This window comes from Myotis nattereri (assembly GCF_964212035.1).
Source record: "Myotis nattereri genome assembly, chromosome: 5".
NCBI lineage: Eukaryota > Metazoa > Chordata > Mammalia > Chiroptera > Vespertilionidae > Myotis > Myotis nattereri.
In genome coordinates, this window is record NC_138080.1 from 50647272 (window position 1) to 50710524 (window position 63253).

The 63253-nt window shown below is 43.8% G+C and overlaps 4 protein-coding genes and 1 pseudogene across 5 annotated transcripts; all 5 read right to left on the bottom strand.

Annotated features, from left to right (window-relative positions):
* Positions 1 to 9683: 9683 nt before the first annotated feature.
* On the bottom strand, positions 9684 to 11045 carry LOC308520607 (tripartite motif-containing protein 60-like; the record flags this gene model as incomplete). Its single annotated transcript, XM_081093212.1, has 1 exon — positions 9684 to 11045. The coding sequence occupies one exon, from the start codon at positions 11043 to 11045 to the stop codon at positions 9684 to 9686; it is 1362 nt and encodes a 453-aa protein (XP_080949338.1).
* Positions 11046 to 25654: 14609 nt separating this feature from the next.
* LOC308519833 (tripartite motif-containing protein 60-like) lies at positions 25655 to 27025 on the bottom strand (the record flags this gene model as incomplete). Its single annotated transcript, XM_081092123.1, has 1 exon — positions 25655 to 27025. One exon carries the CDS (start codon positions 27023 to 27025, stop codon positions 25655 to 25657), a length of 1371 nt encoding a protein of 456 aa, XP_080948249.1.
* A 7736-nt stretch (positions 27026 to 34761) lies between these two features.
* On the bottom strand, positions 34762 to 36196 carry LOC308520243 (tripartite motif-containing protein 60-like; annotated as a pseudogene). Its single transcript has 2 exons — positions 35605 to 36196; positions 34762 to 35487 (listed from the first exon to the last, which is right to left on the bottom strand). The product of its transcript is annotated as a tripartite motif-containing protein 60-like (transcript).
* Positions 36197 to 43793: 7597 nt separating this feature from the next.
* Positions 43794 to 45167, bottom strand: LOC308519832 (tripartite motif-containing protein 60-like; the record flags this gene model as incomplete). Its single annotated transcript, XM_081092122.1, has 1 exon — positions 43794 to 45167. The coding sequence occupies one exon, from the start codon at positions 45165 to 45167 to the stop codon at positions 43794 to 43796; it is 1374 nt and encodes a 457-aa protein (XP_080948248.1).
* A 12858-nt stretch (positions 45168 to 58025) lies between these two features.
* On the bottom strand, positions 58026 to 59381 carry LOC308520244 (tripartite motif-containing protein 60-like; the record flags this gene model as incomplete). The annotated part of the gene is made up of 1 exon (XM_081092758.1): positions 58026 to 59381. One exon carries the CDS (start codon positions 59379 to 59381, stop codon positions 58026 to 58028), a length of 1356 nt encoding a protein of 451 aa, XP_080948884.1.
* Between the last annotated feature and the right edge of the window lie 3872 nt (positions 59382 to 63253).

A 63253-nucleotide genomic window follows, 5' to 3' on the forward strand; every position in this document is an offset into this window, starting at 1 on the left:
CTGTCTAACCTATGAGGGAAGGCTGGGGGTGAGAGGGTAAGAGATCAACCAAAGGACTTTGTTAAGGTAAAAAAAAAACCAAACACACACATTGAAACCTGTAAAGAATTTTTGTGAGTTTATTGGAGCCAAACTGTCGACATATGCCTGGAAGCAGAACCTCAACGAATTGAGATAATGCTCCAGAGAACGGCGGGTTACATCTGTATTTATACATTGCAATCAAAGGAAAGGGATGTAGGTGGGTTACATGAAATCCATTAGTGATAGACTAGAGAGGCGGGAGAAAGCAAAGCAGGGAAACCCCTGGGATTGGATAAAAAGTAAAATGATACACACATGCTTAGGTGGGTGCAGGAGCAATTAACATAACAATGAAGGAATTTGTGGTATTTGTCCTGGAGCCCAGGTACATTAGGTTGTGCCCCAAGGGGTCCAGAAAAGGGGAAGTTACAAGTTACCCATACATTTCAAGAGTATGTTATCATAGATGCAAAAAGACAAATAGGCTCAGTTAAGGTGAAAGTTGACATTGTCAGTGAAGATACTGGCCTAGGAGGTAACTACCCACCGTAACTGCTTCTAGTTAAAGTTTAATTTCAGACCATCCTTTGTGGTTACTTTAGGTCTGAGTTTGCTGGACCACCATGCAGGGCTTCCCTGAGCTTGTCAGGTCAGCATGTGGCCCCTTCCGTCCACAACTTGTATGCATGCATCTGAGCATAACCAATGGACACAGAGAGTAGTGTCCATTGAGGCTATGTGATGGGGGGTGGGGGTGGCCGGGGAGAGGTCAATGGGGAAAAAAGGAGACTTATGTAATACATTAAACCATAAAGAATTTTTAAAAAGAAAAAAAAATTCTCACCCAAGTATATGTTTCTACAAATTTTATTTTATTATTTATTTTTTTTAAATACAGTTTTTTAAAAATATGTATTTTATTGATTTTTTTTACAGAGAGGAAGGGAGAGGGATAGAGAGCTAGAAACATCGATCAGCTGCCTCCTGCACACCCCCCACTGGGGATGTGCCTGCAACTAAGGTACATGCCCCTGACCAGAATCGAACCTGGGACCTTTCAGTCCACAGGCTAATGCTCTATCCACTGAGCCAAACCCGTTAGGGCTGTTTCCACTAATCTTAGAGAGAGAGGAAGAAACATCTACGTGAGAAACAAATGATTGCCTCCCAAACTCTCTGGCACCACTGAGGATCAAACCTGCAAGCTCAGTATGAGCCCTGGCCTGGAATCTAACCCACAACCTTTTGGTGTATGGACGGCATTCCAACCAACTGCCCCCCCCCCACCCCACCCCCGCCACCCACCCCCCGCCAGGGCACTGCTCTGCAATTTTTAACATTCAATGCCTAGACAGTTTCCTGTTTAGTTTGCCAAAACTCATGGTGCAATTCTGATTACTTCTGTTCTCTTCAAGACTCCTTTGCCTCTGGCTCTTTCTCGGTCAGCAGATGTTCTGGTTTCCACAGCTCTTTCCTTATCCGTGGTCAGCAAACTGTGGCTCGCGAGCCACATGTGGCTCTTTGGCCCCTTGAGTGTGACTCTTCCTAAGCCTTAGGAGTACCCTAATTAAGTTAATAGCAATGTACCTAACTATATAGTTTAAGTTTAAAAAATTTGGCTCTCAAAAGAAATTTCAATCGTTGTACTGTTGCTATTTGGCTCTGTTGACTAATGAGTTTGCTGACCACGGCCTTAGCTAATGTCCATGCAGCCTTCCAGGCTCAGGTGGGGCAATTCCCATGGGTAGCCTTCCCGGGCAGCCAAGCATCTGGATCATGCCACCCGCCCAGTCTTCCCAAGCATTTGGTGCTGACCTCCTCCCGCATACTATCCTGTGATGGCCTCTTACTTATGTCTTCCCCAATAGACTTTCTGAGACCCACTGTGTCCCCACTTCCTATGTCTCTGTAATGCCAGTACCCATGGCCGGCACTCAGCGAACATGTGATGAATGAATGAACGTTCCAAACCTGTCCTTGCAGTGTTCCCTCACCCAGTGATGTTATCATCATAATCAGGAGAGATTATCGAGAGCTGTAGGGACAACCAGCAGTAAGTGCTGTGGTGAAGGGCAGGCTCCTAAGACAAACTGCCTGGGTTCAAATGTAAGTTCTACTGCTTCCCAGCTATGGACAAGCTACTTCATCCCTCTGTGCCTCAGTTCCCTCACCTTTACAAGGAGAATAGTTATAGCACCTGCTTCATAGCTTTGTTGGGAAGATTAAATAAGTAATTACACATAAAAGTCCTTAGAACACTGCTAGGTACAGAATAAGCAATCAATAAATATTAGCCAATATTGTCGCTGATTCTTTCTTTTCCCTTGTTTCCTATAGTAATATTCATTACCATATAATATTCATTATATAATATGCATTACTATATATTACAATATTCATTACCATTTTAACTCCTGAAACTGTTCTTTTCTCTCTATTTTCACTATCTCAGTCAAGGCTCTCATCATTTTTCATGGCCTTTGCTAATACCTTCTCTTCTGTAGACCTTCACAACCCCCTCTCACTGCAGTCAAAGTTCTTCCAAAAGGAACATTCATATTTCCCTCCCTCAAACTCTCCCCATTATCCTCATGACAAAGTCCAACTTTGGACTGTGTGCTTTACAATCCATTCCCAAGTTATTTTCCAGGATGTGCCTCTCACCATCTCCCTCCCTCTCTCCCGATGCTGGCTGCTCATTGTTCCCATTTCTCATGGGTACTCCTTCAATCCCTGTGTCTCCAAGTAGTTTTCCCACCTTTCAGATAATTGCCTCTCCCACGTCACCCCTCCCCCCCCCAAAAAAAATACTTGTCTCAGCTAAAATGCTGTCTTCTCTGGGGCTTCAATGCTGTCTGTTCCTATTGCCCTCTTCACCTGACATTGTAGTTTTCATCTCTACAAGTTTGATTGGGTCTATTTTATACCTTCCATGTGTCTTTTAACCTTTGGAACACAGAGAAGACAGTTATAATAATTTTTAATGTCCCTGTTTATTTCTAGCATGACATTTCTGAATCAGCTTCAATGGACTCATACATATCTCTTTCATAGCTTACTATAGGCCCAGTGCACAAAATTCATAGCGGGGGAAGGGGTGAGGGCTCCCCTCAGTCTAGCCTGCACCCTCTCCAATCCGGGACCCCTTGGGGGATGTCCGACTGCCGGTTTAGGCCTGATCCCTGTGCCTAAACTGGCAGTCAGACATCCCTCTCGCAATCTGGGACTGCTGGCTCCTAACAGCTCACCTGCCTGCGTGCCTGCCTGACTGCATCTAACTATTCTGCCTGCGTGCCTGATCGTCCCTAACCTCTCTGCCTGACTGCCTGATCACCCGTAACTGCTCTCCCCTGCTGGCCTGATCGCCCCTAACCACCTCTGCCTTGGCCCCCAAGACTATGGGTTTGTCTAGAAGGACGTCCAGTCTAATTAGTATATTATCCTTTTATTACTATAGATGATACTAAGCACAAGTCATCAAAGTTTTTGGAATAGGTATGCTTCATAAGACAGAAGTCTGTACTGTATTATGTTTTTTGCAACTTTAGCACCAGATATACATCAGGGGCTTAATGTGTGTGTGGAATGAAAAAAATATAGCCCAACTTCTTGAACAGCTGGAACCTGGGAGCTTAACTAAGCCAGCATTGAGACCTTAACTGTAAAACAAGAATCTAAAGTAAGTCCTCACTTAACATTGTTCATTGGTTTTGTAACTTGAAGTAAAGTGCCGTATAAGTAAACCAATTTTATCATAGGCTAATTGATATCCAGCAGAGTTAAATTTCTAAGGCATCTCATCAGTGTTATTTGAGCAACTGCTGTACTTTATTGTCCAGTGGATCCGATAGGATATATAGTAAAACCATACAAATAGCACCCCATCATTCTCTAATTCACATCTGCAAGTGAAAGGCGATGGGAAGATGCCTGCTGAATACAAATAATTTCTTCATTTTCCCTATTAGTAACTACATTCCTACCTGTAGAAGCTATCTCTTGTTTCTGCCCATGCCGTATCTCTTCTCTCTTCTTTTGTGACAACAACTCTATTATCTTTGGGGACTCACCATCTGCCTTTACATCAAGTCTCAATGGGAACATCTTTCAACACTCTTCACCCTCCTCTGGCCTAGGGGTGGTCATGGAACTAAAGAGATCTGGGCAACTCAACTCTGTGAGCAGCAAAGCCATAGGAGACCCTGGCTAAGGCAGATTCATTCCAGGGCAGACCCTGATAGGACTTGAGCTGCCCTTGTTGGGTCCTTTCAGAGGCCTGTGTTCATCTGCCCTATTTTAGAGAAATGCCTGCCTTCCTTAAGTTAGCCAAAGTCTGTTTCACTGCTTGCAAACAACCTCAACTAAAAAGCCTTTGCCTTTTTTTTTAAAATATATTTTATTGATTTTTTACAGAGAGGAAGGGAGAGAGATAGAGAGTTAGAAACATTGATGAGAGAGAAACATCGATCAGCTGCCTCCTGCACACCCCCCACTGGGGATGTGCCCGCAACCCAGGTACATGCCCTTGACTGGAATCGAACCCGGGACCCCTCAGTCCACAGGCCGACGCTCTATCCACTGAGCCAAACCGGTTTTGGCAGCCTTTGCCTTTTTGAAGTCATTGAAGTGTCTGGGCCTATACATGGCAGATCATTTTTAGCTTTTTACTGAATGGTAGAATTCATACCCACAAAATACCAAAGCAGGCAACTTGCTCAGATTGAAAGTGACCTAGCTATGTGATTGTTGGTGATACAGGTTTCTGGGATTGTACTCATTCTAAAGCTAAAAGCTACACAGATCCAAGAACCCTGGGGTAGCTTAGCATCAGCCAAGAAGCATTTACTGCATGCATTTTTCTAAGTCTCTCATTTTACTTAGATATTCATTTCATTTCCATACATTGTCAGTTCATGCGTCCCACCCTTAGAAATATACAAACAATCAAATTGTCTTTAAATATATGAGACTTAAATCTACTTCCAGGTAGAAAAGGAGGAATTTTCAGTATTATTAGAAATTGTTCAGTCTTTATTTAGTCAGGATAATTTAACTATGGTCGCTATTTACTGAAGAATCTCAGCTCTCACACGATGGACCTGAGGGACTCATTCAGTGATAAGATCACAGTAACATTGATATTAATTTATTAATCCAAATTAGTGCTTTAATGTAAATCTCAACCTTGCGTTTTCCAAGGTCACTAATTTTATTTGTGCCCATAGGGTAACTCAGTTCATTCTAAGCACAAATATCTTTCCCCTGAAAATATTGTCATATACTTAAGAAAAGACTTTTTTGCAATTACGATATCACTCCGTACACTGAAAATAGGGCACTGGGGTGCTTTTGTTTGTTTTTTTGTTTTGTTTTGTTTTGTTTAGTAATCTGGTTTGGATCCGTCTAAGAAAGGAGACTCAAAAATCCTTTCATTCCTACCATGCCTGCCTAAATTCAAAACAGCCCATTGCTTTTCTCCAAGGTTTCCTGGTGATGATGGCCACAGGTCTGATTGTTGCAGCCGCTCCAAGTCTGTCCACAGCCTTTCAGAGCCAAGACAAGGAACCCCCAAGGAGGGGAAATTCGCCACATGCGCCCCAGCGGGATGAGCGGAGCCCAGCGGCCGGGCGCCCAGGCGCGCAAGGAGCCAGGGCGGGCGGGCCAGGCGCGCGCAGGGGAAGCTCCCAGTTCTCGGAGCAGATGCGCCAGCACGTGGGCTGGGCACCCGCCTGGGAACAGGCCCGCGCGCACCACCGCCCAGCAGTACACCGGGCGGGGACCCTGGAAAATAAGCCGGCGTGTCGTGGACCCCATCCCGCCCTGGTGCCTTCTCTTACAACCCCGCGCACCCGGCAGGAAGCACCGCCTCACGCCGTGAGGGCCAGGGGTTGGGGTGGGGGGTGGGTGTGTGTGTGTGTGTGTGGGGGCGGGGGGGTGAGGGTGGCTTCCCCGCCCAGTCTCCGCCCAGCGCATTCGGGACCAGCCCCCCCCCCCCACTTTTGTGCGCTCACATTCTCTAGCCTGGCCCCCACCGCGATTTCTGCACCAAAGCCCTCGCCAGCTTGACCTCTCCACCGGTTCCCAGGAGCCTCACTCATCTGGTTGTATTTAGACATTAGTCTCAATGTCTCGTTTTCTAATTAATCACCAAAATTTCAAAATAATCGAGTTTTACATTGCAACCAAATAACGAATGTTTTGCCCTGGCTGGTTTGGCTCAATGGATAGAGCGTCGGCCTGTGGACTGAGGGGTCCCGGGTTCCATTCCGGGTAAGGGCACATGCCTGGGTTGCAGGGTCGAATCCCAGTGGGGTTGTGCAGGCAGCAGCTGATCGATGATTCTCTCTCATCATTGATGTTTCTATCGCTCTCTTTCTCCCTTCCTCTCTCTCAAAACAATAAAAATATTTTTTTTTTTTAAAAAAATAACGAATGTTTTAAGGCTTATTTTACTTAAATGAAATGTCTTATTTATTGGGGGAAATTACCCAATAACTGCTATAGAATTAACTCAAACTATTATAAATATCTACGTTAAGCTATTTACAAGTTTTTGTCGTTTTTTTTTTTCTTTTTAATATACTCTTACTGATTTCAGAGAGGAAGAGAGAGACAGAAACATCAATGATGGGAGAATCATAGATCTGCTGCTTCCTGCAGGTCCCCTACTGGGGATGGAGCCCGCACCAGGACTTGAACGTGACCTTCTGGTTCATAGATCCACCCTCAGCCACTGAGCCATGCTGGCAGGGCCTATTTATAAGTTTTAATGACTTTCCATTCTCACACTCATCAGTAATGTACATTTCACTGATGTCTAATTGGATTCGGGAATCATGGCAAGCAGTCGCTTTCCACCTCACAGTACATGCATTTTCTTCACCCCTTGCAGAGAAGTAGGGCCTTGCAATGACTTTGAGAAAATGGAAAAAGGGAAAAGTGTGTGTCTCTTCCTGGTGTTGGCCTTCAGTGCTCAGGGTGGCCCTTCAATGCTCCCTCTTTGTCTAGCTGTACTGACCAGTGCTGTGACAACACATGACTGAGGGAGATAGATCCCTGGGTGGATAATGGAGCTGCCCTGCTGGCCTACATTGCACTTTACAAGAGTAAGCACCTGAGATCAGCACAGCATAGCAGGGCCACTCTGATCAGGGCAGGGTTCCCTTATACCTCAAGGAAAGATTTGCTGAGCATCTTTTTTTCTTTCTTCTTTTTTTCTTTATTAATTAAGGTATTACATATGTGTCCTTATCCCCCCATTGTCCCCCGACACCCCCCCCCACTCATGCCCTCACCCCCCTGTTGTCTGTGTCCATTGGTTAGGCTTATATGCATGCATACACATCCTTTGGTTGATCTCCCCCTTACCCCTCCCCTCCCCTACCTTCCCTCTGAGGTTTGATGGTCTGATCAATGCTTCTCTCTGCTGAGCATCTTTTCAAGTTATGGAGACAAATAGTCAGAGATATGCAAACTAAAACTTTATTTCCAAACATTGTTAACAATCCACATACAGGCATATAAACAGAAGTGTGTTCTAAAAGGTTGCAAATTTCACATAATGTGAAAAAAAAAAAAAGAGTATGTTACCTTTGGAGGCCATACTGGGATTGTCAAAGGTATGTTAACAGCCTTGTCCAGGTGGCTCAGTTTGTTGGAATGTGGTCTCCTCCACCAAAACGGCTGCAGATTCCATTCCCACTCAGGGCACACAAGTTTTAGGTTTAGCCCCCCTTCAGGGCACATAAAGGAAACAAGTGGCCGAAACCGGTTTGGCTCAGTGGATAGAGCGTCGGCCTGCGGACTGAAAGGTCCCAGGTTCGATTCCAGTCAAGGGCATGTACCTGGGTTGTGGGCACATCCCCAGTAGGAGATGTGCAGGAGGCAGCTGATCAGTGTTTCTCTCTCATTGATGTTTCTGACTCTCTGTCTCTCTCCTTTCCTCTCTGTAAAAAATCAATAAAATATATTTAAAAAAAAAAAGGGGAAATAACTGATTGATGCTTCTCTCTCACATAGATGTTTCTCTCTCTCTTCCTTTCTGTGTCTCTATATCAATAAACATATCAGTTGAGGATTTAATTTATTTTATAAATATTTTTAAATATAATTTTTATTGGTTTTAGAGAGGAAGGGAGAGTGAGATAGAAACATCAATAATGAAAATCATTGATCTGCTGCCTCCTGCACACTTCCTACTGGGGATTGAGCCTGCAACTCCAGGCATGTACCCTTGACTGGAATTGAACCCAGGACCTTTCAGTCTACAGGCCAATGCTCTATCCACTGAACCAAACAGGCTAGGTCTCAAGTGAGGATTTTTTTTTTTTTAATATATTTTTACTGATGTCAGAGAGGAAGGGAGAGGGAAAGAGAGAAACATCAATGACGAGAGAGAATCATTGATTGGCTGCCTCCTGCATGCCCCACTGGGGATCAAGCCCACAACCTGGGCATATGCCCTGACCGGGAATCGAACCGGCGACCTCTTGGTTCCTGGGTCGACGCTCAACCGCTGAGCTACACCCGGCTGGGCATCAAATGAGGATTTTAAACAAAGTGTGTTTACAGTTGATAATACACAAAAGTTTGTTCTTGTATTATTTGTTATTTATTACTGTACATATTTGTATCACTACTGTCAACCTGCTTTGCTCAGCCCTCTACATGAACATTTTATAAAACATGAGACAACAGCAAGACAATTAGGATTCCAAAAAATTATATGAAAAATAATAATAAGCAAATAAAATGAGTTTCTCTTTAAAAATATATATATTTTATTGACTTCAGAAAGGAAGAGGTAAAGAGATGAAAACAGAAATGAGAGGCAATCCTCCATTGCCTGCCTCCCACACATGGCCACCAGGGAATAGAGCCAGCAACCAGGGCATATGCTCTGATAGGGAATCTAACTGGGACTCCTGGGTTATACTGACCAGGCTAGAATGTGTTTCTTTTTTTAAATGTGTTTCTTATGAAATTTCTGACTTAGGTCAGTCAAATCTACACAACACAGCCTCATAGAACTCAGCAAATGCAGCACAAACTGCAAGGACAGCCTTGCCTAGGGAACCAGAGGTGTTACCACACAAAGCCAGAGGAGGAAGCCCTGGTGGTGGTGGTATTGCGGGGAGGGGGGGGACATATCTGGAAAATCCTGCTCACAATGCCCATGGTGGTGACCAGCTTACATAGTCAGGGTGGAGCCATCCAAAATTGGTTTCAAATGTTCACACTGATGACTCACCACATACCTGAAGAGTATGAAAGTTTATTACTCACATGATAAGGTTTTGTGGGAAGCGTCAGTGGATCTTAGAATAGGAACCAAAATGACTAAGCACAGGGAAAAGGGACTAGCTAGCTTGTGGTGTTCATGTTGGTTACTGGGTGCTATCGGTGGGAGCCAGCTGACACTTATGGAAACTTGCCTGATTGAAACTCCCCCCCCTGCACCCATGGATGGGGCACCTGGACTTTCTCATTAGCTTTCCCAGGTGTAAGGTCAGGGAGGAGAGAAGGGTGAGTCCTTGAAGTTTTCAACATTCAAACATCAAAACCAGAATCAGGGTCTTTATTATAAGTATTTTTTTTTTCGATAACAAGGGAAGGAAAAAAGCACACACAAAAATCCATCCAAATTGTCATCATTTGCCTCAGATGACATTGATTATAAGGGATGCTGAAGAAGATGCAATGGAAAAATAAGGCATAAGTTTTTCTGTAAATGTATCAGTGATTCCATGCAAGCATGACCCGTTATTCAAATTATAAAATGAAACCTCTCCCAACTCATAGTCCAGGAAAATGCCAATCTTCGGTTGTCCTATGGGGGAAGGGCCGCTTGTAGGAATCCAGAGCGAAAATTGCCAGCATCCATTTCTTGCTGAAGGCGGTATGTCAGTATTTCTGGGGAAGGATTCCTTACACACACCTAAGGAACATTCACCTGTGCCTGTTATTTTTACTGCCCAAAAATGCCTGCCAGCATCAAATCCCTCAGAACTCAGGACAGCTGGGTAAGAAGTAAGATCCTGGATATTAGGAAAACCATTTGGTGTCCTATATGTCACACTTTTTTTATCTCTTGACATAATGAGGTTTGGATGGGCAGTTTCAGGATCCAGGGTCAAATCTGCCTGAAACATTCGGATCATTCTATGCAGGCCCAAGTAATGTGGGGGGAGAGTGTAAGTCCCCTTCTTTAAATCACATGAAAACACCGCAGGGGTCTCTCGGTTTCCATAGCTGTTGTGAATGCTTTCAATACCTGTGAGTAAATCCTCATCTGTCTGCAAACACTTCTCTTTTATTTTACTTAACAGACTGCTTACCCTGAACCTATGGTTTGAAATTTGCCTTCTATTTTCAATTAGTTTTTCTTCAACATCCTTCTCTTCTATAAGTAGATTGTTATCAATTTCATTTTGCTCGATTGCTAAGAAACACTTAATTTCTTTACATTCATTGTCCAACTCCTCCCTCCATTTTTCCATCTTTCTCTTCACTTCCCAAGTATTTTCAACTTGGTTTTTATATAACATTTCTACAACTTCAAGATGATTAATCTTGGCCTCAATGTGCCTTTTGAGCATCCCCCTGTGACTAGCTGCTGCTTCCTCAATGGGGACCAGGGGCTGATCCTGGTGGTCGGATGACACCCTGCACTGGGCACACAGCAGCTCCAGGTCCTTCTCACAGAACAGGGTCAGAACCTCATGGTGCTTCTTACACAGGGGTTCCTCTTGCCGTTTCCTCTTTCCCCTCATGCCGGGAATCTGCTGAACAGTCTCACTCATGTGACATAGTTGCATGTTCTTCATCAAGCTCCTGTCAGGGCAGTGGTGGAGGCAGACAGGACAGGGAAAGGTGCCCCGTAGACCTTCCCAGCGCTGGTGGATGCAGGAGGGACAGAAGTTGTGCCCACACTCAGTGGTCACTGGGTCTCTCAGGTAATCCAGGCAGATGGGGCAGCTGGCCTCTGCTTGGAGCTTGGCCAGGGAAGCTGCAAAGGCCATGGTGCCGTGAAGGTGACTATCAGAAGAGACTCCCTTCAGTCCGTGTGATTGTCCAAGAGGGAGGAAATGTGAGACGCTGAGGTTGGCTCAGGTCTACCTGTCTGTGGAAGCCACTAAGAGCTTCCAAGCAGAGTTCCAGCGGGCAACTGACGTCCAGTCTTCTGTCACCTACTCCTTCTGTGTTTAATGTCACATTGCCAAGTGAAAATCAGCTGTGGACTCTGGTCAAAAACCCAGCACCATCCAAGTCATAAGTGATTTCTGTAGATAAAAAGATATCACCATTTAAAAGTTCAATCAGCATTAATCCTTTCCTCCCTGTATGAACAGTAGGTCAGGTAGTCCAAATCATTTATCATGACAATACTTAAGGAGGAGTTAGAAGTAAAGTCTATTTTGCAACTTAAAAGGAATTAATCAATCTAGGCAAATTGATCATAGGCCTCAATCTGAGAAGGCAGGAGAGGGGGGAAAGAGATCAACCAGTGAACTCATATGTATATATACATAACCCACAGACACTGACAGTGAGTGTCGAAGGCTTGAAGGGGAGGGGGGTGGAAAGGGCAATGGGGAAAAAAAGGTGACATATGTAATACTTTCAACAATAATGATTTATTTTTTAAAAAAGGAATCATGTGCTATGGGGAAGACAGAAGGATTTGTAAATCCAGGAGCAAGGTCCTGCCTACCTAAGGCTGCTTCTGTGTGGAGACCTCAGGTAAAGCACCATCACCATGTCTGACCAGGAGGTAAAACCATCAACTGAAGATTTGGGGAATAAGAAGGAAGGAGAATACAAAGTCATTGAACAGGGCAGCAGTGAGTTTCACTTCAAAGTGAAAATGACAACACATCTCAAGAAACCCGAAGAATCATGCTGTCTAAGACGGGGAGTTCCAATGAACTGGCTCAGGTTTCTCTTGGAGGGTCAGAGAAATGTGGATAATCACACTCCAAGAGAACTGGGAATGGAGGAGGAAGATGTGAGTGAAGTTTATCAGGAACAACAGCGGGTCATTCAATGGTTTAGATATTCTTTTTCTTCTCTCCCCTCTATCCTTTCTTATTATTAAAAATAGTTCTTTTGTAATGTGGCCTTCACAATGGAATTGAAAAGTGATCACCAACCCCCCCCCCCCATCTCTTTAAAACCTGTGGTAATTTGAATTCTAGTGCCCATTATTCATTATTGTTGGTTTTCATTGTGCTGAGTGTTGGTGATCAAGCCTCAGCCTCCTTCATATCGCCCTCTCCTTTTGAAATATTAAATTTCAAAATGCACAGGGAGGCCACCCTTTTCAGGACTGTGCATTTTGAGGCTCGTGATAAATGAGGTGGACCAATGCAAGTGTTCATAGTACTTCTAATTGTCACAATAGTTCTAGAATGTGATTGCTTCACTCCTGGACTATGACTTTCAGTGGGAGGTGGGAGTTTTTCAGTGAACTCAACTGTGGAATTATGACTTTTCATCAGCTTGAAGCTACTTTTAAAATCTGAAGGTCTGCCAAAAACCGGTTTGGCTCAGTGGATAGAGCGTCGGCCTGCGGACTGAAAGGTCCCAGGTTTGATTCCGGTCAAGGGCATGTACCTGGGTTGCGGGCACATCCCCAGTGGGGGATGTGCAGGAGGCGGCTGATCGATGTTTCTCTCTCATCGATGTTTCTGACTCTCTATCTCTCTCCCTTCCTCTCTGTAAAAAATCAATAAAATATATTTAAAAAATAAAATAAAATAAAATAAAATCTGAAGGTCTGGATCAAAAGAAGAGGAATATCAGGTTGGAGTCAAGATGACAGATAAGGTGAGAGTAAAGACTAACACCAAAGACGGCTTCACTGAAGAGAAAGCACTTTTTTTTTTAAAGAATAGATTTTTAAAAATATTTTTATATTTTTATTGATTTCAGAGAGGAAGGAAGAGGGAGAGAGAGATAGAAAGATCCATGATGAGAGAGAATCATGGATTGGCTGCCTCCTGCAAGTTCCCCACCGGGGATCGAACCCACAACCTGGGCATGCACCCTTGACTGGAATCGAACTGGGACCTTTCGGTTTGCAGGCTGACGCTCTATGCACTGAGCCAAACCGGCCAGGGCAGAGAAAGCATTTTTTTAAAAAAATATATCTTATTGATTTTTTACAGAGAGGAAGGGAGAGGAATAGAGAGTTAAAAACATTGGATGAGAGAGAAACATCGATCAGCTGCCTCCTGCACACCCCCTACTGGGGATGTGCCCGCAACCAAGGTACATGCCCTTGACTGGAATCGAACCTGGGACCTTTCAGTCCGCAGGCCAATGCTCTATCCACTGAGCCAAACCAGTTAGGGCAGAGCAAGCATTTTAAGAGTAAAGAAAAATCTTGTCAGAAGATCCCAGAAGAGTTTTAATTTTCATTAGCATTTCATAAATTTATTCATGCAAAAGTTTGTGCAACAGAACACTGCTCTTTTTTATTTTATTTGTATTTTGTGTCCTGGGATATGGGTTTTAAATGGATATTGATTGTACCAGCTTTATTAAAGTAAGCAAAATAGTTTTTGGGAAAGCAGTGATCTTGGCCACGTAGCTCAGTTGGTTGGAGCATGGTACAGATGTGTCAGGGTTTCAAGTTCAGCTCATGGCCAGGGACCATGTAATAATCAAGCAATGAATGCAAAAACAAGTGGCACAAATAGATCTCTCTCTCTCTCTCTCAGCCCCCCCCCCCATTCCTCTCAATCTAAAAACCCATTACTAAATTGAAAAAAGAATATTTTTTATAAAAGAGTGGCCAGTTTTGCTCAGTTGGTTGCAGTGTTGTCCCACGTACCACAAGGTCACGGGTTCCATCTGCAGTTGGGTCATATAGAGAGGCAACTAATCAAGGTATCTCTCTCACACTGATCTTCTCTAGCATTTTCTTTTCCCTCTTTCTCTAAAAAAAAATAATAATAACAAAAAGATATCATAGAACTGTTAGAGGGAGTATACCATTATTTGTGAAGAAGTTTTGCCAGATAAATGAACCTAAATCTCATCATCGTTCCAAACTATCTAGTTACAGGAAATATAAGTGATAGAAAAAGGTCTGAAGAATAATCTGGTCAATTTAACCTGTCACCTTGGTTGGACCACTGCATAGCCGGTAGCAGGTGAAACACTAGTTCTGGGTGTGACTATGAGGAGATCTGTATTTGAATTGGATGTGCAAAGCAGATGGTCCTCCCATTATCAGTGGATATTATGCAATCCACTGAGGGCCTGAAGAGAACAAAAACTAGCACACCCACCCCCTGTCCTGGATGCTCTGGGTTCTCAGTCTTCAGACCCATCTGTTCTCAGACTCTCAGGCCTTCAACAACACCACTGTCTCTCCTGGGTCTCCTGCTTGCAGACTGCAGACCATGGGACATCTCAGGCTCCATAACCTTGTGAGTCACCTCTTTTTAAAAAATGTCTTACATACTATTGGTTCTGTTTCTCTGGTAAACCTTTAATAATACACGGAGTAAGTAATCAGTAAAATCCTGACTGTAATATGCTCTACTGAAAATTCGATCTTGTTGCTTCAACACAAATATAAACAGAAAGTAAAAACACATGGAAGTAGGTTATAGGAATTAAAATAGACTTACAAGATATACACATCAGTTATTACTAGCATGTATAAATCTAATTTCATTTCATTTTGAAAAATATTTGATCAAAATTTAGTTGGATATTTGAGGATTAAAAAACTGATTGATAATGATGTTACATTGATGTAATCAATGACATTAGAGGTATGCACATTGCCTTGGCCTGCTTTTTCTGTTAGTCCCAATATGCTGAGGTTTCAAGTTAAATCCAAGATCAGAGGACATAGAAGGAGCAACAAATGAATGCATGACTGAATGGAACCACAAATCAATGTCTCTTTCTCATTTCCAATCTCTCTCTCTCTCTCTCATCTTGCCCCATCCTTTCACTCTGTAAAACAAATAAATTAAAACAAAAACATGCCCTAATGGGTTTGGCTCAGTGGATAGAGCACTGGCCTGCAGATTGAACGGTCCCAGGTTCGATTCCGGTCAAGGGCATGTACCTTGGCTGTGGGCACATCCCCAGTAGGGCGTTTGCAGGAGGGAGCTGATTGATGTTTCTCTCTCATCGATGTTTCTAACTCTCTCTCCCTCTCCCTTCCTCTCTGTAAAAAAATCAATAAAATATATTAAAAAAACAAGAACAACATTTTAATGCAGAAGTATGTAAATTAAGAGTTTCTTTTAGAAATGTACAATGAGAAGCTTAGAATTAAAATCTTAGAGATTTCCTACACAGAAATGGCAAAGTTTTGATACGAGTAGAAGTTGTAAAAGGTTAGATATAGAATATGGGTTCTTTTTAAAAAATATATATTTTATTGATTTTTTACAGAGAGGAAGGAAGAGGGATTGAGAGTTAGACACATTGATCAGCTGCCTCCTGCACACCCCCTACTGGGGATGTGCCTGCAAACAAGGTACATGCCCTTGACCAGAATTGAACCTGGGACCCTTCAGTCCACAGGCTGACGCTCTATCTACTGAGCCAAACCAATTAGGGCTAGAATATAGGTTCTTCATACATGAGTTCATAAAATTTTCTCACCTATTCTGAATACCTAGAATATTCTATAATTTTCTTTTTTTGAATATACCACTTTAATTCTATTTCAGTGTTACTCTGCTCTCTTTAGCCAAGAAGGTTTCTCCTACTCCTTTCCTTAAGCTTCATCCATTTTCCTTCATCTCAGATCCATTTCATCTCCTTTCTTTCTCACAGTTGTTTCAAACTGATCCCCTTTCTCCACTCCAAATCCATCATCTTCTTCCCTGTTTCCACATCCCATCCCCCTGTACAAATCTCAATATTGAGATAAATTGAGATTAGAGAAAGACCAAGGCTGGCATTAAAGTTCCATCTGCTTGTAGGCTATATGGGCTGGATTTCAGGTCTGATCTGAGTCCGCCTGTCATTGGGGGTAGGTTTTTTGATCATCTGTTCCTCCAGAGACAGATGCAGCCAGGAAAATAGCAACAGCTTCCCTTTCAGTTTGGTGTCAGCATACACATCAATTTAGGTAAACCTCTTGGAACCTGTTTTTTATTTTTCAGATATTTAAATATTTTTTTATTGATTTCAGTGAGGAAGAGAGAGGGAGAGAGAGTTAGACACACGATGAGAAAGAGAATCATTGATTGGTTGCCTCCTTCATGCCCCACACTGGTATTGAGCCCACAACCCTAGCATATGCCTTTGACTGGAATCCATCCTGGGACCCTTCCGTCCTCTGAGCCAAACCAGCTGGGCAGAAGCTCTGTTGTTGTTTTTTAAAAATATATTTTATTGATTTTTTTTACAGAGAGGAAGGGAGAGGGATTGAGAGTTAGAAACATTGATGAGAGAGAAACATTGATCAGCTGCCTCCTGCACACCCCCTACTGGGGATATGCCCACAACCAAGGCACATGCCCTTGACTGGAATCCAACCCGGGACTCCTCAGTCCACAGACCGACGCTCTATCCACTGAGCCAAACCCGTTAGGGCAGAAGCTCTGGTTTTAAACAAAAAGAATTTGGCACCAGACACTGAGACATTCTAGAAGAGGATTCCCACAGGCAGCTTCAGACCAGCACTTTGGGGCACTTTGCATGAGCAGATATTTGTCACCCCTTAGGTCAGATTGGGATTCTGATATCTGTATTTTTAGCAAGCATTTAGATGAAGTAGGGCAAGGCTAACTGAGGGACACCAGCAATAATGAAAGCATGTGTCATAAAATAACCTGAATCTAAGTGATGATTGGCTTGTGAGGTAAAGTCAAGGCCCTGCTAGAGTAGCCACCCAGAAAGCCAACTCCCAGCTTACCTGGAGCCTGCTCCTTTGAGTGAGTCCCTGAAGTGTGTCTCCAAGAAGAGTCTCCAAAGCCAGTCTCCTACCAGATAAATGCTTAGTAATGTGAGCCTGGCCTCTTTAGACCTCACCCACCAAAGCCTCCTCCCTAGAGGTGGGACACGGGTGGGTAGGGTATGGGTAGGAGGAAGTTCAAAAGTCTGGTTGGTGGGATCTCCTCTTATTCCTGCAGGCTAGGGAGGACTAACCTTGTTAATAAACAGATTAGTAATCTAATTTGTTCCTTTGTAATCCTCCCTTGAATTTCTCAACACCCTTTAAGTCCATTTTGCAGAGGAAGAAACTGAAAAGTCAAATCTTGTCCTAACTGGTTTGGCTCAGTGGATAGAGCACTGGCCTTCGGACTGAAGTGTTCTCAGGTTCGATTCCAGTCAAGGGCGCATGCCTGGGTTGGGAGCTCTGGGTTGGGGGCTCAATCCCCCAGAGGGGGCGTGCAGAAAGGAGCTGATCAATGATTCTCTCTCATTGATATTTCTATCTCCCTCTCTGAAATCAATAAAAATATACTTAAATAATAATACTAATAAAAGGAAAATCTTTGCTTCCTTTCCAACTCGGGCCTAGCATAGTGGCTCCCGTAAAGAAGGGTGGAGAGAAGAAGGGCCTTCTGCCATCGAGGAGGTAGTGACTAGAGAACACACCATCAACATCACAAGCGCATCTATGGAGTGGGTTTCAAGAAGCTTGCTGCTCTGGCACTCAAAGAGATCCAGAAACTTGCCCTGAAGGAGATGGGAACCCCAGATGTATGACTTGATGCCAGGGTCAAGCTGTCAAGATCAAAGGAATAAGGAATGTCCCATACCACAGCCGGGTGCAGTGGTCCAGAAAATGTAATGAGGATGAAGATTCCTCCAACAAGCACTATGCGTTGGCTACCTACGTACCTGTCACCACTTGTAAATATCTACCAACTGTTAATGCGGGCGAGGACTAACTGCTGACTCTCAAATAAACGTATAAAACTGCAAATAAAAGTAAAATCTTTATAAAGAAAGGTAGGAGTACAGTACTTACTGTTTCTTGAAAGAAAACTGGCCCTAGCCGGTTTGGTTCAGTGGATAGAGCATTGGCCTGTGGACCGAAGGCTCCCAGGTTCAATTCCAGTCAAGGGCACATACCTTGGTTGCAGGCTCCTCCCTGGCCCAGGGTCTGGCCAGGGCAGGAGGCAACCAATCAACGTGTTTCTCAATATCTCTTTGTCTCTCCCTCTCTCTTCAACTATATCTAAAAATCGATGGAAAAATATCCTCGAGTGAGGATTAAAAAAACAAAAAAGAAAGAAATCTGACAAATATAATCTCATTTGGCTGTAAAGTGAAGCAGCAATGAATGCTTAAAGCAATCCATGAAATATATCTATGCATGTGGGTGTGGAAAACCCCAAATAACCTCTAGATATATTTTTTTTGTAAAAAGCAAATTGTAGGGAGCATTTGAGATCTGGCTTCCCAGCAATTGTTATCAGCTTGGAGTCAAATAAACACAATTTTTTTTTTTTTAAAGGAAAGTGTAGAACACAGCACATAGTAGTCTCATATTGTATTATTAATTAATTAAAATATAATGCCCTGACCGGTTTGGCTCAGTGGATAGAGCGTCGGCCTGCAGACTCAAGAGTCCCGGGTTCGATTCCGGTCAAGGGCATGTATCTTGGTTGCGGGCACATCCCCAGTGGGGAGTGTGCAGGAGGCAGCTGATCGATGTTTCTCTCTCATCAGTGTTTCTAACTCTCTATCCCTCTCTGTAAAAAATCAATAAAATATATTTTTTAAAAAATAAAATAAAATATAATGACTGTTCATGCTTGTGTGCTGTGTATGACTGGGATGTTTTTGGATGGATACAGAAGACACTTAAGGATGATCAGGCAGGGAAAGAAGGCGCTGAGCTGGGAATGCGGCGGGAGAGGGCGAGGGCGAGGGCACAGGGGCGCCCGGCCAGCCCCAAGAGGCCCGCGGAGCAGCCGCCGCCGCCCGGCCGGCCGCAGGTACTGCGCCCCAGGATCGCCTCCCCGCGGGCCTCGCCGCCGCCCCCTGCGGTCCCCGTGCGCCCCGCACCGCGCCCGTCAGCACTGCGGCTGCAGAACAGCCCGCGCAGCGGCCCCGCCGCCCCGGCCCCGCCTCGCCCGCCGGGAGGAGAGCGCCCGCCGGGGGCGCGGGGCAGCGGCTCGTGCGGCTCAGTGACAGGCGGGCCGCGCCGTTTCTCTCTAGTTCTCCGGGCTCCGAGCGCGGCGCTGGTCACGGAGGGAGCCCGGCCCGTTTCCTCGGTCCCTCGTTCGCGCTCGCTCCGCGGGGGGGGGCGGCGGGGAGAAGCAGGTGCTGCCCGCCCCGGCGGAGACCCCGGCCGGAAGGTCGCCGCCAGGTGGAACGGATCCGCGCCCTTTGAACTTGCAGGTGCTTTACGGCGAACCCGCCGGCAGCTGGGACACGGGGAGCGGGGCTGCGGGGCTGCGGGTCCGGACCCGGGGACACTGCGTCTGGCCCCGCGAGGCCGCCCGCCCCCAGCCCCACGCCCGCCAGTTCGCGGAAGTACGTGAAGTTTGCAGAATCACCGCTATTAGGTTGTTTTCAGTTAAGATTTTTTTAAAAAAATATATTTTATTGATTTTTTACAGAGAGGAAGGGAGAGGGATAGAGAGTTAGAAACATCGATGAGAGAGAAACATCAATCAGCTGCCTCCTGACCGCCCCCCAAGGTATGTGCCTGAAACCAAGGTACATGCCCTTGACCGGAATCGAACCCGGGACCTTTCAGTCCACAGGCCAACGCTCTGTCCACTGAACCAAACCGGTTTCGGCAAGTTTTTCTTTTTTTTTTTAAAAAAAGTATGTGGATCATCGCTCCTTACTCATTAGAAAGTGGTTACCAGCAAAACCAATAGCATTTCGAGTCAGTTAAGTTTAACGGAGCTAAAGCACAAAATTCACAATCACGGGAGAAGTTCCCAGAGGCATTTCGTTATAACTTACACCAAGTCCGAAACCCTCCTTGTTCGGTAAGTTATGTAAATACGCGCCCCATAATCGGGTTCTTTTGCCGTGGAAGATTGAGAAATGTTCCACTGCCCCAAAAGTCATTACTTTGCTTCTCCAAGGAGAAGTGTTTGACACTCATACTTTCCTTCTTGGCCGAAGCTGGGTTTTGAGGACAGACCCAAGCGGCTGCTCTTTTCGGGAATTGACCTGCAAGACACTGGGCTGCCGCTGGGCAGCCATGTAACCTTCCAGTCACCGAAAGGCACTGCGGTTTCCTGATTTGTAGCATCATTAGATCCTCCCTACGATCAGACAGCTTACGGGTTGATACAGACTAGCAGGGAGAGCCTGTTTCTTTTCCGTGTCACTACTTATACACTTTGTTCTCACTGAGAAACAAAAGGAAATGGGTGTATTGAGGAAGAATAGATTTAGACTCATATATCCTTGGATTCCAATTCTTAAGCCATTTGTTACTTTATGTCTGTGTGTCTCAGATTCCTCGTCTGCAAAAAAGAGATTAATATTACCAGGGGCAGGATAGAAGAGGTCAAGGGGGGGGGGCACATATATACTACTTTAAACAATAAAGATTTAAAAAGGAGAAAAAAAAGTTTCACATTACCAGGAATTACATGAGCGATACACAGAATCTGCACAGACACTGTCAAAGGCAAGGACCCTCCCCCACCCCCATCATCTTCACGGTCTCCTGTACGCATTGTAGGTGCTCAATAAATGTTAAATCTTACCTCTTTAAAAAAAAAAAAAAAAAAAAAAGGATGGTCAGGCAGGAAGGGTAAAAGGAGGTTGGGTGACCTCTCTCCAGGGTGAGAGAGCACTTTGGTTTTCAGTGTGTCCTACTTAACAAGTGATTTTTTTTTCTTTATTGATTAAAGTATTACATGTGTGTCCTTATCCCCCCATTGCCCCCCACTCCCTCACTCATGCCCTCTCCCCCCTGTTGTCTGTGTCCATTGGTTAGGCTTATATGCATGCATACAAGTCTTTTGGTTGATCTCTCCCCCATACTCCCACCCTCTCCTACCTTCCCTCTGAGGTTTGAGGTCTGATCAGTGCTTCTCTGTCTCTGAATCTGTTTTTGTTCATCAGTTTATGTTGTTCATTATATTCCATAAATGAGTGAGATCATGTGATATTTATCTTGCTCTGACTGGCTTATTTTGCTTAGCATAATGCTCGCCGGTTCCATCCATGCTGTTGCAAATGGTAAAAGTTCCTTCTTTTTTATAGCAGCATAGTACTCCATTGTGTAGATGTACCACAGTTTTCCAATCTATTCATCTGCTGATGGGCACTTAGGCTGTTTCCAAATCTTAGCTATGGTAAATTGTGCTGCTATGAACATAGGGGTGCATATATCCTTTCTGATTGGTGTTACTAGTTTCTTGAGATATATTCCTAGAAGTGGGATCACTGGGTCAAATGGGAGTTCCATTTTCAGTTTTTTGAGAAAACTCCATACTGTTCTCCACAGTGGCTGCACCAGTCTGCATTCCCACCAGCAGTGCAAGATGGTTCCTTTTTCTCCTCATCCTCTCCAGCACTTGTCATTTGTTGATTTGTTGATGATAGCCATCCTGACAGGTGTGAGATGGTACCTCATTGTCATTTTGATTTGCATCTCTCAGATGTTAACAAGTGATTTTTACTAAATTTATCTATATTGTTCTAATTTTTAAAATGCTTCCCAACAAATAAACCTAAATGATGTTCATTGGAAAATAGCTACAATCCAGGTGTTAGTTTTTCTCACTAAGGAAAACATTTATCCTATTCCCTGTTTGGACAGCCATTCCTGTGGAGGAAGTCCTCAAGTCACATGATCTCTGTTGTCTGGAGGGTCATTTCTCTCAGAGTGGGGACTCTGGTGTGATCTATGCATCTAGGCTTCTGGCTTGGCGCCCCACATCTGCTGAGAGCTCATAAAACATTTTCTGGATGGCCCTAACCCAGTGGTTCTCAACCTTCCTAATGCTGCGACCCTTTAATACAGTTCCTCATGTTGTGGTGACCCCAATTTCATTGTTACAACTTGAACATAATTAAAGCATAGTGATTAATCAAAAAACAATATGTAATTATATATGTGTTTTCCGATGTTCTTAGGCGAACCCTGTGAAAGGGTCGAGACCCACAGGTTGAGATCTGCTGCCTAACCGGTTTGGCTCAGTGGATGGAGAGTTGGCCTCAAACTGAAGTGTCTGGGGTTAGATTCTGGTCAAGGGCACATACCTTGGTTACAGGCTCTGCCCCAGGTTCTGGTCAGGGCTCCAGGAGGAGGCAACCAATGGATGTGTCCCTCTCACATCGGTGCTTATCTTTCTCTGTCTCTCCCCCTCCATTCCACTCTCTCTATAAATCAGTGGAAAAAGTTTGCTGGATGCATAATTCAATGATATCTCTAAGTGGGATTGATGAGATCACACAGACCTGGTTAGAAATGCAGATCTGACTGTTTCCAGCCTCCCAGACAGATGATTTTGTCAGGAGCAATGGGCAGAACATATGACAGTCTCTATCCCAACCAAACCAAGGGTTTGCTATTAAGCCCCTAGGGAAGCCTGGATGGCTGCTGCCCCCAGGCTGCTTGGTAGAATATCAGTGCAGCGCAATGAAGGTGTAACTGTCTGGCAGAACCTGTTCGTCCAAGGAGGCCTGGGCTGAAGAACCAAAGATGTGATCTGAGCATGGAGCCATGATAAGAAACCTGGGAATTCCACACTTTTTAATCCTTACCTGAGGGCATGCTTAGAGAGAGGGAGGGAGGGAGAGAGAGAGAGAGAGAGAGAGAGAGAGAGAGAGACCAAGACTCTGGGTGGTACCCACAACCTGCGCGTATGCCTGACCAGGAATGGAACCCATAATGGGATGATGCTTCAAGCAACTGACAAGGGCAATACATCTTCAGAACAGAACTGGAGTATTAACTCAGTAATGTTCGTGGCATTAACATCATAGCCATCTCCCATCGAGCCCTGTGCCCAATTACATTTTAAGTGGTAGATTCAAACCCAAATGATCTGGTTAAATAGCTTTGGTCTTGCCCTGAGCAGTGTGGGTCAGGTGGTTAGAGAATAATCCCATACACCAAAAGCTTCTTGGTTTGATCCCATGTCAGGGTAAAGGCCTATATTTTCTATTCCAACCCCAGTGTTGGTGTGTATGGGAAGCGACCAATCAATGTTTCTCTCACATCAATGTTTTTCTGTCTCTGTCTTTCTAAAATCAATAAGCATATCCTCAGGTCAGTATTTAAAAATAAGAAAAATACGTCTTATTTTTTTTAAAATATATTTTTATTGATTTCAGAGAGGAAGGGAGAGGGAGAGGGAGAGATAGAAACATAAAGGATAAGAGAATAATTGATCAGCTGCCTCCTGCCTGCCTCCTACTGAAGATTGAGCTCCCAACCCAGGCATGTGCCCTTGACTGGAATTGAACCCAGGACCTTTCAGTCTGCAGGCCGATGCTCTATCCAATTAGCAAAAGCACCTAGAGCTCAGGTGAGGATTTAAAAAAAAAAAAGTATGTTTACAGTTAATACGCAAAAGTTTACTCTTGTATTATTTGTTATTTATTACTGTACATATTTGTATCACTACTGTCAACCTGCTTTGCTCAGCCCTATACATGAACATTTTATAAAACATGAGACAAAAGCAAGACAATTAGGATTCCAAAAAAATTATATGGAAAATAATAACAAGCAAATAAAATGAGTTTTTTAAAAAATATATATATTTTATTGATTTCAGGAAGGAAGGAAGAGGTAAAGAGATGGAAACATCAATGATGAGAGACAATCATCCATTGGCTGCCTACCACACGTGCCCTACTGGGAATCTAACCTTGAATCCTGGTTCATAGGTCAATTCTCAATTAATAAGCTATACTGGCTGGGCTAAAATGTATTATTATTATTTTTTTTTTTTACATAGGGAGGGGAGAGAACGAAACATGGATTTGTTGTTCCGCTCATCTGTGCCCTGGCTGGGGATCAAATCGCTAACCTTGGTGTAGCAAGACCATGCTCTAACTGACTCAGCTACCCTGCCAGGACCAGATGACGTGAATTTGAAAGCAGGAAGAATTTTCACAGAGGCAATAGGGAGCAACAAGAGCATCCAAAAGCAGACCAAGTTTGTGAAGCAGAAATTTATTTCTATTTAAAAATGCTCAAGACTTTAAAAAGGCCCCAAAGCCCAGAGGTGTCCAGGTTGAATTTAAGATCATCCTGACTTGGTGTCCTTCTGTTTCTCCTTTTGTGAGGCATTAATTTGATCCTTGTTAACGGGATGCCTTGGTAATTCTAGTTGGATTGTGGCAACATCTGGTGACTCCCAGTGTCTGTCATAAATGGCCACCAGGTTATGAACGATGAGAAACGAAATACCAGAAATAATCACAAGACGTCTGCAGATTTTACTTGAATATCCTTTCTGAATTATTATTCCCAACCGGGCGCAGTGATCATCAATTTGAGTAGAGGAGATCATGATGCCACCTGCAAAGACTGGTACTAAATGCAGTTCTGCCCTGACTGGTTTGGCTCAGCGGATAGAGCGTCGGCCTGCGGACCGAAGGGTCTTCAGGTTTGATTCCAGTCAAGGGCATGTACCTGGGTTGCGGGCATATCCCCAGTGGGGGGTGCGCAGGAGGCAGCTGATCGATGTTCCTCTCTCATCGATGTTTCTAACTCTCTATCCCTCTCCCTTCCTCACTGTAAAAAATCAATAAAATATATTTTTTTAAAAAATAAATGCAGTTCTTTCAGAAAGAAACCAGCAAATACCCTTCAAGATGAAACAACAACTGTATTTTTTTTTTTTTTATTGATTTCAGAGAGGAAGGAAGAGGGAGAGATAGAAACATCAGTAATGAGAGGGAATGATTGATCAGATACCTCCTGCACGCCCCCTACTGGGGATCGAGCCCGCAACCAAGGTACATGCCCTTGACCGGAATCGAACCCGGGATCCTTCAGTACAAAGGCCAACGCTCTATCCACTGAGCCAAACCGGTCAGGGCTAAAATGTATTTCTTACAAAACTGACTTAGGTCAGTCAAATCTATAACACAGACTCCATAGAACTCAGCAAATGCAGCACAAACTGCAAGGACATCCATACAGGAAACCGGAGTGCGTTACCACACAAAGCCAGAGGAGGAAGCCCGGGAGGGGGGGGGGGGGGCGCTTCATATCTGGAAAATCCTGCTCACAATGCCGATGGTGGTGACCAGCTTGCATAGTGAGGGTGGAGCCATCCAACATTGGTTTTAAATGTCCACACTGATGATGACTCACCACATATCAGAAGAGTATGAAAGGTTTATTACTCACATGAGGAGGTTTTGGAGCAAGAGTCAGGTGGATTTTAGAATAGGTCCCAAAATTATTGAAAGCACAGGGAAAAGGGACTAGCGTGTGGTGTTCATGTTGGTTACTGGGTGCTATTGGTGGGAGCCAGCTGACACTCATGGAAACTTGCCTGATTGAAACTCCCCCCCCTGCACCCATGGATGGGGCACCTGGACTTTCTCATCACTTTCCCAGGTGTAAGGTCAGGAAGGAGAGAAGGGTGCATCCTAAAAGCTTTCAACATTCAAACATCAAAACTGGAATCAGGATCTTTTAATAACACGGGAGGAAATAAGCACATACAAAATTTCATCCAAATTGTCATCACTAGACTCTGATGATACTGATTGTAAGAGATTCTGAAGAAGATGCAATGGAGAAATAAGGAATAAGTTTTTCTGTAAATTTATCAGTGATTCCATACATATATGACCAGTTATTCAAATTATAAAATGAAATCTCTCCCAACTCATAGTCCAGAAAAACGCCAATCTTCCGTTGTCCTATAGGGACAACGCCACATGTCCGAGTCAAGAGCTGATATTGCCAGTATCCATTGTTTGCCGATGATGATATGGGAGTATTTATGACAAAGGATTCTTTACACACACCTAAGAAATATTCACCTGTACCTATTACTTTTACTGCCCAAAAATGCCTGCCAGCATCAATTTCCTCAGAACTCAGGACAGCTGGGGAAGAAATAAGTGCCTGGGGATTAGGAAGACCATTTGGTCTCCTATAGGACACACTTTTTCTATCACTTGACATAATGAGGTCTGGATGGGCAGTTTCAGGATCCAGTGTCAACTCTACCTGAAAGGTGCCCATCATTTTATGCAGGCCCACGTAATGTGGCGGGAGAGTGAAAATCTCCTTCTGTAATTCACATGAAAACACTGCTGGGGTCTCTCGGTTTCCATAGCTGTTGTGAATCCTTTCAATACCTGTGAGTAAATCCTCATCTGTCTGCAAACACTTGTCTTTTGTTTTACTTAATAGACTGCTTAGCCTGAACCTATGGTATAAAATTTGCCTTCCATTTTCAATTAGTTTTTCTTCAACATCATTCTCTTCCATAAGTAGATCTTTATCAATTTCATTGCGCTCTTCTTCTAAGAAACTCTTAATTTCTTTACATTCATAGTCCAATCCCTCCCTCTGTTTTTCCATCTTTCTCTTTACTTCCCAAGTATCTTCATCTTGTTTTCTATATACAGTTTCAGCATTTTCAAGGTTATTAGTGAGGGTCCCAATGTGACTTTTGAGGATCTTCCTGTGACTAGCTGCAGCTTCCTCAATGGGGATCAGGGGCTGATCCGGGGGTTGTAAGGAGCCCTTGCACTGGGGACACAACAGCTCCAGGCTTTTCTCACAGAACAGGGTGAGAACCTCATTGTGCTTCGCACACAGGGGCATTTCTTCCTGCATTTTCCTCTGGCTCCCTGAGGTGGGGATCTGCTTAGCAATCTCAGTCATGTGGCATAACTGGGTGTTCCTCTCCAAGCTCCTGTCAGGGCAGTGGTGGAGGCAGACAGGACAGGGAAAGGTGCCCCGTAGACCTTCCCAGCGCTGTTGGATGCAGGAGGAACAGAAGTTGTGCCCACAGGCAATGGTCACTGGGTCTGTCAGGTAATCCAGGCAGATGGGGCAGCTGACCTCTGCTTGGAGCTTGGCCAGGGAAGCTGCAAAGGCCATGGTGCCGTGAAGGTGTCTATCAGAAGAGACTCCCTTCAGTCAGTGTGATCCTCCAGGAGCGAGGAAAAGTGAGAAGCTGAGGTCTGCTCAGGCCTCCCTCTCTGTGGAAGTCAGTAGGAGCTTCCAAGAAGAGTTCCAGTGGGCAGCTGATGTCCAGTCTTCTGTCACCTACTCCTGTAGTTAATGTCAGGTTCCCCAAGGGAAGATCAGCTGTGGACTCTGGTCAAAATCCAAGCACCACCCAAGTCATAAGTGGTTTCTGTGGACAAAAACATGTAAAAGTGCAATCAGCATTCATCCTTCCCTCGCTATATGAACAGTATGTCAGGTAGACCAATTCATTTATCATGACAATATTTAAGGAGGAGTTAGAAGTAAAGTCTATCTATTTTGCAACTTAAAAGGAATTAGTCAATCTAGTCCAAAGCTCTATCCACTGGGCCAAACCCGTTAGGGCAGAAGCTCTGGTTTTAAACAAAAAGAATTTGACAACAGACACTGAAACATTCTAGAAGAGGATTCCCACAGGCAGCTTCAGACCAGCACTTTGGAGCACTTTGCATGAGCAGATATTCGTCACCCCTCAGGTCAGATTGGGATCCTGGTGTCTGTGTTTTTAGCAAGCATTTAGATGAAGTCGGGCAAGGCTAACTGAGGGACAACAGTAATAATGAAAGCACGTGTCTTAAAATTACCTGAATTCAAGAGATTGGCTTATGATGTAAAGTCAAGGCCCTGCTAGAGTAGCCACCCAGAAAGCCAAGGGTGGGGAGCAATACCTCAGTGGCTCTCAGTTTGGTCCCACCTCCTGCATCAGCATCATCCCGATTCCCAGCTTACCTGGAGCCTGCTCCTTTGAGTGAGTCCCTGAAGTGTGTCTCTGAAGCCAGTCTCCTACCACTTAAATGCTTAGCAATGTGAGCCTGGCCTATATATAACACTAGGAGGGTGAATCTCTTTAAGACCTCACCCATCAAAGGCTCCTCCCTGGAGGTGAGACACGTGGGCCAGGGTGGGGGTAGGAGGATGTTCAGAAGTCTATTTGATGTGATCTCCTCTTATTCCCCAGGGGAATAAGAAGGTTACAGGGAATTAACCTTGTTAATATGCATAATCTAATTTGTACCTTTGTGATCAGCTGCTTCCTGCACACCTCCTACTGGGGATGTGCCCGAAACCAAGGTACATGCCCTTGACCAGAGTCGAACCTGGGACCCTTCAGTCCGCAGGCCGACGCTCTATCCACTGAGCCAAACCGGTTAGGACATGGAAAATGAAATTAAAGGTAACATCTTTTCCTGGCTTGTTTGGATCAGAGGATAGAGCATTGGCCTGCTAGTGAGGGGTTCCAGGTTTGATTCCAGACAAGGGCACATACCAGGGTTATGGGCTCAGTCCCCAGAGGAGGGCTTGCAGGAGCTGATCAATGATTCTCTCTCATCATTGATGTTTCTATCTTTCTCTCCTTCTTCCTTCCTCTCTGAAGTCAATAAAATAAATTTTAAAAGTTAAATCAACGGCCCCTGTGAGGCTGAGATGGTCCCAGTGAGGCTGAAATGGCCCCAGTGAGGCTGAAACGGTCCCAGTGAGGCTGAGATGGCCCCTGTGAGGCTGAGACAGTCCCTATGAGGCTGAAATGGCCCCTGTGAGGCTGCGATGGTTCCTGCTAGGCTTCGTCAACGGCCCGCGAACCAGCACGCAGCCCCAAGCACAACTATCACACGAAGGGCGAGAGGGGCGAGAGCAGCTGTGGTGTTGCTTTCTCCTCACTTTTGGTAATGAAATCCTCATTTTAAACATAAGAGGACACTTATTTTAAAAAGCCATTATGTGTCTTCGTACCCTTTCTCAGTAGAGCGTGAACAAGTCCTGAGAGACCTTTCCGAACACAGGGACATGTTGTGGATGGAAATAGCTACATTTTCCATGTGTATGAACTTTGACCCGGCAACAAAAAGCGTACACCTATGGATGAGGACATTGGGGGGGGTAAGGGCATATGGTGGGGTGGGAACTGGGTGGAGGGGAGCTATGGGGGGATGAAAGGGGAAGAACTGTAATAACCTGAACAATAAAGATTTATTTAAAAAAATAGTTAAAACATTATATGCTACCAATCTATAAAAGAGTGATTCCTACAAAGCAAAACATTAATACAGAATCACAGCTGATTCTAGTCAATCTCATTGCCAAGAACAGAGTCATTAAGCAAAGTGACCTGAAGACTAAACAGTATTCAAGGGACTTTGCTGTGAGATGACTAATGAGATCACTAAAAACTGTTTCAATCAAGTTGTAAGCTTACGTATAAGACTGCTTTTGGTTACAGTGTGAAGAGGAGACCAGGATATAAATATGTGGAATTTCCTATTCTAAAAGATATCATCCATGTAGAACAATTGTCTCCTTAAGTCAATTCCATCAGGCAAAGTATTTCTATATCCTAACCCTTCCTACACACAAAAATGGGATTTACCAGACCAACAGCAATGCCCTTACAGATAGTCCTGGAGAAAACATATTTTTCTGGAAAATGAATGTGAAAGGTCCTTTTGTGACAACTCAGAGGAAAATGAGGAAAGTGTCATATGCTACGAAGAAAGGGTGATTATTGTTATATAGTGACAGAAAATAGCTTAGTTGTGTAGTACTGTTGTGTGGAAGGCAGACTTTGTAAGTGATGAACTGCTGAGGAGAGTAATTTTCTAGGGGTAGAGATTCCATCCTCTGGGTCCATATTATTCCTACTTTAAGAATTACAGTTAATATACCATGTTTCACGGAAATTTAAACCAGTGATGTACTTGGGTAATTTAAGCAAATAAATTGTGTGCCTGTTGAAACATTATTACATGTGAATTGAACTTGTGTCTACTGCAAATGTACCCTATTGCCATCACTGGATGCCACAATGTCACACCGTCATTTGAGTAACCCCTAGGACCCTGGCCAGTGTGGCTCAGGGGGCTGAGCACTATCCCATGGCCCAAAAGGTGGCCAGTTTGATTCCCAGTCAGGGTACATGCCCAGGTTGCAGTTTCAATCCCAGGTTGGGCCTTGTATGGGAGGTAACCAATTGATGTTTCTCTCTCCCTCTGTCCATCTCCATTCCTCTCACTCTAAAATCAGTAAAAGCATATTTTTTTAAACAAACAAGTCCTAAGAACAATTTATTTAGGACTATCTTTTATATATATTTTATTGATTTTTTACAGAGAGGAAGGGAGAGAGATAGAGAGTTAGAAGCATCGATGAGAGAGAAACATCGATCAGCTGCCTCCTGCACATCTCCCACCAGGGATATGCCCGCAACCAAGGTACATGCCCTTAACCAGAATCAAACCCGGGACCTTTCAGTCCGCAGGCCGATGCTCTATCCACCGAGCCAAACCGGTTTTGGCTAGGATTATTTTTTTAATAAAGAAGTGTTTTTTGACAAATAGAGAACCAAGATGGCAGCATAAGGTATAACTTGTAGGTGCTGCCCCCCACAACAACATTAAAACTACAACTATAAGACAAAGCAGCTATCTTCCAGAACCATGGGAAAGCTGGCCGAGTGGAAGTTCTACAACTAGAAGGAAAGAAAGAAGTGCATTGAGACTGGGTAGGAGGTGCAGAGGCACCAAGAACAGAGGTACAAAGGCGCGCGCGAGGCAGCTGCACCTGGGTGCGCGGTTTTTTTCAATTGGAAGGGGATACAAGCTTTCAAATGCACTGAACCCATTTACTGCGAGACTCTAGGGTCCCAGACTCCTACGGGAAGAAGCTGGACTGTCTTGCAGTGGGTTGGAAAGCGAGGGTGGCTTTCTCGCAGAGCTGCTCACAGGGATCATTGTTGCTGTGGGGGCGCAGGACTTGGGGACGCAGAGGGACTCAGGACGCAGAGACACGGAGTTGTGGAGAGGCGCGGAATCATGGAGAGGCTGACGACAGCCATTGCTGTTTGTTCCACCCTGGTGATTCTCTGAGATCCTGCCCCACTCAATTTACATCGCCAACCAAGCTGTGCACAGTGGCGCAAAGGAATCACCTGTACTTTTTCAGCCTAACCCAACAAACTGCAGCTGGGTCAGAGAGCTCCAAAACTTCCAAACCCCAAACAAAGAGGAGAAATCTGATATCGCTGTAGCTCCTGCTGGGTGGACTCACACAGTGGTTGACATGGAGATCCAGGAGCCAGGGTACCCCTGTTCAGATACAAGATTTCAACTCCTCACATCCATAAGGGACACACTCAAGAAGCAGACTCAGTGAGCACCAAAGCCCCACTGAAGCAAGTTCTACCTGATAAGTGTGTCTCCAGCACAGCAGTTCTTCCACTGTAGAAACAGCAGGCCCTCACAGTCAGCCAAAAATGCGGAGACAAAGAAACATGTCACAAATGAAAGAAATGGAGGAAAGCAAACTAATGGAGGACATAGAGTTCAAAACCACAGTTATAAAGCTACTTAAGAATCTTCTACGAACCTCCAAGGAACTTAGTGAGACCTTCAAGGATCTTAATGAGAATGCCAAAAAAATGGAAAAGGACCAGTCAGAAATTAAACATACACTGACTGAAATTAAAAATAATATACAGAGATCCAACAGCAGACTAGAGGACCCCAAGAATCAAGTCAAAGATTTGAAATATGAAGAAGCAAAAAACACCCATCCGGAAAAGCAAAATGAAAAAAGGATCCAAAAATATGAAGATAGTGTAAGGAGCCTCTGGGACAACTTCAAATGTATCAACATCTGAATTATGGGGGTGCCAGAAGAAGAGAGAGAGCAAGATACTGAAAGCCTATTAGAAGAAATCATGACAGAAAACTTCCCCTACCTGATGAAAGAAATAGATTTACAAGTCCGGGAAGCAATGAGAAAAGAGGACCACACCAAGACACATCATAATTAAAATGCCAAGGGCTAAAGACAAAGAGAGAATCTTAAAAGCAGCAAGAGAAAAACAGTTAGTTACCCACAAGGGTGTACCCATACGACTGTCAGCTGATTTCTCAACAGAAACAGGCCAGAAGGGAGTGGCAAGAAATATTCAAAGTGATGAATAGCAAGAACCTACAACCAAGATTACTCTACCCAGCAAAGCTATCATTTAGAATTGAAGGTCAGATAAAGAGCTTCACAGACAAGAAAAAGCTAAAGGAGTTCATCACCACCAAACCAGGATTATATGAAATGCTGAAGGATATTCTTTAAGAAGAGGAAGAAGAAAAAGGTAAAGATAAAAATTATGAACAACAAAGTGACAACAAATAAATATCTATCAACAAGTGAACCTAAAAATTAAGTCAGAATAAACTGGTGAATATAATAGAAGCAGGGGCAGAGAAAGGGGGTGGACTGACAATTCTTGGGGGCAAGGAGGTTTGGGGGGTGCGGGAAGAGACTGGACAAAAATCGTACACCTACGGATGAGGACAGTGGCAGGGGGTAAGGGCATGGGGTGGGGTGGGAACCAGGTGGAGGGTAGCTATGGGGGGAAAAAAGAGGAACTTCTGTAATAATCTGAACAATAAAGATTAATTAAAAAAAGAAGAAGTGTGTGCTCTTTTTAAGGTAGCTTCTCGAGCTATCTGCTTTGGCTCAGTGGATAGAGCTTCAGCCTGCTCACTGAAGGGTCCCAGGTTCAATTCTGATCAAGAGCACATGCTCAGGTTGCGGGCTCTATCCCCAGTGGGGGTTGTACAGAGACAGGGGATGAATGATTCTCTTTCAACATTGATGTTTCTATCTCTCTCCCTCTCCCTTCCTCTCTGAAATCAATAAAAAAATAATTTTATTCTTCACAGAAGTCTCTCCCAATTATGTTTTTTATCCCATTGTGTATAGAATTAGTCTTCATGATTCATTTTCTAATGAATTACCAAAATGTCAAAATAGTGCTTTATATTTCTACCTAATAGTGTCTTAAGACTTTACTTCAAAGAAATATCTTCTTTATAGCTGACTTATTGAACAACTGCTATAGGATTAAGTCAAACTACTGTAAATGCCTATGGTAATATTTTTATGAACTCTACTGAAAGACTTTTCATTCTAGCACTCAGCAGTAATGTACATTTCACTGATGTCTAATTGGATTCGGGAATCATGGCAAACAGTAGCTTTTCACCTCACAGTACATGCATTCTTCTTCACCCCTTGCAGAGAAGTAGGGGCTTGCAATTACTTAGAGAAAATGGAAAAAGAGAAAAGTGTGTATCTCTTCCTGGTGTTGGCCTTCAATGCTCAGGGTGGTTCTTCAATGCTTCCTCTTTCTCTAGCCATACTGACCCAGTGCTGTGACAACACATGACTAAGGGAGTTAGATCCCTGGGTGGGTAATGGAGCAGCACCTGCTGGCCTACATTGGACTTTACAACAATAAGCAACTGAGATCACCACAGCATAGCAGGGCTACTCTGATCAGTTCAGGGTTCCCTTGTACCTCAATGAAAGCTCTGCTAAGCAGCTGAGCATCTTTTCAAGATATGGAGATAGACAAATAGAGATATGCAAACTACAACTTTATTTCCAAACATTGTTAACAATACCATACAGACATTCATACAGAAGCATGTTTCAAAGGTTGACAATTTCACATAATGTCAAAAACAAGTATGTGACCTTTGGAGGTCATACAGTGGTTGTCAAAGGCAGGTTTACAGCCCTGGACAGGGGGCTCAGTTCATTGAAATGTCTTGTCATCCACCAAAAAGTTTGCAAGTTTGATTCCAGTCTCTCTCTCTCTCTCTCTCTCTCTCTCTCTCTCTCTCTCTCTCTCTCTCTCTCTCTCTCTCTCTCTCTCTCTCTCTCTCTCCTCCTCCTCCTCCTCCTCCTCCTCCTCCTCCTCCTCCTCCTCCTCCTCCTCCTCTCTATATCGATAAACTTCATCAGGTGAGAATTTAAAAGAGGAAATATATTTATAGTTGTTAGTAAGCAAAAGTTTATCCTTGTATTGTTACTAATTACTGTACATATTTGTAACACTACTGTCAACCAGCTTTAGCTCAGCCCTTACATGAAATTTTTGTAAAACATGAGACAAAATCAAGACAATTAGAATTCCCCAAAAATTACATGGGAGAGAATAAAAAGTAAATAGAATGTTTTTCTTATGGAAACTTGACTTAGGAAAGTTAAATCTACAACACAGATACCATAGAACTCAGAAAACGCAGCACAAGCTGCCAGGAGCCAAGGTGTGTTACCACACAAAGCCAGAGGAGGAAGCCTTGGTGGGTGTGTTTCATATCTGGAAAATTCTGCTCACAATGCCCATGGTGGTGACCAGCTTGCTGTCAGGGTGGAAGCCATCCAAAATTGGTTTCAAATGTTCACACTGATGACGACTCACCACATACCAGAAGAGTATGAAAGGTTTATTACTCACATAATGAAGTTTTGGAGGGACAGTCAGATGGATATTAGAATAGGTCCCAGAATGATTGAGAGCACAGGGAAAAGGGACTAGCGTGTGGTGTTCATGTTGGTTACTGGGTGTTATTGGTGGAAGCCAGCTGACACTGATGGAAACTTACTTGATTGGAACTTCCCCCCTGCACCCATGGATGGGGCACCTGGACTTTCTCATCAGTTTCCCAGGTGTAAGGTTAGGGAGGAGAGAAGGAAGAGTCCTTAAAGCTTTCAACATTCAAATATCAAAATAGGAATCATGATCTTGATTATAAGTATGTGTTTCAGTAAAAATGGAGGAGAATAGCAATACAAAATTTCCCCCAAATGGTTCATCACTTCACTCTGATAATACTGATTGTAAGAGATTCTGAAGAAGATGCAATGGACAAATAAAGCATAGGTTTTTTTGTAAATATATTCGTGAATCCATACAAGAATGACCTGTTATTCAAATTATAAAATGAAATCTCTCCCAACTCATAGTCCAGAAAAATGCCTATCTTACATTGTCCTAAAGGGAAAAGGCCAAATGCACCAGTCCTTGCTGATATTGCCAGCATCCATTGCTTGGGGATGGTGATCTGAGAGTATTTCTAAGGATAGATTCTTTACAGACACCTAAGAAACATTCACCTGCGCCTCCTATTTCTACCTGCCAAAAATGCCTGCCAGCATCAAATCCCTCAGAATTCAGGACAGCTGGGAAAGAAGTGTGTGCCTGAAGATTATGAAGACCAAATGATGTCCTATAGGTCACACTTTTTCTATCTCTTGAGATAATGAGACATGGATGGGCTGTTTTAGGATCCAGTGTCAAATCTACCTGAAACGTGTGGATCATTTTATGCAGGCCCAAGCAATGTGGGGGGAGAGAGCAACTCTCCTTTAATTCACATGGAAACACTGCTGGGGCTCTAGGTTTCCAAGGCTGTTGTGGATACTTCCAATACTTCTCTTGTATTTCAGTTAACAGATGGCTTAGCCTGAACATATGGTATGAAATTTGTCTTCCATTTTCAGGTAGTTTTTCTTCAATATCCTTCTCTTCTCTAAGAAGACTGACACTAACTTTATTGAGAGCACAGGGAAAAGGGACTAGCTTGTAGTGTTCATGTTGGTTACTGGGTGCTGTTCATGTTGGTTACTGGGTGTTATTGGTAAAAGCCAGCTGACACTAATGGAAATTTACAAAGGAATACTTAAGTTCTTTACATTCATAATATAATTCCTCCCTGAACTTATCCATCTTTCTTTTCACTTTGAAAGTTTTGCAACTTGGTTTTCATGTTCCATTTTAGCACCTTTAAGGTGATTAGTCAGGAACTCAATGTAACTTTTGAGCATCCCCCTGTGACTAGCTGCAGCTTCCTCAATGGAGACCAGGGGCTGATCCTGGTGATTGGATGACACCCTGCACTGGGCACACAGCACCTGCAGGTCCTTCTCACAGAACAGGGCCAGACCCTCACGGTGCTTCTTACACAGGGGTTCCTCTTGCCGTTTCCTCTTTCCCCTCATGCCGGGAATCTGCTTAGCAATCTCAGTCATGTGACATACTTGGGTGTTCCTCTTCAAGCTCCTGTCAGGGCAGTGGTGGAGGCAGACAGGACAGGGAAAGGTGTCCTGTAGACCTTCCCAGCGCTGGTGGATGCAGGAGGGACCGAAGTCGTGCCCACAGGCAATGGTCACTGGGTCTCTCAGGTAATCCAGGCAGATGGGACAGCTGGCCTCTGCCTGGAGCTCAGTCAGGGCGGCTGCAGACTCCATTGTGCAATGAAGGTGTCTGTCCCAAGACAGTCTCTTCAGTCAGTGTGATCCTCCAGGAGGGAGGAAAAGTGAGAAACTGAGGTCTGCTCAGGCCTCCCTCCCTGTGGTGTCCAAGAAGAGTTCCAGTCACCAGCTGATGTCCAGTCTTCCTGCCACCCTCTCCTGTATTTAACACCACATTGGACAAGGGATGTAGAGTGCTCCTGGTGAAAACCAAGCACAATCCAAGTCATATGTGGTTTCTGTGGACAAATGATATTGCCATTTAAAGGACCGTTCAAGCAGAAGTAACATCAGGTAAACAAAATCATTATCATGACAATATCTAAGGAGGTGTTTGCAAGGAAAACTATCATCTATTTTGCAACTCTAAAGGAATTAATCAATTTAGGGAAAATTATCATTATCAACTATCACAGAAAGAGTGAGAAACAGATATCAGAGAACTGTTGAAGGAATGACATAACATTATTTGTGAAGAAGCTTTTCCAGACAAATGAACCTAAATCTCATCAAACATGTTCCAAACCACCTATTTACAGAAAATGTGAGGGGTGGAGAAACATGTGAAGAATTTCCTTCACATGTTTCAATTCTAACATGTCAACTTGATTGGTCCACTGGATAAACAAGTAGCAGGTGAAACACTAGTTCTGGTGTGACTGTGAGGAGATTTCTGGAAGAGGTTAGTATTTTAATGAGTGGATGAGCAGAGCAGATGGCCCAACCCAATGTCAGTGGTCATCATCCACTCCACTGAGGGCCTGAATAGAACAAAAGCTGAGGGAGGCTGAATTCACTCTCTGCTGGATGAATAAGCCAGCACACCCACCTCCTGTCCTGGGTGCTGCTGGGTCTCAGCCCCTCAGACCCGCACTGGAATCTGTACCATCCGCTCTCAGACTCTCAGGCCTTCCAACTGCACCACCGTCTTTCCTGGGTCTCCTGATGGCAGACTGCAGACCATGGGACAGCTCAGGCTCCATAGCCTTGTGAGCCAATGCTTTTTTTTTTTTTTTTTTTTTAATTGAGCCACTGCTTTTTAATAAATGTCTTTTAAAATTTATATTATTGGTTCTGTTTCTCTGGTAAACCTTTAATAATACACTAAGTAATCAGTAAATTCCGGACTGTAATAAACTCTACTGAAAATTCTATCATATTGCTTCAACACAGATATAAAGAGAAAAGAAAAACATGGGAAGAGCCTGGCTGGTGTGGCTCAGTAGTTGAGCATCCACCTATGAAACAGGAGGCTGTAAAAAGAGAAAAACAAAACAAACAAACAAAAAAATAGGTGGTTGCAGTTCAATTCCCAGTCAGGGCAAATACCATGATTTCCGGCTCCATTCCCAGTGTGGGGTGTGCAGAAGGCAGATGATTGATGATTTCCTCTCATCATTGATATTTCTATCACTCTCTCTCTCCCCTTCCTCTCTGAAATCAGTAAAAATATATATATATATTTTATATATTTTATTGATTTCTCACAGAGAGGAAGGGAGAGAGACAGAGAGCTAGAAACACCGATGAGAGAGAAACATCGATCAGCCGCCTCCTGCACATCCCCCACTGGGGATGTGCCCGCAACCCAGGCACATGCCCCTGACCGGAACCGAACCCGGGACCCTCCAGTCCGCAGGCCGACGCTCTGTCCACTGAGCCAAACCGGTTTTGGCAGTAAAAATATATTTTTAAAAAACACAGGGATGGAGGTTGTAGAAATTAAAAGACTTCAAAGCCACACTACTCAGTTATTATGTATCAATCTAATCCCATTTCATTTTGAAATATTTGATCATAATTCAATTGGAAGTTGGGTATTTGAGAATTAAAAAAAAACACCTGACTGATAATTATGTGCCATTGAGATATTGAATGGCATTAGAAGTATGTAAACAGTCCTGGCCCAGTAGCTCCATTCCCAATATGACAAGGTAAGATCCCAGGTCAGGGCGCTTAGAAGGAGCAAACAATGAAAGCATGACTGAATGGACAACTCAATGTAAATTTCTCTTAATATCTCTCTCTCTCTCTCTCTCTCTCTCTCTCTCTCTCTCTCTCTCTCTCTTTCTGCCTTCCTATCCTTATAAAAAAAAATTTTTTTAAGCAAGTAATTTTAAAAAATATTTTAAGGTGCAGCCTGAAAAACCCAACTCGGGCAGGCGAGTATAAGCCGCAGCGGATCCTCTGCCCCTTGGAAAAAAAAAATTTTTTTTAACATGGAGCTATGTAAATTAAGAGTCACTTTTAGAAATATGTAATAAAAATTTAGAAAGTAAAACCATAGCTATGACCTGCACAGAAATGGGGAAAGGTTGGTACAACTATAGGTAGAAGTGCAAAAAGATTAGTTATACCATATAGTTTCTTTTTCTCTCCAATTCTGGATACCTAGAATATTCCATAACTTAATTTTTTAAATTGACCTTTTGAATTATATTTCAGTGTTTCTCTGCTCTCTTCTAGCCAAAAATTTTTCTCCTACTTCCTTCCTTAAGCTTCATCCATGTCCCTTCATCTCAGAGTTCTCAGCTCCATCCATCTCCTTCCTTCCTCACAGTTGTTTCAAAATGGTCCCCTTTTTCCTCTACTTCAAATCCATCATCTTCTTCCCTTTTTTCACTTCCCATTCCCACTAAACAAATCTCTTCTGTGGAGATAAACTGAAATAAGGAAATACCACGGTTGGCATTAGAGTTCCATCTGCATGTAGGTTATGTGGGCTGGATTTCAGGTCTGAACTGACTGCCTGTGTCCTGGGGATGGGTTTTTGGTCCCCTATTCTTTCAGAGACACATGGAACAAGGAAAATAACCCTCAGCTTCCCTGACAGATTGGTGTCAGCATACACTTCAATTTAGGTAAGCCTCTTGGAACCTCTCCTTTAAAAAATAAGAATTTATCACTAGACACACCTGACATTCTGGAAACCAATTCCACACAAGGTTTCAGACCATCACCTCTGGGCACTTTATCACACATCCATATTAGTTACCTCTTAGGTCAGATGGAGGTCACAGTAACTGTATTTTTACCAAGTACTTAGATGATTTAGGTCCGGCTCACGTAAAAACTCCCACAATAATAAAGATATATGCCGTATATGTACCTGAATCCAGGTTAGGATTGGCCTGCCAGTTGAGGTCCATGTCCTGCTGGAGCAACAACATAGGAATCCAAGGCTCTCCCAGAGCTCACACTTCCCGTGTGCACATACCCAGGATTCCCAGCTCACCTGGTGCCAGCTTTCCTAGGGCCAGTCTGTGGACCAAGTCTCCAGGAAGGGTCTGGGATGTGTTTTGTACCAGTTGTGAAGTTAGAGCTGTGACCCTGGCATCTATATATAGTGCTAGGAGGGTGGAGCTATGAGGACTTCCTTGATCAGAATGGTGGCTCTGCCCTGGAGGAGGGGCATGTGGGGCTTAGCAGCTGTTCAGAAATGCAGGTGGATGGGAGGGGGTGGATTTCCCTTGATGTAATCAGCTCAGCAGAGGCCTTCAGCTCTTCATTTGCATGATCTACTCTGGACTTTTGGGATTCCCAGACCACACTCTCAAAACCCTTTAATCCCATCTCTGCTGATGAAGAAATAGACAGCTGAAGGCCAAGGGAGGCCCATTTCTTTTCTCACCTTGGGATGTGAGAAGCCCACCAGTTTCACCCCGTCATCTCCAGCACTCTGCAGTCCTGCCCTCTCTCCACTCTCAGGGCATGGCACCCTTCAGCCACAGCACTTTTGTGCAGGCAGGTTGGTCCGTGGCAGCCCTGTGCCCCTTATATATTGTTTACTCCCTTGTACTGGCATTCTCTCTTCAAATCCCAGCCTAATTTTTACTTTCATTGAGAGGCATTCTTTGAGCTCTAAAATTCTTTATCAATTAAATTGTGTCATATTGCTTATTAGGGAATTTGGTTTTTATATTGCCTGCCAAAAATTTACCGAGTTTCTTTTTAAAAACTTATTTTCAATTATGGTTGGCACCATCCTCATTCCTTAAAAATTAAACATTTGCTGAGTTGGCATGCCTCAGTGGCTGAGCATGGACCTATGAACCTGGAGGTCAAAGTATATTTCCAGGTGATGGCACATGACTGGGTTTCCAATTTGATCTCAATGGGGGGCATGCAGGAGGCAGCCTTTCCATGATTCTCTCTCACCCTTGATGTTTCTATCTCTCTCTCCCTTTCCCTTCCTCTCTGAAATCAATAAAATATATTTTTAAAAAATTCAAATATTATATGCTACCAATCTATAAAAGAGTGATTCCTATGAAGCAAAAAACTAGTAGAGAAACAGTTGATTCATTTCAATCTCATTGCCAAGAAGAAAGTCTTTAAGCAAAGAGGCATCCTATCTAATAAAAGACACAAAAGGTAATTGACCGTATCTTCTCTACGCTTCCCATTGGCTAATCGGGGTGATATGCAAATTAACCGCCAATCAAGATGGCGGCCAGCAGCCACGCAGCTGAAGCAAGCAGGAGGCTTGCTTGCTCCAGTGATGGAGGAAGCCAAGGTTCCCTGCCTGCCGCAGCCCAGCTCTGAGCTCCGAAAGCAACAAAGCTTCAATTATAGAAGCTAAACAAACCCCAGATACCTGCTTTCAGTAGGCCATGGCCTCAGAGCTGGAGCCGGCTCTCAGCTCCAGTGACAGCAACGAAGTTTCAATTATAGAAGGTAAATAAATCCCAGAATTAAAAAAAAAAGAAAAAAGAAAAAAAGGAGAGGCTAGGAGCTTCAGTCGCCAGCCAGCCTGAAAACGAGCACCCTTCAGGGCAAACCAGCCAGCCCTCACCCGTGCACCAGACCTCTATCCTATATAGTAAAAGGGCAATATGCAAATTGACCCTAACAGCAGAAAGACTGGAATGACTGGTCACTATGACACACACTGACCACCAGGGGGCAGACGCTAAATGCAGGAGCTGCCCTCTGGTGGTCAGTGAGCTCCCACATGGGGGAGCTCTGCTCAGCCACAAGCCAGGCTGATGGCTGCCAGTACAACGGTGGTGGTGGGAGCCTCTCCTGCCTCCTCAGCAGCGCTAAGGATGTCTGACTGCAGCTTAGGTCTTCTCCCCGCTGTCAAGTGGACATCCTCTGAGGGCTGCCAGAGGGATGTCTGATTGCCATCTTAGGCCCAATCCCTTAGGGAGCAGGCCTAAGCCAGCAGGTGGTCATCCCCCGAGGGATCCCAGATTGCGAGAGGGCACAGGTCGGGCTGAGGGACACCCCCCCCACCCCCCCCCCCCATCGAGTGCACAAATTTTTGTGCACCGGGCCTCTAGTAAATAATAATGAAATAGTATTCAAGGGACTTTGCTGTAAGATGACTAATAAAATCACTAAAAACTGTTTCAATCAAGTTGTAAGCTCAGGTACAAGACTGCTTTTTGTTACAGTATTAAGAGAAGACCAGGATATAAATTCTTAAAATTTCCTATCCTAAAGGAACAATTCCACTGGGATTCTGTCCCAACTCCCCTGCCCCCCCCCCTGCCCCCCTACCCCTCAAAGTATTTCTGTCTTCACAGAAATAGGATTTACTAGCCCAACAGCGAAGGATTTTACAAATAAGATAAATTAGCCCTGGAGAAGACATATATTTTCTGGAAAATGTTGGTAGAAAAATGAATGTGAAACGTCCTTTGGTGACAACTCAGAGGAAAATAAGGAACGTGTTATATGACACTTAAGAAAAGGTCATTATTGTTGTAAAGGGCCAGAAAACATAGCTTAGTTGTGTGGTATCTTTGTATGGGAGGCAGACTTTGTACCTCATGAAAGCTTTGCTGCACATCTTTTCAAGTTATGGAGAGACAAATACTACAGAGATATGCATAGTAAACTTTATTTTCAAACATTGTAAACAATACACATACAGGCATCCAAACAGAAGCATGTTCTAAAAGGTTGGCAATTTCACATAAGGTCAAAAATGAGTATGTGACGTTTGCAGGTGATAGGGAGGACCTATAACCTGATAGATGAAGCACCTGAATCAACCTGAAAAAAATTTATTTTAACTCTTAGAACACATATACTTATGTGAATAGGGGGTTAAGTTTCTTACATATGAATAGGGGGTTAAGTTTTTCTTAAAGTTTCCTCTTCAAGGCCTGTGTGAAGGGATTGGAGAGGTGACTCAGCTGTGAACCAAGCAAGCAGAACCCACAAGCATTGTCAGGCTGACCCACCAGGAGTCAAAACATCTCATCAATAGCATCTAATCACCTGATGACTAATTACAAGAGCTGAGTCTGCGGACCCCCCCGGCCTGCATGTAGCTACATTCCTCACCCCAGCCCCTTCCCCTTTATAATCCTGTCCCCTGAATCTTGCTGGAAGGCAGGATTTGATGCTTGTAAGCACCCGGTCTTCTTGGTTGCCTAGCCTTTTCAATAAACACCTAATATGATGACTCAACCCTGCTTTCGTTATTGGACACAACAACAGGCAGCTGGAGCCCAACCAGGGGTTTCAATGTAACACAGGTCATACAGGGGTGGTAAAAGGTAGGTTTATAGCCCTGGCCAGGTGAATCAGTTTATTGAAAGTTGTCTCATATACCAAAGTGGTGCAGGTTCAATTCCCAGTCATGGCACATAGGTTTCATGTTCAATACCTGGTCGTGGCACCTATGGGAAGCAACCGATGGATGTTTCTCTCTCACATCAATGTTTCTCTCGCTGTCTCTCTCCCTTTCTGTGTGTCTCTCCATTCCTCTGTATATTTATCAATAAATATATCATCAGGTGAGGATATTTAAACAAAAGTATATTTACAGTTAGTACACAAAAGTTTATTCTGATATTATTTTTTATTAATTACTGTATTATTTGTAACACTACTGTCAACCTGCTTTTGCTCAGTCCTGTACATAAAAAGTTTATAAAACAGGAGACAAAAGCAAGACAAGAATTCCCAAAAAATTATATGAAAAATAATAAAAAGTAGAATATGTTTCTTATTGAAACTTCTGACTTAGGTCAGTTAAATCTATAACACAGACTCCATAGAACTCAGCAAATGCAGAACAAAGCTGAAAGGACACCCTTGCCTAGGGAACCAGAGTGTTACAACCCAAAGCCAGAGGAAACCCTGGTGGGGGTGCTTCCTATCTGAAAAATCCTGTTCACAATGCTAATGGTGATGACCAGATTGCATGGTCAGGGTGGAGCCATCCAAAATTGGTTTCAAATATTCAGACTGATGATGACTCACCACATACCAGAAGAGTATGAAAACTTTATTACTCACAAGATGAGGTTTTTGGCGGTGAGTAAATTGGGTCTCAGAGGAGGTCCCAAAATGACTGAGAGCACAGGAAAAGGATACTAGTTTATTGTTTATGGTGGTTACTGGGTGCTGTTGGTGAGAGCATACTGGCACTACAGGGGCTTGCTTCATAGCAACTTCCCACCTGCACCAAAGGCTTTCTCATTAGTTTTCCCAGGCATGAGGTAAAGGGAGAAGAGAAGGGTAAATACTGAATGCTTTTAAGAAACATCAAAACTGGAATCAGAATCTTTATACAAGCATTCCTTTCAATAACAAGGGAAGAAAATAACCACATACAAAATTTCCAAGTTGTTCATCATTCACCTCTGATAATGAATGTAAGAGATTTTGACGAAGGTGCACTAGAGAAATAAGGCATAAGTTTTTCTTTAAACTTGCCACTGAATCCATACAAGTATGAACCGTTATTCAAATTATAAAATGAAACATCTCCCAACTCATAGTCCAGAAAAATACCAACCCGCATGATATGTCCTCTAGGGCATGTTCCACATATACTAGCGCAAAGATCAATGTGCCTGCAGCTATTGCTTGGGGATGGTGATATCAGACTATTTATGAGGCAAGATTCTTTACACACACCTAAGGACCATTCACCTGTGCCTCTTACTTCTACCTGCCAAAAGTGCCTGCCAGCATCAAATCCCTCAGAACTCAGGACAGCTGGGTAAGAAGTAAGTGCCTGGGGATTAGGAAGACCATCTGGTGTCCTATATGTCACACTTTTTCTATCTCTTGAGATAATGAGACTTGGATGGGCAGTTTCAGGATCCAGTGTCAAATCTACCTGAAATGTGCTGATTATTTTATACAGGCCCAAATAATGTGGGGGGAGATTGCAACTCTCCTTCTTTAATTTATATGAAAAGACTGCTGGGGTCTCTAGCTTTTCATACCTATTGTGGATATCTTCAATACCTGTGAGTAAATCCACATCTGCCTGTAAATACTTCTCTGCTATTTCACTTAAAAGATTATTTAGCATGAACATATGGTTTGAAATTTGCCTTCCATTTTCAGTTAGTTTTTCTTCAACATCCTTCTCTTCTATAAGTAGACCAGCATTAAATACATCATGCTCTATTTGTAAGGAACACTTCAGTTCTTTACATTCATACTGCAATTCTTTCCTCCATTTTTCCACCTTTTTCTGCACTTCAAATTCTTTTGCAACTTGGTTTTCATATTCCGTTTCAGCATCTTCAACCTCCACCAACAGCGCCCCAATGTATCTTTTGAGCTTCTTCCTGCAACTCGAAGCAGCTTCCTCAATGGGTATCAGGGAGTGATCCTGGTGGTCTAAGGGGACCTTGCAATGAGGACATAACATCTCCTCGGCGCTGTCACAAAAAAGTGTTAAAACTTCATTGTGCTTCCCACACAGGGGTTTTTCTTCCTGCAATTTCCTCTCGTTCCCTGTGGTGGGAATCTGCTTAACAACTTCAATAATGTGACATAATTGGGTGTTCCTCTTTAAGTTCTTGTCAGGGCAGTGATAGAAGCAGACAGGACATGGAAAGGTGCCCGGTAGATCTTCCCAGCGCTGGCGGATGCAGGAGTGACAGAAGGTGTGCCCACATTCAATGGTCACTGGGTCTCTCAGGTAATCCAGGCAGATGGGACAGCTGGCCTCTGCCTGGAGCTCGGCCAGGGAGGCTGCAGACTCCATTGTGCAGTGAAGGTATCTGACCCAAGACACTCTCTTCTGTCAGGGTGATCCTCCAGGTGTGAGGAAAAGTGAGAAGCTGAGGTCTGCTCTCTGTGCAATGGAGAAGGGTCCAAAAAGAGTCCGTTTTCAGCCGATGCCTAGACTTCCTGTCACTCTCGCCTGTATTTAATGCCTTTTTCCCCAATTGAACATAGGCTGTGGAGTCCTTATGGTCAAAAACTCAGCACAATCTAAGTGATATGTGGTTTCTGTGGACAGAACAATATTGCCATTTAAAGAACAGTTCAATCAGCAATTACTCCTTACATTCCTATATAAAAAACTATCTCTGGTAAACCAAATTATTTACCGGGACAATATTTAAGGAGGAGTCAGCAGTGAAGACTATCATCTGTTTTGCAACTCTAAATGAATGAACTGTTCTAGGGAAATTTATCATTGGCCTCAACTATCAGAAAAAGATGCCCTTGCTGGTTTGGCTCAGTGGATAGCACGTCGGCCTGTGGACTGAAGAGTCCCAGGTTTGATTCCAGTCAAGGGCACATGCCCAGGTTGTGGGTTCGATCCCCAGTTTGGGGTGTGCAGGAGGCAGCCGATCAATGATTCTCTCTCATCGTTGATGTTTCTATCTCTCTCTCTCCCTCTCCCTTCCTCTCTGACATCAATAAAAAATATATATATATATTTTTTAAAAAAGAGTGACAAAAACACATATAGAATTGTTGAGGGGACTACATAATACTATCTGTGAAGAAGTTTTGACAGAAAAACGAACCTAAATCTCTACAGAGATCCAAACCACCTATTTACAGGAAATATAAAGGATGGAGAAACCTGTGAAGGGTAATTGTGTTAAACTTGATTGGGCCACAGGAGATGCAGACAGCAGGTGAAACACTTGTTCTGGGTGTGACTGTGAGGAGATTTCTGAGAGAGATTAGTATTTGAACCCATGGATGAGCTAAGCAGATAGCCCAACCCAATGTCAGTGGGCATCTTCCAATTCACTGAAGGCCTACAGAGACCAAAAACTGAGGAAAGGCTGAATTCACTCTCTGCTGGACTTAATAAGCTAGCACATCGACTATTCTGAGTGCATCTAGTTTTCAGTCTTTCAGACCCACACTGGAATTGGTGCAATCTGTTCTCAGACGCTCAGGCCTTCCAACTACACCACCGTCTTCCCTGGGTCTCCTGTTTGCAGACTACAGATCATCGGACATCTTAGGCTCCACAACCTTTTGAGGCAATACTTTTTAAAAAAATATATTTTATTAAATTTTTTACAAAGAGGAAGGGAAAGGGACAGAGAACTAGAAACATCGATGAGAAACATCGATCAGCTGCCTCCTACACACCCCCCACTGGGGATGTACCTGCAACCCAGGTACATGCCCCTGACGGGAATCGAACCCAGGACCCTTCAGTCCGCAGGCTGACGCTCTATCCACTGAGCCAAACCGGTTAGGGCTGAGGCAATACTTTTTTTTTTTTTTTGAGGCAATACTTTTTAATAAATGTCTTTTTAGATTCATACTCTTGGCTCTGTATCTCTGGTAAACCTTTATTAATATACTGAGTAACTAATTAGTAAAATCCAGACTGGTAAACTACTGAAAAGTCAACCATGTTTTTTTGGCACAAATGTAAAAAGAAAATAAAAAAGCCTGTGAAGGAAAAAATACAGAAATTAAAGTACACGTAAAGATCATAATAACCAAGTACAATGTATAAACTTAATTTCCTTTCACCTTAAAATACTTAGACAAAATTTAATTTGGAGGTTGGATATCTGTAGGTAAAAAAAAAAATTAATTATTAGGTTGAGATAATGAATGGCATTAGAGTTTATAAGTAAACTCTCTTTTAGAAATATATATAATGAAAAATGTATAAGGTAAATCCTGTTATGTCTTTGGATTTGTTTCATAAAAATGGCAAGAATTTAGTAGGACTATAGGTAAGGAGTGGCAAAAAGCTCATAATTAGCCCTAACTGGTTTGGCTCAGTGGATACAGTGTCGGCCTGTGGACTGAAAGGTCCCAAGTTCGATTCCGGTCAAGGGCATGTACCTTGGATCCGGGCACATCCCCAGTGGGAGGTGTGCAGGAGGCAGCTGATTGATGTTTCTCTCCCATCGATGTTTCTTACTCTCTCCCTTCCTCTCTGTAAAATCAATAAAATATATATATTTTTTAAAAAGCTCATAATTATAGTACCTGGGTTCTTCACACTTGGAATCACAATATTCTCTATCCTTCTTTTAAAAAATATTTGATTTCTTTTTAAATTTAATTTTTTTTTGCAAAAAAAATTAAAAAGGGAGGGAGAGGAATAGAAAGTTAGAAATATCGATGAGAGAGAAACATCTATCAGCTGCCTCCTGCACACCCGCCACTGGGGATGTGCCTGCAACCAAGGTACATGTCCTTGACCGGAATCGAACCTGGGACCCTTCAGTCCTCAGGCCAACGCTCTACCCACTGAGCCAAACCAATTAGGGCCTCTCTCCTTTTATGTGTACTTAAATATTCATTGATTAAAAAAAATTTTTTTAATTCTATTTCTGTGATTCTCTGTTCTATTCTAGGTAGTTTCTTCTACTCCTTTCTTTAAACTTCACCTCTTTCCATTCATCTCAAAGCTCTCAGATCCATTCCATCTCTTTTCCTCCTCACAGTTGTTTCAAACTGGTCCCCTTTCTCCTCCACTCCGAATCCATCACCTTCTGTGTTCCCACTTCCCATCCACACCCAAATCTCCCACAATAATATAAATTGAGACTGAGAAAAGACAAGGAAGGCAATAAAATTCCATCTGCTTCAATGTTATGTGGGTCAGATTCTAAATCTGATCTCAGACTACCTGTGTCACTGGGATGGGTTCTTTGAACCCCTTTTCTTTCAGGAACACATAGAACAAGGAAAATAACACTCAGCTTTCCTTTCAGTTTTGTGTCAGCATAAACATAAATAAACCTCTTGAAACCTGTGGTTTTAAATAATAATACTGAGACACAGAACTTGAGAATTTCTGCATAGTATTTCCATTTCTCTTTTATGAAATATACTTAGTCTTTGTCCTTCATTTCTGGCACAGAGCTCCTAAAACCCCTGAAATTTCCTGAGTGATTGGTAGGAGTATATTTTAATAGTTATTAGGAGCCCCCTTTGAGCACATCTGAATTTATATCGATAATGTGACAGCAAGGGGCAAGATGGACACCCAGTAGCTTGGTCACCAAAAAGACCAACTGATGAGATTAGCACTTTGGGCCCCACCCACCCAATTCTGGGAGGTCAGGCGGGGGCTAGAGATTAACTTCTGTGAAAACAGTACAAACAGCTGGAGATTTGAAGAGTGTCTGCAAATGCCAGAAGGGTGGCACACTCGTTCCACAGGGACGGAAGCTCCTGCCCTCAATGTATTTCCAGATCTCTCCCTTTGTACCTCTTCACCTGGCTTGCCACCTGTATCCTTTATAATAAAGGTGGCAAACCTAAGTAAATGCCTGAGTTCTGTGAGCCCCACTAGCAAATTAATGGACCTCAAAGAGGGGCTGTGGGGACCTCTGATTTAAGCTGTTGGATTGGAAGCACAACTGGACTTTGGACCGGCTTCTGCATGGGGATCTGACGCTGTGGGGTCTCGTTTCACATTCACCAGTCAGTGCCTGCTGCTTCTTGGAGAATCGCGTGGTGGTGCATCATCCTTATGTGGATATTTAATTGTAGGTCTGCTGATTTTTCTCAACACTGACAAAACGCATTTAATGTACAAATTCACGTTGAAGTCCTTGGAACACTGAATACCTCATGATTTCACCAAAACAAATTCCACAGTTTGTTGCAGAGTAAAAAGGGAACATATGAAGCTATAAAATATCAGCAAATATTCCGTCGTCAAATAAGTAATTACACACCCGTGTGTAAAACCTTAACTAGAGCCCAGCCAGGTGGCTCAGGGCCTGAGCCTCGGCCTGTGGACCAGGAGGTCGGGCAGGAGCCGGGGCTGCAGCTCAATCCCCAGTGGGGGGCCCGCGGGAGGCAGCCGATCAATCGTTCTCTCTCCCCCGCTTCCTCTCCGAAATGAACAAATATATTCTAAGAACAGCACCTTACACAGGGAGTCCGCGGAGAAGGAAAACGGCACGGCCACGAGCCAAGCGCCTGCACCAGCAGGTCCTCACCAGGGGCCCGGGCCTCGGCCGCGGCTGCCTGGGCTGTGGCCCCCGGGCCGCAGAAGCCGAGTCCCGTCCGCAGCCACAGCTGGGACTGCCCCTCCCCTCCGGCCTCCCCTCTGAGCCCACTGAAGGATCCATCCACTCGGCGGCCAGAGAACCTGTTCCAAATACCCGGTGAGCACCTGCGGCCGCCGGCAGCCCCTCCGCGCTCTGAGGGCCGTTTCCGCCATGGCCGCCGGCACCCACCTTGAGGGGCGGGAGGCGCCGGCGCGGGTCGCCGGGCCGCGCCCCCACCTCGGCCTCCCGCGGCCGCGCCCGCATCTGGTCCTTCCTTGTGTCCCTCCCACCCGCGGCCTGGGACCCGCTCACCTACCCTCTCCACTTGGTCTCTGCTCGGCGCTGAGCCGTCTCCCGGGCGGCCTAGTGCAGCGCTGTGAGCTCCTCTCCGCCCCGCACAGCCAGGATCTTCCACATCCGGGTCAAAGGGTCAAAGGGCACGAAACGGCCCCAGTTTCCGTTCACTCTTGTGAACAGAATTTGAACGGGTCAGGGGCGGGGGTGGGCCCTAAGGAGTTCATGTGAGGAAAAATGGGACATATGTAATACTTTTCACAATAAAGATTTTAAAAAAGGGAAGAAAAGAAAAAGAAAGAAAGAGAGAAAGAAAGGAAGAAAGAAAGAAAGAAAGAAAGGAAGGAAGGAAGGAAGGAAGGAAGGAAGGAAGGAAGAAAGAAAGAAAGAAAGAAAGAAAGAAAGAAAGAAAGAAAGAAAGAAAGAAAGAAAGAAAGAAAGAAAGAAAGAAAGAAAGAAAGAAAAGAGAGAAAGAGAGAAAGAAAGAGAGAGACGGAAGGAATTGCCTAAAAGTCAGCATCGGTTCTCCTTTCCCTGCTGGGGGGGGGGGGGGGGGGGCGACGGCGGCCTGTGGGTGCGGACGGTGAGGGGGGGCGGCGGCTGTGACAGGCCCAGGCTCCGCGCCCGGTGCTTGGAGAGAAAGGCCGGGGCTCGCTTGGGCAAACATGGATGTGATTTACCTGCATATCCTGCAACTGCCTGTGTTTCACACACTTTCATCCTGTATCAGCACATTGTTTTATTTATTTTTGTTTTTTCAATATGTTTTTTGTTTTTATTTTAGTGAGAATGGAAGGGAGAGGCAGACAGAGTGAAACTTTGACGTGAGAGAGAAACCTTAGTCTGCTGCCTCCTGCACGCCCCCGCCCGCCCCCCCCCCTCTCCCCCCCGATGGAGCCCCAAATCTAGGCATGTGACCCCCTGGTTCATAAGTTGACCCTCAACCACTGAGCCAAACTGGTCCGGCTGATTGTAACCAACGATGTCACTTTGGTTGTCACCATCAGTGCAGGTACGTCCCTCTGTTCAAACAGGTGGTGCCAGACACTTTTCCAGCAGGTGGTGCCAGACACTGTTCAGTGCGCAGGCCTGGACAAGAGGAATCTGTGTCCTGAAGCAAAGCCGCCTCCTCTCTCCTGGACAAATGGTCATCCACACGAAGACAGGCAAAGTCTGCATTGCTCTCTGTGTCTCTTCTCCCTGGATGGGCGCTGACTATTGTCTCTGTGGCCAGGATTCTAATCATTAAGTTTTAAGTGAGCATGTAAAGTTTGTTGAATGGAGGGCTCAATGAATGAATTGATAAGGAGATGATTGGATCTATAAGAAGATGCAGCCCTAGCTGGTTTGTCTCTTTGGATAGAGTGTTGGCCTTCGGACTGAAGGGTCCCGGGTTCCATTCTAGTCAAGGGCATGTACCTTGGTTGTGGGCACATCCCCAGTAGGGGGTGTGCAGGAGGCAGCTGATCAATGTTTCTCTCTTATTGATGTTTCTAAACTCTCTATCCCTCTCCCTTCTACTCTGTAAAAAATCAATAAAATATATTTTTTAAAAAAAAGATGGATGCTTCAGTCCTAGTACAGTGACTCGGGGTCAGTTCTGTAATCCCGAGTAAACCAATATGGAGGAAGCCTTCCCTTTATACGCTTTAGTTTCTTTGTTTTCTCTCTGTTTCCTAACTACCAGCCTTTTGTGGTGGGCTTGCAGAGCCCCTCCTGAGTCAGTTAGAATGGGGAAGTTAGATTGTATCTAAATGCCTGGTCTGGGTGGTGTCAGTGAGCTCCCCTGTAGCTAAGCTGTTACATTCTTTGTTTATGGCCCCTTTTTAAATTGAAAGTAATTGGGAAAACAGGTCTTGCTAGACCAGATTGTGGAGAAAGGGGCAGTGACTTAATTATAGGCTATCAAGAATGGGCATTAGGTTACTGGCACAGATTCAGATTGCTAGTCCCCCCAAAATGTCTTATTTTCCCCATCAGATGCTGCCTATTAAACTTTTGAATAAAGTCAATAAGATCTTTAAAATTTACTTATGAGAGAATCATTGATTGGCTGCCTCCTGCATGCCCCTACTGGGGATCAAGCCCACAACCCAGGCATGTGCCCTTGACCGGAATCGAATTTGGGACCCTTCAGTCCACAGGCCCATTCTCTATCCACTAAGCCAAAGTGGCCAGGGTGGTGCTTGGTTTTTTGTTGTTTTGTTTTAATATATTTTATTGATTTTTTACAGAGAGGAAGTAAGAGGGATAGAGAGTTAGAAACATCGATGAGAGAGAAACATCCATCAGCTGCCTCCTGCACACCCTCTACTGGGGATGTGCCCGCAACCAAGGTACATACCCTTGAACGGAATCGAACCTGGGACCCTTGAGTCTGCAGGCCGACGCTCTATCCACTGAGCCAAACCAGTTAAGGCAGTTTTTGACCACAGAGTTCACAGCTGATCTTCACTTGGGGAACCTGGTATTAAATATAAGAGAAGGTGACAGGAAGGCTGGATGTGAGCTGGCCAGTGGGATTCTGCATGGAAGCTCCTACTGAGTTGCACAGAGAGGGAGGCCTGAGCAGACCTCAGCTTCTCACTTCTCGCTCCTGGAGGATCACAGTGACTGAAGGGAGTCTCTTCTGATAGTCACCTTCACTGCACCATGGCCTTTGCTGCTTCGCTGGCCGAGCTCCAAGCAGAGGCCAGCTGTCCCATCTGCCTGGATTACCTGAGAGACCCAGTGACCATTGAATGTGGGCACAACTTCTGTCCCTCCTGCATCCACCAGCGCTGGGAAGGTCTACAGGGCACCTTTCCCTGTCCTGTCTGCCTCCACCATCTATGTGAGAGAGAAGCACCAATCAGTAGCTTCCTGTACTTGCCCTGGCCAGATTGAACCTGAAACCTATGTGCCCTGAATGGGATTCCAATCTGCAACCTTTTTCGTGTAGGAGACCACATTCCAACAAACTGAGCCACCTGGCCAGGGCTGTCAGCATACCTTTTCCAATCCCTGTATGACTTCAAAAGGTCACATACTTGTTTTTGGCATTAAGTGAAATTGCCCACTTTTAAGAGCATGTTTCTGTTTGTATGCCTGCTTGTGTATTGTTAACAATGTTTGGAAATAAAGTTATAGTTTGCCTATCTCTGTACTATTTGTCTATCTCCGTATCTTAAAAAGATGCTCAGCAGAGCTTTCATTGAGATACAAGGGACCACTGCACTGATCAGAGTGGCCCTGCTATGCTGTGCTGATCTCAGGTGCTTACTCTTGTAAAGTGCAATGTAGGCCAGCAGGCGCTGCTCCATTACCCACCCAGGGATCTATCTCCCTCAGTCATGTGTTGTCACAGCACTGGGTCAGTACAGCTAGAGAAAGAGGGAGCATTGAAGGGCCACCCTGAGCATTGAAGGCCAACACCAGGAAGAGACACACACTTTTCTCTTATTCCATTTTCTCAAAGTCATTGAAAGGCCCTACTTCTCTGCAAGGGGTGAAGAAGCATGCATGTACTGTGAGGTGAAAAGCTACTGTTTGCCATGATTCCCGAATCCAATTAGACATCAGTGAGACTACCCAAAGAACTTATTGGGTGTACACATAACCCATGGACACTCACTTTTATGTTTCTCTCTGTCTTTCCCTTTCTCTTCCACATTTTCTAAAAATCAATGGAAACATATCCTCAGGTGAGGATAAAAAAAGAAGGAAAGAAAGAAATGTCATATCCTATGAAAGACACATCTTGAAAATGCCTAAAGAAAGTTGTCATTTTTTTCATGGTGAAGGGACTGGAGTCCGTGTTGATGAAAAAACCTTGGTGGCTGCGGTGATTGGCAGTGGCTGCAGCAGCGGGGTGATGGGGCTGGTGCCTTCCCCTGATCAGCCCGGTCGCCTCCCACAAAGGGAGGCCAGACTACAGCTTAGGCCCTCTCCCCAAGGGGACCAGGGAGTGGGCCTAAGCCATCAGTAGGACATCCCCTGAGGGCTCCCAGTATGTGAGAGGGGGCAGAATTATAAAATAAATAAAATAAAGTAAGTAAGGAAGGAATGATGTGAAAGAAGCTGGGTGTCTAAAGGAGGGTCGTCTTTAGCTCTCTTGCATGGATTTCAGGAACCCTGGGTGTGGAAAAAAGGAAGCAAGTTATGATGACCACTTTCTGGATTATGTTTTTAAGAACACTTTACTAAACTATAAAGCTTTAGAGAGCATTATGCAAGTGAGAGGCAAAAAAACATACTCCTACCTAAAGCCAATTTTGTCAATATTCCATAAGCCTCTAGATAACTTATGTATAGAAACTGGTGAAAACGGCAATCATTAAAACAGGTAGAGGACATCTTAATTCATTTATCTTCAAACAACATAATACATAATGAAACTAAAGCCCTCAAAACTTAGATATTGATTTATTTATTTAACATTATTGATATTATTGATGAAATAATTAAATATGGTTGCAATTCTCCAACTATGTCTCTGTGCTCCATAACATTCTGGAGAGGTGGTGGAGGCTTTATTAAAAGGTCTTAAAACAAACTTTCAGCTATGATAGAAATATTTTAGGGCACTAATAGAAGCAGAGCACCCGGACAGACCTTTGAGGAGACTTTAGTGTAGATGTCAGATTCTCAATGAGAACAACTATTTCAATGTCACTGAAGTAGTTGGCAAAAGTTCAATTGCTACTTAAAAATCAAGTGAGTCATGTTTAACGGTGTTATTTTGACAGGACAGTTCTTTCTAGTCTCTGGTTTCTACAACAATCTCTCAATTTCAGATTCTTAGGGAAGCCCAGCCAGTGTGGCTCAGTGGTTGAGTGTTGACCTATGAACCAGAGGACAGGGTTCAATTCCTGGTCGGGCACATGCCTGGGTTGCAGGGGTTGCAAGCTCGATTCCCAGTGTGGGTGTGCAGGAGGCAGCCAATCAATAATCCTCTCTCATCATTGATGTTTCTATCTCTCTCTCCCTGTCCCTTCCTCTCTGAAATCAATAAAAGTATTTTTTAAAACAAGATTCTTAGGGAAAACTGTTAAATATCAGGCACTTTGCCCAAGACAAAAGAACTTAAGACACAGTCCAAAAGGAGATCACATTTTCATTGGGGAGGTTAAGGATAAAGGCATGCAGAACTAAACAGCATATAATAGACTATAGTGCAGGGGATAATATAGAGAGGTAATAAATTAGCAAATGACTATCACAGTTAATGCAAGAAATTTAGGTTAACTAGGTATCCTAGAATGAGAGGGAAATGAATCCTTAATTGACCAAAGGGAAGCTCAAGAATAGGGTTAGGAAACAGAAGATAAGGGCTTTTTACTTCGGACAGGGTGGAGGGTGGTGTGTGAGTGATAGGATTATATAGACAATTCAGTAACCTGGGGCATGATCCAGATCTGGGGTGGGCTCCTTGATTGGGATAACTCAGTTAATTCTGGGCACAAATATTTTCCCCTCAAAGTTTTAATATACTTAAGAAAATATTTTTTTACAATTATGTTATCACTCTGTACACTATAAAATAGGGCACTGTTTGTAGTAATCTAGTTTGGATCCATTTTTTTTTTCCTTAAATATTTTATTGATTTTTTTATGGAGAAGAAGGGAGAGGGATAGAGAGTTAGAAACATCAATGAGAGAGAAACACCGATCAGCTGCCTCCTGTACTCCCCGCACTGGGGATGTGCCCGCAACCAAGGCACATGCCCTTGACCGGAATCGAACCCGGGATCTTTCAGTCCGCAGGCCGACGCTCTATCCACTGAGCCAAACCGGTTACAGCTGAAATGTCTTCTTTATTGGGGGAAATTACCCAACAACTGCTATAGGATTAAGTCAAAGTGTTGTAAATATCTATGTTAATCTAGATCAGTGATGGCGAACCTATGACACGCGTGTCAGAGGTGACACACGAACTCATTTTTTTGGTTGATTTTTCTTTGTTAAATGGCATTTAAATATATAAAGTAAATATTGAAAATATAAGTCTTTGTTTTACTATGGTTGCAAATGTCAAACAATTTCTATATGTGACACGGCACCAGAGTTAAGTTAGTGTTTTTCAAAATGCTGACACGCCGAGCTCAAAAGGTTCGCCATCACTGATCTAGATACAAGTTTTAGTGACTTTTCATTCTCACGCTCATCATTAATGTACATTTCACTGATGTCTAATTGGATTCAGGAATTGTGGCAAACAGTAGCTTTTCACCTCACAGTACATGCATCCTTCTTCACCCCTTGCAGAGAAGTAGGACCTTGCAATGACTTTTAGAAAATGGAAAAAGAGAAGAGTGTGTCTCTTCCTGGTGTTGGCCTTCAATGCTCAAGGTGGCTCTTCAATGCTCCCTCTTTCTCTACCTGTAGTGACCCAGTGCTTAGCAACACATGACTGAGAGAGTTAGATCCCTGGGTGGGTAATGGAGCAGCACCCTGCTGGCTTACAATGCACTTTACAAGAATAAGCACCTGAGATCAGCACAGCATAGCAGGCCTACTCTGGTCAATGCAGTGGTCCCTTATACCTCAGTGAAAGCTCTGCTGAGCATCTTTTCAAGATATGGAGATAGATGAGCAGTACAGAGATATGCAAACTACAACTTTATTTCTAAACTAGAGGCTTGGTGCAGAAAATTCATGCACTGGTGTATGTGTGTGTCCCTCAGAGCCTGACCTGCGCCCTCTTGCCATCCGGGACCACTCGGTCCTTACAGCCCACTTGCTGGCTGCTCCTTAGCACTGCTATAGAGTTGGTAGAGGCTGAAGCCACCGCCACTGGGCTCTGCAGCCGTGAGCCCTGCTTCTGGCTGATCGGTGCTCCCCCTGTGGGAGCACACTTACCACCAGGAGGCAGCTCCTGCATGGAGCAACTGCCCTCTGGTGGTCAGTGTGCGTCATAGTGACCGGCTATTCCACTGTTGAGTTGATTTGCATATAAGGATTTTATTATATAGGATATTTAAACAATACGTATACAGGCATACAAACAGAAGCATATTTTCAAAGACTGGAAATTTCACTTAATGCCAAAAATGAGTATGTGATGTTTGTATATCTACAGGGATTGTCACAGGTAGGTTTACAGCCCTGGCCGGGTGGCTCAGTTTGTTTGAATGTGATCTCCTACCTCAAAGATGTCACAGATTGGCCGAAACCGGTTTGGCTCAGTGGATAGAGCGTCAGCCTGCGGACTGAAAGGTCCCGGGTTCGATTCCGGTCAAGGGCATATACCTGGGTTGCGGGCATATCCCCAGTGGGAGATGTGCAGGAGGCAGCTGATCGATGTTTCTCTCTCATCGATGTTTCTAACTCTCTATCTCTCTCCCTTCCTCTCTGTAAAAAATCAATAAAATATATTTAAAAAAAAGAAAAGATGTCACAGATTGGATTCCCATTCAGAGCAGAATTTTCAGGTTCAATCTGGTCAGTGTAAGAACAGGAACCAACTGATTGGTGCTTCTCTCTCACATGGAAAAAATAATAAAAAGTAAATACTATATATTTCTTTTTAAAAACATAAATTTTCTTGATTTCACAAAGGAAGAGAGAAAGACATAGAACATCATTGATGAGCGAGAATCATCAATTGGCTGTCTCTGCACGCCCCCTACTGGGAATTGAGCCAGCAACCAGGGCATGTGCCCTTGACTCCTGGTTCATAGTCAATGCTCAACCACTGAGGGAGCATCACTGGCTGGCCTAGAATATCTTTCTTACCGAAACTTCTGACTTAGGTCAGTGAAATGTACAACACAGCCTCCATAGCACTCAGCAAATGCAGAGCAAAGCAGCAAGGACACCCTTGCCTAGGGAACCAGGGTGTGTTACAACCCAAAGCCAGAGGAGGAAGCCCTGGTCGGGGGCTTCATATCTGGAAAAGGTGGTGACCAGCTTGCATAGTCAGGGTGGAGCCATCTGAAATTGGTTTCAAATGCTCACACTGATGATGACTCACCACATATCAGAAGAGTATGAAAAAGTTTATTACATGATGAGGCTTTGGTCGGAGAGAAGTCTCGATATTACAGTAGGTCCCAAAAAGTCTAAGAGCACAGGGAAAGGGACTAGCTTGTGGTGTTCATGGCAGGTACTGGGTGCTGTTGGCAGAAGCTTGTTTGATTGACACTTTCCCCCTACCCTCAAGGATAGAGCACCTGGACTTTCTCATCAGCTTTCCCAGGTGTAAGGTCAGGGAGGAGAGCAGGGTGCCTCCTACAAACTTGCAACATTCAAACATCAAAACTGGAATCAGGCTCTTTATTGTAAGTATTTCTTTCCACAGCAAGGGTAGAAACTAAGCACATACAAAATTTCTTTCAAATTTATCATCCCTGGACTCTGATGATACTGGTTGTAAGAGGTTCTGAAGATACAATGGAGAAATAAGGGATAAGTTTTCCTGTAAATGTAGCCGTGATTCCGTACAACAATGAGCAGGTCTTCAAATTATAAAATGAAACCTCTCCCAACTCATAGTCCAGGAAAACACCAATCTCTTTTTGAATAGAGAAAGGGCCAAATGTGTGAGTCCAGCAGCCATTGCTTGGCGATGGTGACATGAGAGTATTTATGGGGAAGTATTCTTTACACACACCTAAGGAACATTCACCTGTGCCTCCAATGGTTACCACCCAAAAATGCCTGCCAGCATCAAATCCCTCAGAACTCAGGACAGCTGGGTTAGAAGTAAGTGCCTGGGGATTAAGAATGCGATCTGGTTCCCAATATGTTGCCTGTTTTCCACTTATTGAGATAAGGAGGTCTGGATGGGCAGTTTCTGGATCCAGTGTCAAATCTACCTGAAATGTGCGGATCATTTCATGCAGGCCCAAATAATGTGGGGGGAGAGTGAAAATCTCTTTCTTTAATTTATATGAAAAGATGGCCGGGGATTCTATGTTTTCATAGCTGTTGTGGATACTTTCAATACCTGTGAGTAAATCCTCATCCGTCTGCAAACATTTCTCTTCTATTTCACTTAACAGATTGCTTAGCCTGAACATATGATATGAAATTTGTCTTCCATTTTCAATTAGTTTTTCTTCAACATTATTCTCTTCTACAAGTAGATCATTATCAAATTCATTGTACTCTATTTCCAAGGAATACTTAAGATCATTACATTCATAGTCCAGTTTATTCCTCCATTTAGTCATCTTTCTCTTCACTGTCAAAATATTTGCACCTTGGTATTTATATACCTTTACAGCATCTTTAAGGTTGTTAGTGAGGACCCCAATGCACCTTTTGAGCAACTCTCTCTGACTAGCTGCTGCTTCCTCAATGGGGATCAGGGGCTGATCCGGGGGGTCTAAGGAGCCCTTGCACTGGGGACACTGCAGCTCCAGGCTTTTCTCACAGAACAGGGTGAGAACCTCACAGTGCTTCCCACACAGGGGTATTTCTTCCTGCATTTTCCTCTGGCTCCCTGAGGTGGGGATCTGCTTAATAATCTCAGTCATGTGACATAATTGGCTGTTCCTCTCCAAGCTCCTGTCAGGGCAGTGGTGGAGGCAGACAGGACAGGGAAAGGTGCCCCGTAGACCTTCCCAGCGCTGGTGGATGCAGGAGGGACAGAAGTTGTGCCCACAGGCAATGGTCACTGGGTATCTCAGGTAATCCAGGCAGATGGGACAGCTGGCCTCTGCTTGGAGCTCGGCCAGGGAAGCAGCAAAGGCCATGGTGCAGTGAAGGTGTCTATCAGAAGAGACTCCCTTCAGTCAGTGTGATCCTCCAGGAGCGAGGAGAAGTGAGAAGCTGAGGTCTGCTCAGGCCTCCCTCTCTGTGCAACTCAGTAGGAGCTTCCCAGAAGAGTTCCAGTGGCCAGCTGACATGTAGTCTTCCTGTCACCTTCTCCTGTGTCTAATGTCAGGTTCCCCACGTGAAGATCAGCTGTGGACTCTCGTCAAAAACCAAGCACCACCCAAGTCATAAGTGATTTCTGTGGAGGAAAAGATATCATCATTTAAAAGTTCAAGCAGCATCAACCCTTCCCTCCTTGTATGAATAATATGTCAGGTAGTCCAAATCATTTATCATGACAATATTTAAGGAGGAGTTAGAAGGAAATTCTATTTTGCAACTTAAAATGAATTAGTCAATCTAGGCAAATTCATCATTGCTCTCAACCATCAAAAAACAAAACAAAACAAAAAACTGATGCTGTGCTGTGGGGCTGTGGGGAAGAGAGGATTTGTAAACCAGGAGCGAGGTACTGCCTACCAGAGGACACTTCTTTGTGGAGATCTCAGGTGAGTCACCATCACTATGTTGGACCAGGAGGTAAAACCCTCGACGGGGGACTTGGCGAATAAGAAGGAAGGGGGGTTCATTCAACTCAAAGTCATTGGACAGGACAGCAGTGAGAGTCACTTCAAAATGAAAATGACAACAAACCACAAGGAACCCCAAGAATAATGCTAAGATGGGGAGTTCCAATGAACTCACTCAGGTTCCTCTTGGAGGGTCAGAGAATTGCTGATAGTCACACTCCAAGAGAACTGGGAATGGAGAAAGAACATGTGAGTGAAGTTTATCAGGAACAAATTTGGGATCACTCAATGGCTTAGATATCCTTTTTATTTTTCCTCAGTCTTGTATTGTTAAAAAAAGTGCCCCCGCCCCCATCTCTTTAAAACCTGTGGTAATTTGAATTCTAGTGCCCATTATTCATTATTGTTGGTTTTCACTGTGCTGACTTTCAGTGATCAAGCCTCAGCCTCCTTCATATCACCCTCTCCTTTTGAAATATTACATGTGTGCACAGGGAGGCCACCCTTTTCAGGATGGTGCATTTTGAGGCTTGTGATAAATGAGGTGGACCAATGCAAGTGTTCATAATATTTCCAATTGTCCCAGAAGTTCTTGCAATGTGATTGCTTCACTCGTGGACTATGACTTTCTTTTTCTTTTTAAATATATTTTTATTGATGTCAGAGAGGAAGGGAAAGGGAGAGAGAGATAGAAACATCAATGATGAGAGATAATCATTGGTTGGTAGCCTCCTGCATGCCCTCTACTGGGGATTGAGCCTACAACGCAGGCCTGTGCCCTTGACCTGAATGAAACCTGGGATCCTTCAGTCTACTGGCTGACACTCTATCCACTGGGGTTAGGGCCTGGACTATGACTTTCAGTGGGAGGGGGGAGTTTTTCAGTGAACTGAACTGTGGAAAAATGACCTTTCCTCAGCTTGAAGCTACTTTGAAACTCTGAAGGTCTGGACAAAAAGAAGATTATCAGGTTGAAGACAAGATGACAGATAAGGTGATAGTAAAAACTAATTCCAAAGATGGCTTCACTGAAGAGAAAGCATTTTAATAGAAAGTAAAATCTTTTCAGAAGATTCCAGGAAAGTTTTGATTTTTATTTCATAAAGTATTCATGCAGAAGTATGTGCAACAGAACATTGCTCCTTTTAATATTTTTGTAAAAGTGATCGTGATCAGGGAGCTCAGTTGGCTGGAGTATGGTAGGGATGTGTTAAGGGCTCAGGTTCAGTTAAAGGCCAGGGCCCATATAATAATTAAACAATGAATGCAGTAACAAGTAGTTGAACAAATATCTCTCTCTCTCTCTCTAGTCCCCCCATTCCTCTAAGTCTAAAAGGCAATTAATAAATAGAATATATATATATACATACATATATATATATATATATATATATTAAAAAAGAGTGGCCTGTGTGGCTCAGTTGTTTGGAGCATTGTCCCACACACCTCAAGGTCACAGGTTCCATCTGGGATTGTGTCAGGTAAGAGAAGCAACTAATTCCGGTATCTCTGTCACATTGCTCTTTCTCTGGCACTCTCTCTCCCTCCCTCCCTAAAAATATATACCTACACTAGTAAAAAAGAAACGTGCAAATTGGTGTTACTTCACTATGCTCACCAGCCAATCAGGATGAGTATGCAAATTAACCCAACAAAGATGGCGGTTAATTTGCATATGCAGGCATGGAGCGAAGACTGATACCTCCGGCCAGAGTGAAGACTGAAGACTGAAGAGGCTTGGCTTCTCCACTGGGGCCGGATCAAAGGCCTGGGTCTCTGGTGCTAGAGAGAGACCAGTGCAGTCAGCCAGGGGAAGGAAGGCCTATTGCGAGAATCTTCGTGCAACGGGCTTCTAATATATATATATATATATATATATATAATCATACAACTGTTGGAGGGACTATACCATTATCTGTGAGGAAGTTTTGCCAGATAAATGAATATAAATCTCATCAGAGTTCCGAACCACCTATTCACAGGAAATATAAGGAATTGAGAAAACTCTAAAGAATAATGTTTCAACTTGATTGGTCCACTACATAGCCAGCTAGTAAGTGAAACACTGATTCTGGGTGTGAAAGTGCGGACATTTCTGGGAGAGATTAATATTTGAATCTGTGGATGAGCAAAGCAGAGGGACTTCCCCAATGTCAGTGGGCAACTCCAATCCACTGAGGGCCTGAAGAGAACAAGCACCTGGGAAAGCTGAATTCACTCTCTGTTGGACTGAATAAGGTAACACATCTACCTCCTGTCCTGGGATCTCCAGGTTCTCAGTCCTTCAGACCCATCTGCTCTCTGACTCTCAGGCCTTCCAACTATACCACCGTCTTTCCTGACTGCAGACCATGGGAAATCTCAGGCTCCATAACCTTGTGAGCCAATATTTTATAATAAGTGTCTTTCTAGATACACACTATTGGTTCTGTTTCTCTGTAAGCCTTTAATAATACACGGAGTAAGTAATCAGTAAAATCCTGACTGTAATAAACTCTACTGAAAATTTGATCATATTGCTTCAACAGAAATACAAACAGAAAGTAAAAAAAGAAATACAGATACACACACGTTGAAGACCCTAGCTGGTTTGACTCAGTGGATAGAGCATTGGCCTGCTGACTGAAGGTTCTCTCTCCCCTTCAATTCCAATCAAGGGCACAAGCAGGTCTATTCCCAGTAGGATGAGTGCATGAGGCAGCTGATCAATGACTTTTCTCTCATCATTGATCTTTCCATCTCTCCATCTCCATTCATCTCTGAAATCAATAAAAATATATTTTAAAAAGTAAACTGTAGGAATTAAAATAGACTTAAAGCCATAGAAATCAGTAATGTATGCATCTAATTTCATTTTATTTTGAAATATTTGATCAATTTTAGTTGGAAGTTGGACATTTGAGGATTCAGACAACCTGGTTGATGATTATGTTACACTGAGGTAATGATTGGCATTAGTGGTATGTAAATTCCCCTGGCAGGTAGTTCTGTTAGTCCCAATATGCCAAGGTTTCAGATTAAATCCGAGGTCAGAGCACTTTACAAAAAGCAACCAATAAATGTATGACAGAATGTAACCACAAATCAATGTCCCTTTCTCATTTCCAATCTCTCTCTCTCTCTCTCTCTCTCTCTCTCTCTCTCTCTCTCTCTCACCCCAACCTCTCACTATAAAAAATAAACTAAAAAATAAATAATTTTAAAATTTTAATGAAGAAGTATATAAATTAAGAGTCTCCTTTAGAAATATATAATGAAAAGTTTACAAGTAAACTCATAGA